The sequence below is a fragment of the Lissotriton helveticus genome, chromosome 7, assembly GCF_964261635.1.
Source record: "Lissotriton helveticus chromosome 7, aLisHel1.1, whole genome shotgun sequence".
NCBI lineage: Eukaryota > Metazoa > Chordata > Amphibia > Caudata > Salamandridae > Lissotriton > Lissotriton helveticus.
Genome location: NC_136068.1, coordinates 243577904 through 243649992, shown reverse-complemented (window position 1 = coordinate 243649992; position 72089 = coordinate 243577904).

Sequence of the window (72089 nt, the reverse complement as noted above, 5' to 3'; positions counted from 1 at the left end):
CCCCCCCAAATTTTCAGGGGCTGCTCAGAAACAAAATTTGCCATTTTCCTGAAAATTTCAGCCAATTCCGTCCACAAACGCCAAAGTTATTAGACATAGAATTTTCAGAAATCCCATAGAGAAAAAATCCTAACTATATATACCCACTGGCTATCGCCAGTAGGTAATATACATATATAAACATATATAATCTGCATATCTATATAAATATAAATGCATGCATACATATACATATATGCATACATATGCATGTTATTTACATGAAAGTTTTAAAAACACTAATAAAAGCAAAGCTAAAAAGCCACCTCATTACAAACAGAATGGCTTTAACTTAAACGAGGGCGAGATCTATTGCATTTTCAATGCTTGTTTACTTTGGTTCTATCAAGAAGGCATTCAGATGTGTCACACATTTGCCATAAATTCTGAATGTTAGCACTCTAGTTGCTCATTAGATCACTGTAGTAAAGCTAGTGCTCACCAGGGAAGTCTGCTGCTAATCATGGTTTGCAGCCATTTTCCCGCATTTTTTATCCCGCAGACTTTCAGTCCGCATACCATTATCCCGCAAGGTCATTGACCTCGCATACCATTATCCCGCATTTTTTCAAAACGCATGTGCATTTATCGCGCATGCCTTTACAAAGAATTACGTTTTAAAGGCATGTATGGTAAATGCATTTGCGTTGTGAAAACCACGATGACGAGAGAGGTAAGTGGGTTTGTGTTAATTTTTTCGTGGGTTAGTGATTGTGTAGTGTAGTGTAGTGTTGTGTAGTGTAGTGTTGTGTTAGTGTAGTGTAGAGTTGTGGTGGTTGTTTAGTGTAGGGTCATGCTGGGGGTAGTGTTTTAGGGTTTAGGGTTGTGTTGTAGTGTTTGCGTAGTGTAGGGTCATGCTGGGGGTAGTGTTTTAGGGTTTAGGGTTGTGTTGTAGTGTTTGCGTAGTGTAGGGTCATGCTGGGGCTAGTGTTTTAGGGTTTAGGGTAGTGTTGTAGTGTTTGCGTAGTGTAGGGTCATGCTGGGCGTAGTGTTTTAGGGTTTAGGATAGTGTTGTAGTGTTTGCATAGTGTAGGGTCATGCTGGGGGTAGTGTTTTAGGGTTTTGGGTAGTGTTGTAGTGTTTGCGTAGTGTGGGGTCATGCTGGGGTGTAGTGTTTTAGGGTTTAGGGTAGTGTTGTAGTGTTTGCGTAGTGTAGGGTCATGCTGGGGCTAGTGTTTTAGGGTTTAGGGTAGTGTTGTAGTGTTTGCGTAGTGTAGGGTCATGCTGGGCGTAGTGTTTTAGGGTTTAGGATAGTGTTGTAGTGTTTGCGTAGTGTAGGGTCATGCTGGGGGTAGTGTTTTAGGGTTTTGGGTAGTGTTGTAGTGTTTGCGTAGTGTGGGGTCATGCTGGGGGTAGTGTTTTAGGGTTTTGGGTAGTGTTGTAGTGTTTGCGTAGTGTAGGGTAATGCTGGGGGTAGTGTTTTAGGGTTTTGGGTAGTGTTGTAGTGTTTGCGTAGTGTAGGGTCATGCTGGGGGTAGTGTTTTAGGGTTTTGGGTAGTGTTGTAGTGTTTGCGTAGTGTAGGGTCATGCTGGGGGTAGTGTTTTAGGGTTTTGGGTAGTGTTGTAGTGTTTGCGTAGTGTAGGATCATGCTGGGGGGTAGTGTTTTAGGGTTTTGGGTAGTGTTGTAGTGTTTGCGTAGTGTAGGGTCATGCTGGGGGTAGTGTTTTAGGGTTTTGGGTAGTGTTGTAGTGTTTGCGTAGTGTAGGGTCATGCTGGGGGTAGTGTTTTAGGGTTTTGGGTAGTGTTGTAGTGTTTGCGTAGTGTAGGGTCATGCTGGGGGTAGTGTTTTAGGGTTTAGGGTAGTGTTGTAGTGTTTGCGTAGTGTAGGGTCATGCTGGGGGTAGTGTTTTAGGGTTTAGGGTAGTGTTGTAGTGTTTGCGTAGTGTAGGGTCATGCTGGGGGTAGTGTTTTAGGGTTTAGGGTAGTGTTGTAGTGTTTGCGTAGTGTAGGGTCATGCTGGGGTGTAGTGTTTTAGGGTTTTGGGTAGTGTTGTAGTGTTTGCGTAGTGTAGGGTCATGCTGGGGGTAGTGTTTTAGGGTTTAGGGTAGTGTTGTAGTGTTTGCGTAGTGTAGGGTCATGCTGGGGTGTAGTGTTTTAGGGTTTTGGGTAGTGTTGTAGTGTTTGCGTAGTGTAGGGTCATGCTGGGGGTAGTGTTTTAGGGTTTAGGGTAGTGTTGTAGTGTTTGCGTAGTGTAGGGTCATGCTGGGGGTAGTGTTTTAGGGTTTAGGGTTGTGTTGTAGTGTTTGCGTAGTGTAGGGTCATGCTGGGGGTAGTGTTTTAGGGTTTAGGGTAGTGTTGTAGTGTTTGCGTAGTGTAGGGTCATGCTGGGGTGTAGTGTTTTAGGGTTTTGGGTAGTGTTGTAGTGTTTGCGTAGTGTAGGGTCATGCTGGGGGTAGTGTTTTTGGGTTTAGGGTAGTGTTGTAGTGTTTGCGTAGTGTAGGGTCATGCTGGGGGTAGTGTTTTAGGGTTTAGGGTAGTGTTGTACTGTTTGTGTAGTGTAGGGTCATGCTGGGGGTAGTGTTTTAGGGTTTAGGGTAGTTTAGTTGTTTAGTGTATGCTGAAGGCATATTCGTTCTAAAAGTTTTTGTTATTTTAATTTGCGGCCTAATAGTACATGCGGGATTTTTTTTGCGGACTGATGGTATGCGGGATTTCGGCATATATTCGCTAATCATACTTTCTATGGCAAAATGAACCCCCTCATTTTGTTCCTTTTTAAATTAAATGTTTTAAGAGTTACCACTTTATTCCAATCAAGATGGCTTCAGGTGTGCCATACCATTGTAATAAGTAGGACTGTTAGCACTCTAGTTGTTCTTTAGAACACTCTGGGACATTCTGTCATTGGGCTATAGTTGGGCTACATCTGGCTGATATTTGGGCTACATTTGTTTTTTTTGTCTCTGGTGGCCATCTTTGGGCTACATTGGGCTACATTGGGCTACATTGGGCTACATTTGGGCTCCAACATATATATAGCCCAATGTAGCCCAATATATATTTTTCAAAGTTAATTTTCGTAAAAACCACTGGAGCCTATATCTTGAGACATAGCAAAGGCACATCGGGCTACCAGTCCCTACAATTTTGCCAAGTTTGGTGTAAATCCATTCAGCCGTTCAGGCTAAAAGTGAGGCCAACCGCCCTATGGAAAATTGCATGGGAAAAACACGTTTTGGGACCCCCCTTTTTTCTCTGCCCCCCCTTGACGAAACCCCCCCAAATTTTCAGGGGCTGCTCAGAAACAAAATGTTCCATTTTCCTGAACATTTCAGCCAATTCTGTCCTCAAACGCCAAAGTTATTCGACATAGAATTTTCAAAAATCCCATAGGAAAAAAATCCTAACTATATATACCTACTGGCTGTCGCCAGTAGGTAATATATATATATTTATATATATATATATTCACTGAAAAAACCATAGGTTTCACTCATGTTATAGTTAGCTGGACATTTCACTCATACAAAACCATTGAAATTCCCCCGTTATAGTTAGTTCAGCTAACATGTATACATGTATTAGGGAGTAATGTTTAAATATGTAAATATCCGTATCAGTGTCTCACTTTGTGTATAAGTGGCTGCCTGGGTTGGTGAGTAGCTACATGAGGGTCTATATGGGTTATTAGCTGGTTTTCTGAGTATCAGAATGAGTGTCTGTATGGTTGGATGGGGGTTATTAAGTAGCGCACAGAGGCATGGATGACTGATTCACTGTTTGTATGTGTTTTGAAGACAGCATGTGTGCAGGACTGTATGGGTGGATGAGTGTGTGTATGGGTGTGTTAGTGAGTTAATGACTGTCTCAATAGTATCTTTATGAGTAATTACATATGTTTTAAACTAGTATATGTGAGTATTGATGTATATAAGTGAGTATATGTGAGAGTAAGAGATTGGAAGAGTTCCTGTATAAATAAGTATGTGTTTCTATAAATGATTGTTTAAGAGAGTATGTGTACGTTTCTGTAGAGGTAATTGTAGTGGTGTGTGTATAGCTGTATATGCAAGTCAATGGATGTTTGATAGTTCATTTGCATGTGAGTAACTCTATGGATGAGTATCGGTGTGTAACAGGATGTATAGGTGTATGAGTACATATGATGAGTGAGTACATGTATGATTGACTATATAGAACTGTTGGTGAATGAGTGGATGTGTATGTAGATGTTGGAATTACTGAACAGGTTGTTGTAACTGGTATTGGTATCTCAATTGTTTTGAAAATTTTAGTTTCTATTTTTGAATGTGTGTATCAAATGTTATATTAGGGTGAGAGGAGGTCTGCCACTCTTTCACAAGGATGATGTCATCAGTGATGTCATTTGATATGTCATTAGTGATGTCATGAGTGATGTCACTGACCATGTCATGAGTGATGTAATATGTGATGTCATCAGCAGTGCATTGCGGGCACGCGAGTTATAGTTAGCTGAACTACCTATAACGGGGGAATTTCAATGGTTTTGTATGAGTGAAAAGTCCAGCTAACTAACATGTGTGAAACCTATGTTTTTGTCAGTGAATTTCTAAGGTTTTTTAAATGCTAATTGCTAACTATAACATGGCTGAAACCTATGTTTTTTTTAGTCAATTTCTAAGGTTTTTTAAATGCTAATTCCTAACTATAACGTGGCTAAAACCTATCTTTTTTCAGTGAATTTTAAAGGTTCTTTAAATTATAATTTTTAAATATATTGTTATATATTTTTATACTGATTTACTACATTGTTTTAAAGTATTTATTTTTAGATATTTTTTTTAATCACATTACATATTTTTATTATAAATTGAAAAAAAATGTTTTAGAAAATATTGTAATTGTAATATTTTTTTTTATTTTATATATTTTTTAATTTATATATATTTTATATAGCAGGCAATGATATCCCATGGAAGGAAATTCTAGTTACTTGTAAGTACGGCTAGAATTACTTTTCAGGATCAGAACTAGGCTGAAAGATGCAGCACTGAGGTCTCTCCTGATAAAAGGTGAGTAAATCGGAATTTGTAGTTTGGCTGATTTTAGAGGAATTTTTTAAAGTTCCAAAATTCCACACTTAAAAGAATTTCCAAGTGAAACCAGTCAGTTAGCCTATGGAAGGAAATTCAAGTTACTGTAAGTATGGTTAGAATTGCTTTTCAGGATCAGTAGTGGGCTGAAAGATGCAGCACTAAGGTCTCTCCTGATAACAGGTGAGTAAATCGAATTCGTAGTTAGGCTGATTTTAGAAGAATATTTGTATGTTTCAAAAATAGACACTTAGAAACTTTTCTGGTGAAAACCACACAATAGATTCCTATGGAAGAAATACAAGTTACTGGTAAGTACACTTAGATTTACTTTTCAGGGTCCGTACTGGGCTCAAAGATGCAGCACTGACTTAGAACACGCTACAGGGTGCGTTTGCACAGTGGTGAAGGTAGGGGGCGGTGCTTGAGGTGATATGTGTGCAAACATGCCCTGTGGCGCGTTTTAAGTTGGGGAATTAATTCCTCTTCAATCCTGAGGTCCCCTGTGGGCCAACTAGCCCACCAGGTATCTCCAGTATGCGCCAGGGAGTTGCATTGCAGAGAGGTGTTCAGAGGGCACACCCCCTTTTTACAACACTCTGCAACGCAGCTCTGTGGCGCTTACTGGAGGTCCCTGTTGGGCTAGTTGGCCCCTAGGGGACCTCTGGATTGAAGAGTAATTAATTCCCCAACTTAAAACGCGCCACAGGGCATGTTTGCACACATATCACCTCAAGCCGCGCCCCCTACCTTCACCACTGTGCAAACGCACCCCGTAGCACGTTCTAAGTTGGGGGATTAAGTCCCCTTGCATACTGGGGATCCCTGGGGGCCAACTAGCCTACCAGGAAGCTCCAGTATGCGCCAGGGGGCTGCGTTGCAGAGAGGTGTAAAAAGGGGTGTGGCCTCATTACACTTCTCTGCAACGCAGCCCCCTGGCGCATTTCCAGAGGGGGAACTAAATCCCCTTGAATACTGGGGGTCCCTGGGGGCCAACTAGCCCCCAGGAACCTCCAGTGTGTTCCGGGGGGCTGCGTTGCAGAGAGGTGTAAAAAGAGGCGTGGCCTCTTTACACCTCTCTACAACGCAGCCCCCTGGTGCGTTTCCAGAGTGGAAACTAAATCCCCTTGAATACTGGGGGTCCCTGTGGGCCAACTAGCCCACCAGGAACCTCCAGTATGCGCCAGGGGGCTGCGTTGCAGAGAGGTGTAAAAAGGGGCGTGGCCTCATTACACCTCTCTGCAACGCAGCCCCCTGGCGTGTTTCCAGAGGGGGAACTAAATCTCCTTGAATACTGGGGGTCCCTGGGTGCCAACTAGCCCACCAGGAACCTCCAGGATGTGCCGGGGGCTGCGTTGCAGAGAGGTGTAAAAAGAGGCATGGCCTCATTACACCTCTCTTCAACGCAGCCCCCTGGTGCGTTTCCAGAGGGGGAACTAAATCCCCTTGAATACTGGGGGTCCCTGGGGGCCAACTAACCCACCAGGAACCTCCAGGATGCGCCAGGGGGCTGCGTTGCACAGAGGTGTGATGAGGCCATGCCCCTTTATACACCTCTCTGCAACGCAGCCCCCTGGCGCATACTGGAGGTTCCTGGTGGGCTACTTGGCCCCCAGGGACCCCCAGTTTTCAAGGGGAATTACTTCCCAATCTGCAAACGCGCCATGGGGCGCGTTTGATGAGTGGTGTTTTTTGGGGGATTGGCAGGATACGCGTACCCTACGCGCATCCCGCGATTTAAAAAAAAATAAAAAACATTTTTAGGGCCTTGGGGCTCCTTGTGGGATCCCCTAAGCAGGCCTAGGAGGTCAGGGTGTTTCTACCCTGCCCCCTTTGCGTCTTTTGCGCTCTTGTCTTTCTGTTTTCTTGTACCTCGGTTCTACAGAGGCACAAGATGGCTGCCAACACTTCCTGGTTTGGAGTGTTGACAGCCAATTAGCATAAAGCTCGTGCTCGAAAGGATACCCGTACGGTACTTCGTCTATAGATATATCTATGATTTTACTTCTGATTTTCTCTGGAACTACTAAACGGATTTACACCATTTAACAAAAAGCGTAATCTGCAAACCAAACTCTACCTTTTTGCCAAATTTGGTGTAATTCCGTTTAGCAGTTCAGGCTGTAGCCGTGTCTAAAGGTCCCTATGGAAAATTGCATGGGGAAAACACGTTTTGGGACCCTGCTTTTTTCTCAGCCCCCACTTGACAAATCACCCCAAAACTTTCAGGATAGGAGCAGAGCGCAGCGCCCCATCTTCTTTGAGAATCCCGCGAAGATTCGTCGACCGGCGCCAAAGTTATTCCAAATAGAATGTTGTGGATTTCCTATGGGAACTAGGTCCTAACCATAACTACCTACTGGCGACCAGAGGAGGGGGACTACCACGCCCCCTCCCCGGCCATTTTGGGCCCTGGGGACGCCATCCTCCGGGACCTGGCCTCATGGTTGGGGACCGTGGGGTGAGTCCCAATGCCGCCACAGTACTGGTAGCTCCCTGCCTCCTATGGGAGCCGGCATTGCATTTCCACACTGGGAGCTGGTGACATGCAGCTCCCCTTGTGGTAAAGCAATCTGCTTTGGATTTTGCTGCTCTCACTTCGAAAATCCAAAGCAGTGTTTGCTATGACAGGGCGAGAGCTGCATGGCTCCCGCCCTGCCATAGCAAACAGCAGTGTCCCAGGGTGAGCACCATTAAGGGCTCCAGGAGGGGGGACGAGCGGCCCCACTCCCAACTTGAGTGAAGCCCCAGGGAGGTGGTGGTCCCCAGGACTTGGGGTACATAACGGACCACGCATTTGCATTTTAGTGCTCCGGGGAGGTGGCAGTCCCCAGGTCGTGTGGGGGGCTCCAGCACCCCCACACAGGTATATTATTATTTGTTTTTAAACCCTGGGGGTGGCGGTCCCCAGGGCTGCGGGGGGCTTATTTGAAAATATTTGAGAGAAACCCAGGGAGTGGCGGTCCCCGGGGCTTGGGGGGGCTTGGAGGCCCAGCACACATTAAAAACCAAGCCCTGGGGCTATGGGAGGGCCTCGTGACCTCCTGCATAGTATTATTAACATAGCCCCAGGGAGGTGGCGGTCCCAGGCCATCAGGGGTCCCCGCAGCCCTCTGCAATGTTTTAAATTAGAATTGGGCAATGCCCCCGGGACCTGGCTCACCCGGTATCCAGTAGATAGTTATAGATAGGACCTATTATCCATAGGAAATCCGCAACATTCTATTTAGAATAACTTTTGCGCCGGTTGACGAATCTTTTCGAAATTTTCAAAACTGGTGAGGCACTCCGGTCCGCTTCTATCCTAGAAGTCTTGGGGAAATTTGTCAAGCAGGGGCCGAGAAAAAAGGGTGGTCCCAAGACGGATTTTCCCCATGCAATTTCCCATAGGAACCTTTAGTCCCAGCTACAGCCCGAACTGCTGAACGGAATTACACCAAATTTGGCAGAAAGGTAGACCTTGGTTCAGAGTCGTGCCTTTTGATTACATTTTGTAAATCTGTTCAGTAGCTCCAGAGAAAATCAAAATTAAAATCACATATATATCTATGGCCGTGCAGACTCCGCGCACCCTGCCGAGCACGAGCTTTATGCTAATTGGCTGTCAACACTCCAAACCAGGAAGTGTTGGCAGCCATCTTGTGTCTCGGTAGAACCGGGGCACAAGAATGCGGAGAAAAAAACACGAAAAATGCAAAAAAGGGGCAGGGTAGAAACACCCTGACCCCCTAGGCCTGCTTGGGGGTCCCCAGAGCCAAAAAAAAGGTAATTTCTTTAAAAAATAGGCAAAATCTACGCAGGGTGCACGGATCCTGATGATAAAAAAAAACGAAGCGCGGGCTCCCGTGCTTTGATGCTAATTAGCCCCCGGGGGCCAAATCCTGAGGGCATGTTGAAAAAAAGTGTGGTGGGCCCAATCCACCACCCCCGGGGTTAAGTATGAATAATTGGGGGGGCACACAGCCTCCTGCAGCCCCTGGGACCGCCACCCCATGAGGCTTAATATTTTAATGAGCCCCAGGGGCCTCCACCCCCGGGGCTTGACTAAATTAACATTGCGGGGGTGAACAATGCCCCCCTGCAGCCCTGGGGTGGTGGTTCCCAGGGCTCTAAATATTTAAATTGGGGGGTCTGTGACGGACACCCTAGCCCCAGGGACCACCACTCCCCGGGGCTTTGAAATTGTGAGGAGGGGGCCGCATGCCCCCCTCCTGGAACCATTGATGGCCCTGGGGTCCGCCACTCCCAGGGCCGGCTCCTGCAGTGTCCTCCCGGGGTGCCTGTCCCCGGGACGCTGCTGTTTGCAAATACAGGGTGGGAGCCTCACAGCTCCCCCCCTGTCATTGCAAACTGCTTTGCTTCCATGAAGCGAGAGCAGGGAAACCTGTTCTCGCTTCAATGAAGTAAAGCAGATTGCTTTTCCACATGGAGAGCAGCATGTTAGCTGCTCCCTATGTGGAAAAGCAATGCCGGCTCCCGCAGGAGGTGGGGAGCCGGCTGGGACCGTGGCGGGATTGGGGACCCCCCACGGTCCCCAACGAAGAGGGCCAGCCCCGGGGGATGGTGTCCCCGGGGCTACAAGTGGCCCAGGAGCGGAGCCACACGGTCCCCCTCCCCTTAAATTACTTTTTTTTTTTACATGAGGCAGGCCGGCCCCGAGGGAAGGGGTCCCCGGGGCTATATTAGTCCTGAGGAGGGGGGCCACGCGGCCCCCTCCAAATTTTTTTTTAAAACAATGGCCAGGCCCTGGAGCCAGATGTGGCCCGGGAGGGGGGACATGCAGCCCCCCCTCCCAAATTATACATACATTTTTTTTTAAAAGAGATAGGCTGACCCCGGGGCCATAAATGGCCAGACGAGAGGGGCCACACCGCCCCCCTCCAAAAATTAACAAAACAAGCTTTTGCAATGCAATAGGTCTGCACTTATATGAGTTTGAGCTATTGGCATTGTTAATAACAATGCCTTTTATTTATGTTTTGGTTTTTAAAACATAAATAAAAGCCATCGTCATTTACAATGGCAATAGCTTAAACTCCCGTAAATGCGAGACCTACTGCATTGCAAATGCTTTTCTATTAAATGTGTGCAATGAATGGAGCATATTAATATCCTCACCTTTCAATTACTACTGTAAGCAATGCACATTAGAATACACCACATATGCATGTGTCATAGAGAAGACCGCCCCACCTCCTGAGCTATAGTCACTGGACAGCCTCTTCTCAGGGCCTGGGATGCATGCCGGGGTCCAGACATCCACTTTTATTACCATAGAGGGTTTAGGCATCTGACAGAGGGTCACTGTCACCATCACGGACACCTAAACATTGTCCCTTCCGTCTTTCAGTCTTGCATTACCTCCAACACCAGCTCAGTGACCTCTGAAGCCAGTAGAAGGAACACCTATGCATATCTGGCTGAGAAATTAACCACCTCAAGGGGACAGCACCAGATCAGGCGCCAGGACACTGCCAGACTGTTGGCCCAGAAATATAAGAAGGAAGCAACCAGAATCAGGCATTTTACATCTATTCACCGAGTCAGGAGTAACAACCCAACCAGCATCAAACCTGCCCTGACCCTACAGCAATACAGAAAGAACCTAAAGACGTATCTCTCCACATGGCACTACCTCCCCACGTGTGATATGATCTATGTTGTTCCCTCTTCGATAGAAATAGTCTTCAGGGCAAATTTCCTATTACGTCATGCAATGCAACGCAGCAACCAAAGAATTTGCACTGGAAAGAAAATGAAATTTTGTGGCAGTTTGTGTCACTTTTGGTCAGTTTGCGCACAGTTTTGATAAATCTGTCCCTTCATTCGTACCCCTAGGCTCTCACCCTCGCGCTACTGCAATTCATTTAATGGGAGAGTACCGGCATTTTTCAGCAGAGGCGCAACTAGAGCCAAATTTCAGGGGGGGTCGCAGGCTACAGAAAATTTCAGGGGGGCTGATTCATCCAGCAATATGCAGACTGGAGATGCAAGGGCACTAAGAAGGGGTGCAAACACAACAAAGGCTCATTAGCAAGTAAATGGTCTTTAAAAGACCTGTGAAGTACTCGGGTGTGGCTGTCTGTGCCCGGGCTGCCACACACGACGGGGGAGTTGGAGGCCCTTTGAGCCCAATGGCTCAAAGGGCCAATAGGGCGTGTTTACACAGTGGGGAAGGGAAGGGACGGGGCCTGAAGTGACATGTGCAAATACGCCCTATGGCGCATTTTAAATTGGGGAAATCATTCCCCTTCAATTCTGAGGGCCCCTGGGGGCTAACTAGCCCACCAGGTGCTTACAGTAAGCACCACTGTGCTGCGTTGCAGAGAGGCGGTCCAGGCCATGCCACTTTTTACACCTCTCTGCAACGCAGCTCTGTGGCGCTTACTGGAGGTACCTAGTGGGCTTGTTGGACCCCAGGGACCCTCAGGATTCAAATGAATGTAATCTCCCAAATTAAAACGGCCACAGGACGTGTTTACACAGTGGTGAAGGGAGGGGACGGGGCTGAGGTGATGTGTGCAAACACGCCCTGTGGTACGTTTTAAGTTGGGGAAAAATTCCCCTTCAATCATGAGGGCTCCGAGGGGCCAACTAGCCCACCAGGTGCTTCCAGTAAGCACCACTGCGCTGCAGAGAGGTGGTCTAGGCCGTGCCCCTTTTTACACGTCTCTGCAACGCAGCTATGTGGCGCTTACTGGAGGTACCTAGTGGGCTAGTTGGACCCTAGGGACCCTCAGGATTCAATGGGACTTAGTCAGATAACTTAAAACGGCCAAAGGGAGCGTTTATACAGAGGTGAAGGGAGGGGACGGGGCCTGAGGTGATGTGTGCAAACACGCCCTGTGGCGTGTTTTAAGTTGGGGAAATAATTCCCCTTCAATCCTGAGGTACTCTGGGGTCAACTAGCGTTGCAGAGAGGTGGTCTAGGCCGTGCCACTTTTTACTCCTCTCTGCAACGCAGCTCTGTGGCACTTACTGGAGGTACCTAGTGGGCTAGCTGGACCCTAGGGACCCTCAGGATTGAAGGGGAATTATTTCCCCAACTTAAAACGCGCCACAGGGCGTGTTTGCACAGTGGTGAAGGGAGGGGATGGTGTAGGAAAATGGCTCTATATATACTGGACCGAAGTAAAATCAACGGAACTACGAATTCATATTTACTCCCCTGTTATCAGGAGAGACCTCAATGCTGCATCTTTGAGCCCAGTACTGATCCTGAAAAGTAATTCTAACCGTACTTTCCAGTAACATGAATTTCCTTCCATAGGCTAACATTGACTGGTTTCACTCGGAAATTCTTCTAAGTGTGGAGTTTTGTAACTTACAAATACTCCTCTAAAATCATCTGAACTACGAATTCCGATTTACGCACCTGTTATCAGCAGAGACCTCAGTGCTGCATCTTTGAGCCCAGTAATGATCCTGAAAAGTAATTCTAACCATACTTACCAGTAACTTGAATTTCCTTCCATTGGATATCATTGCCAGCTTTTTGCTGAAAAAGTTTCTAAGTGTCGATTTTTTAAACTTACAAATATTCCTCTAAAATCAGCCAAACTACGAATTCCGATTTACTCACCTGTTATCAGGAGAGACCTCAGTGCTGCATCTTTGAGTCCAGTGCTGATCCTGAAAAGTAATTCTAACCATACTTACCAGTAACTTGAATTTCCTTCCATTGGATTTATGCAAACAATTGATCATCCTTACGTTTTATAAGCTACACACTTATACAAACATCACTTTATGAATTCATATAGATAGTAACTCATACTTAGTGTGTTATAAAATCACTATTACAAGTATACAGTTTTCGAAACAGTCACTCATACAATCACTGAGTCTTATTTATACTTATTTATATAAAACAACTGTCACATACACTGCCTTTTATATTTCTACTTTGTTGGACATGTATCATTGAGAAATGTATTTACTCATCACCACATCCATAAAGAGATTCACTCACCCAAACAACAGTTTCCACATACAGTCTTAACTTCATATACCTACTAAATCAACTATTTACACATCTTTGGACAGTCACACACCTCCCACCCAACCGCACATACATTCACTATCCCATACAAATACTCACTTAACTAATTAATACTAATATAGACTTTCACATAGCTAGTAACAAAACTTATGTAGTACTTTACACAACAAGAGATAGAGTGATACAGATATTCACACAGTTTAATTACTATCCCATATATTTAGTGAGAAACTTTAAATTAGTCACTTAGACAGTCAATCACAGTGCTACTAAATCCTACATCCAAACACTTATACATTCACTCAGTCTTCAATGCAGATTGCTATATATAATACTTATTTAAATATCAAACCAAACCACATTCACTGGATGATGTCATCAATGATGTCATCTGTAATGCCATTTGAGATGTCCTCAGTGATGTCATCAGTGATGTCACTGACCATGTCATGAATGATGTAATATGTGATATCATCAACAGTGGATTGCGGGCGCACAAGTTATAGTTAGTACAACTAACTATAACGGAGGAATTTCAATGGTTTATGTTAGAAACGGGACCCCCGGCCGGCCAAGGCTCACGCCAAAGTCAGTCAGGGATCACCATTTCTAAGTCAGGGCAAGGGAGTTACACACCAAGATAACCCCTGCTCACCCTCTAGGTAACGTGACGCGAGCAGCAAGGCTAATCTCGGAGGCGATGTGTAAAGCGTTTGCGCGCGCACCCAGCAACAACACCCAAGGCCCACCACAAAGGAAACTCCACACAAGGTTATATCAAAATAGCCTTTGTATTATAATAAAAACACAGTAGATAACAAAACACACTTTACAATGTGCCAACAGGCACGGGCAGAATTTACAAGGGATTATGTACAGGACAGGGCCACCTGGACCACTGTCAGGGGTATGCACTTTTAGAATCAGCACTTGTAGGTATAACACTTAGCACATAGACATATAATGACTGTATCATTAAAATAGTAAATGTAGCACACAACCAGTAATTACTGGTAAAGGGTAAATACCACCTACGCAACCCTAAACACTGTAGGAAAATCACGCAGGGAACTAGGACCTTATTCTCAGGACCTAAAGAACATAAACAATCACCTAAGCAGGTCACTTTTAGCAAAGGTAATAAAACATAAACAATCCTCTAAGCAGGTCACTTTTAGCAAAGGGGAAGAAACATAAAACAATCACCTAAGCAAGTCACATTTAGCAAAGGTAATAAAACATAAATAATCCTCTAAGCAGGTCACTTTTAGCAAAGGGGATAAAACATAAACAATCACCTAAGCAGGTCACTTTTAGCAAAGGTAATAAAACATAAACAATCCTCTAAGCAGGTCACTTTTAGCAAAGGGGATAAAACATAAACAATCACCTAAGCAAGTCACATTTAGCAAAGGTAATAAGACATAAACAATCCTCTAAGCAGGTCACTTTTAGCAAAGGGGAAGAAACATAAAACACAGTGCACATGAGGTATAAAAACACATTCAGAGGTGCAGGTAGAACATTTGTGCAGGAATCATATTAGCAAGTAAACCATAAATGCGCAGGGTGCACATGGCACAACACTAGAACTGTCCCCCAGGCCAACTGGCCTCGCAAGGGCTGAAATGCCCTTAGTCCAAAATGTCAGGGCGGGCTGCGCAGGCAGCAGAGAACAAACCTAAACATGGCAACTGTCCACTAAGTGCTGGACAGTTGTAAAGCAATGATGGGCCAACGTTGGAGCCTCGTGGGCTCAATAACAATGGTGGGGCGAAACACAGCGTGGGAGCCACGGGGCTCTAACCAACTGCCTGTGTCCCCCCAAGAGCCTCTCTCTGGGCTCTAAATAAACCAAATGGCACCTCGAGCCTCTCTGGGCTCGTAAAACACATATGGGATCTCAAGAGCCTCTCAGGACTCGCAAATAAATATGCTGGCACTAAAGAGCTTCAGCGCTCCAAAACAATGAAATGCCCCCAGAGCCTCTCGGTCTCAAAGGACAACTGGGGCCCAAGAGCCTTTCAGGGCTCGCCAAACAATGGGGACTTGGAGCCTCGTGGGCTCAAAAATAAAGATCTGGCCCTCCTGAGCCTCTCGGGGCTCGTCACAAATGGGGGCGGAACGTTGGAGTCCCTCACGGGGGACTCGTAAGCAAGTGATGCCCCCGGAGCCCTCTCCGGGCTCTAAACACAACGGGGGCCTCGCTCGGCCAGGCCCGCACACTGGAGGGGAGGGGCGGGCACCGGCAATGTGCCCCGACGCCCTCCTCCCTTCACTCCACTCACCGGCTGTCTCGCTGGCGGTGCGGTTCTCTTTCCCCGGGGCTCTCCCTTCGCTCGGGAACCTCGGGACGGCCAATGCAGGCTGCTTCCTGGTTCTTCCTCCTCCCTCGATGACGTGGCGGGAGGCTCGGCCGGCTGGGCCAATCCCAGCGTGGGTCTCCCGGCAGCTTCTCTCGGCGGTTCTTTGTCCTGGGCTGCAGCGGTGAAAACACGGGGCAATGCCGGGCGAGCACCGGCTTGTCTAAAATACCCAAGGACTCGAGGTGGGCACTCCAAGTGGCTCGGCAGTCCTGACCAAATGCCGGGTGGGCACCGGCTGGACAACCAGAGCGCTCCCCAGCGCTCTAAGGACAAAGTCAAGCGCTCCCAGCGCTAGGGAGGAAAATAAAGCCCTCCCAGCGCTAGCAGCAAAAATACAGCGCTCTTAAGCGCTAGGGACAAAAGCAAAGCTCCAGCAAGGTCTGGAGGCAGGCAGGGGGCAAGGCTGGGCCCAGAGCCAGCTCACTGGGTCTCCAGGCAGGGAGACAATCCAAGTGGCGGTCCTCCTGGCCCCAGCAACAGCAGCAGCCCCCTCTGGCAGGATCCTGGAACAGAACAGAGAACCAATTGTAAGGGGACACAGCCCCTTCTTATACTACTAAATCCTTTGTTTCGGGGTGCAGGGTGGGGGAGAAACCAGTCGCAGCTGGTTTTGGAGCACCCTTGATGGCTCAACCACCCCTTTCATTCACTAGGGAGGCTAGGGTCGTTAGACGCACCACAGGGGGCGGAGCCAGCATTGTGTGGGGAAAGCCCAACCCCATAAGGAACCAGGTGCAGCCCTCCCTCACATCACTCAGGCTGATCTCTCCACTCACTCCTGGGCAGACCCATCCAGACATCCTGGAGCCAGGCTTGCCAGCCAGCTCCAGCCAATCACGCTCCGGCACCCTCACTGCACACACACAGCAATGTCTAGAAGTGGCACTTCCCCACTAGACACATACAAGCCGCACATACCATTGCGCAGCATTCACTCTCACGAATTCGCACATACCAAACTCGAGCCTGCACTTCCCACGCATCAGGAACTAACATGGACACACACATTCCCCATGCATTCCTATGGGAGGGCAGGTCAGCCTCACTACACACACGCACTTTACTCTGGGACACAGGGAAAAAGTGCGCAGAGACCAAAAAATCACTAACACAGATCACATATTAAAAGCAAAAAGATTAGGGGTGAACCTGCCAGAAGGGCCAAGTCCAACAGTTTTGTACAAGTGAAATGTCCAGCTAACTATAACACCCCTAAAACCTATGTTTTTTCAGTGAATATATATATATATAATTCCTTTTTTTCAAATTTGCATTTATGCTTTTAAATTATTTATCAATACTGCTATAATTTAACATTGATCAGATCGATGTAAAATCACTGTTGAAACAGCTTGAAAAATATAGAAAGTCAGAAATTATTAAGTGGTGGGAGCATTACTCTTTGACTAAGTATTCTGAAGCTGGTCGTGTCCCTCGCGGTTTACGTATTTTATTGGTGCCCAGTTTTGACAAACCAAACTCCCTGATGTTGAAAGAGTGGGGGCAAAGCAACCTTGCCGCGTCAATGAATCTGGTACACATTTTGATAAAATACGCTGAAATCGATCGCGTGGAGATACTTAAGGAAATTGACAAAATTAACATTGAAATTGACAAATTTGAAGAGACGAATGTGACAAAAAAACTAAAAGAAAGTATGGCTGAAAGGATAAAGAAACACGAAGATAAAATCAAGACGAGAAAAGTACAAAAGTTTGCTAGAGACCAAGCTGATTACAACAACGGTCAGATCTTCATGTTTTCTCGCAAATACAATGCTGTGAAGCGGCAACAACACAGTAATAAAGGCATCAACAAAGGAAATACAAACACCGTTTCCAATATTGCCATAGCCTCAGCCTCAACTTCAGCTAACAGGATCAATGTTACCGACAATGATGAGACCAGCACAGAAACAGAGTCACTCACCAGCAATTCTAGTCTTGACAGCAATCTACAAACAGCGCCAATTTTTTATTTGGAAGAAGAACTAGATTTTTTAGTTGCGGAAAAACTGCACACTTTGAGACCGAGACAAAGACAAAGAAATACAACAAACAGCGCAGGAACAGGAGAAGAAGAGAAAGCAGACGAAAACACAAAAAAGACAAAACAACAAAAAAAGACGAAGAAACAGTGGAGCAGGAAACAATAAAAGGTAATAATTCCATCATTAATCTGTCCGACATAGTATTAAACACAGCTGAAGAGCAACTACTATCGCTCGGACTTAATTTTTGTCCAAAACAACCGTTTAAATATGCCTCCACACGTATTGATGTGTTCTGTTTTATTCGCAAGTTGAAACTGAAAAAATTCTTTGCTTTGCAGAACATCAAAAAAACTACGGAGGGGGAATCTCGCCTTCTTAACTTAGCCACAGATGCGCCTAGCCTTGTTTCCTCGGATGTCTCTACCCTTTTATCAACGCATGATCTTGAAGTTTCCACAGACTTGCAACTTATGCAGCATGATCCAGATGAAAGCACTCAATCTAGATTATCCAAGATCGACTGTGCACAGAAAGGAGCTGGCATTTCACCTTTTAAAGTCAAATCTACTTTTATTCCATTAATGACAAAGGACGCTGTGGACACTTTTCATGATTGCGTCACCAATGACATCAAGGGACTATATAAAAATACCAGTAAAAGGAAAAAGAAAAATAGCCACACACAAACAGAGTACAACCGACTCATGAAGAAACTAAATGAAAATCCCAACATTGTAATAAAGAACTCTGACAAGGGCGGGAATTTAGTGATTTGGCCCAAGAAGGAGTATATTATTGAAGCATAAAGATAATTGGCTGACTCAAACTGTTATGAAAAAACTTGACAGAAAGACTATGTTAAAGCTAAAGACACTTTATTGAAATTATTGTCACAGTGGCGGAGGGAAGGTTTAATTTCATTCGAAGAACACAAATTTATGTACAATGAATCACCCATCCTCCCTGTGCTCTATTTGATCCCCAAAGTTCATGAATGTATTTTCCCTACACCTGGGAGACCGATAATTTCTGCCATAAATAGTGCAAGTGAACAGGTCAGCCAATATATTGATTTCTTTTTACAAGATGTAGTCAAAAGCTTGCCAAGCTACGTTAAAGGTACTAGTGATTTTCTACATAAAATAAATGATCTGGAATGGAATGATGACATGCTTCTATTAACTTTAGACGTTGAGTCTTTATATACCAGTATCAACCACAATCAGGGTATAGCGTCTGTGAAACATTTTCTTGGCAAGAGATCAATTGAGTTATATCAACACAACAAAGTTCTAGTGAGTCTAATTGAGTGGTGCCTACACACCAATTATTTTCTATTCGGAAATGATCTCCTTAAACAACTTAGAGGGGTGGCGATGGGATCCTGTTTCTCCCCCAGCTACGCGTGTTTACACGTTGGCTGGTGGGAGGAACAGGTCCTAAATAAGGAACATCAAGTGTGGGTGAAGGAGAAGATAGTGAGATATCTTCGCTATATTGACGATGTTTTTATTCTCTGGCAGGGTGATGAGATTGAGGCTTCTTTGTTTGTACAGGAAATTAAGAACAATAACCTGAATTTGAACTTTACGTCTCACATCAATAGGAAAGAAATAGAATTTCTGGACGTTAAGGTTCTCATTAAGAATGCCCGGATTGAAACCACTTTGTTCAGGAAACCCACGGCAGGAAACACGACTTTGCATGCCACCAGCCTACACCCCAAGCACACCATTAGCAGTATTCCGTATGGGGAAGCTTTGCGATTGAAAAGAATATGCAGCACCACTAGTGATTATGATTTGTGTGTGCATGACATGAAGAACAGATTAAAAGAAAGGGGCTATTCGGATAGCATTCTAAATCAAGCTATAGCCAAAGCCAATTTACAAACAAGAGAGGCTTTGTTATTTCCTACTTGTTCTGATGTGGAAGTGTCTGATGCCATTAGGGATATTGATAATCCCTCGGGCAATTTCCAATGTCCTAGACTAGTCACTACATACAGCAATGAGGAGAATAAAATCAGAAACATCATTAAGAAAAATTGGCCCATAATCTTAACGGATTTGGTAATTGGACCAAAGCTGCCTAATTTACCTCCTATTACTTTTAGAAGGGCTAGAAGTATGGGATCTCTTCTAGATAAAACTAGTCCCGAAGTACATCTACCCTCAAAGTGGCTACAGCCTGCACGTGTTTTTTACAAATGCTCCACGTGCAGAGCCTGTAAATTTGGTGAGAATAAAACACATTATTCAACTCCATTTAGCTCTCAAAAAATTGCTATCCCTGGCAATTTCAACTGTAAAACTGATCATGCGGAATATGTCTTGACATGCACCTGTGGCTTGAACTACATTGGAAGTACCAAGCTACAGGTGCATGTCAGGATTCTACAGCATCTCAGGGCTATCCTGCATAGCGATCCAGCGTACCCAGTTGCATGCCATTTTAAGAAATTTCACGGCAATGACTTGACATGTCTTAAGTATTATAGATAAAATAAAGCAGGTGCTCGAGTTGTAGCTCGAATTCAGTTAAACTCGAGCACCTGCTTCATTTTATCTATTAGTGCTTCCTGTTGAAGCTAGCTTAGTAACTATTTTAGAATGGCTCTGGCAGATTGCCGGCGCCTTTCTAAAATAGTTACAAGCTTGAAGCTTGAACTTTTCCCCCCCGGATCCGTTCCGCTCACGGATTTGCGGATTTTTGGCAAATTCGTGGGAATTCGCGGATTGCGAATTTGCCGAAAATCCGCAAAATCCGCAAGCGGAACAGATTTTGCGCCCATGCTTATTTAAAATACAGTGCCCAATAGTTGACATTGCCGTGACCCTAGCCCTGCCTTCCTCTGTTCATCCGAGATGAGTATTTTGCTATGTCTTAAAACAGCTATATATCTTTTAAATCTTTTTATAGAGTTGTATTTGTACTATCTATTTATGGCAACTTTGCACTGAACATCTTTTTGCACCATTTCCAGAGTTAGAGAAGAATCCCTTGTATTTTTTTGCATAACATTGTTTTTTAACAATGTTTTACTGACATTTTGTCAGTTAGGATTCTATAAAAGTCTCTAGCTGATACTGCTAAAAATTATGAGGTTCTCTCCTTTTTTTTGTTTAGCAAAAAATGTGTAATATGAATAGAATATTATGTTTGCAAACACAGAGAATCAATTATTTCTTATGTTTTCTTTACTAGCACCTATTCGCCTCCATTTCTTATGTAAATATTAATGATTTTTGCACATTTCTTAACGGTGATGATGACATCAGGTTTTTTTCTATAGGATTGTGAACATGAAGCCAGGTTTAATAACTGACAAATGTTATATCTGAACATACACAAGTGTCATCACACAGTTAGCTTTTTATAGTATTGTTTGCACAACAATGTTCTTCAATTTGCACTTGTTGGCACAGTTTTGCACACTGACCATTCTTTGCTGCTATTTGTATTAAGAAATTGTGTATTTTATGCCAATCACCAGTTTTGATTACGTTTTATTATCCCTGAGGAGTATTGACATCAATTGATTGACTCTGATATAAATATGTTTTTATACCTTTACATATAATGAATTTTAGGATGTATGCCTTTTTTGATTTATTGGAACTATTTATTGTATTTATACAGTCATTCTAGTAATTCCTTTTTTCAAATTTGCATTTATGCTTTTAAATTATTTATCAATACTGCTATAATTGTACATTTATCAGATTGTAACAACATGTCATTCTATGTGTCGGGATAAGAGTATTTGTTCAGTATTTTTTCTGTGTTTAATGATCATGTGATCGGAACACAAAAAATGGTGATAGGGTCAACACCTCTTTAAATACGTTAATATGGCGTCTGGTCAGTGTTCTCCGCTTGTGAACAAGGGCTTTCGAGCCCGAAACGCGTCTTGCTGCACTTTCAAAAATAAAACCTTCACACACCTGATCCTGTGGTCCGTCTTCCTGGTTCGCCGTTTCTACAGGATCGGAGGTTGCATTGGAGCTGTCTCGCATATATATATATATATATATATATATATATATATATATATATTAATATATATATATATATATTACCTACTGGCGGTCGCCAGTAGGTATATATAGTTAGGATTTTTTCTCTATGGGATTTTTGAAAATTCTATGTCTAATAACTTTGGCGTTTGTGGACGGAATTGGCTGAAATTTTCAGGAAAATGGAACATTTTGTTTCTGAGCAGGCACTGAAAATTTGGGGGGATCGTCAAGGGGGGGCCGAGAAAAAAGGGGGGGTCCCAAAACACGTTTTTCCCATGTTAATTTCCATAGGGCGGTGTGTCGCACTTTTAGCCCGAACGGCTGAATGGATTTGCACGAAACTTGGCAAAATTGTAGGGACTGTTAGCCTGATGTGCCTTTGCTAGGTCTCAATATATGTGCTCCAGTGGATTTTGAGAAATTAACGTTCAAAAAAAGATATATATCTGTAAGCGCGCTCCGGGCAGCGCCCCGGTTCGCGTACTTGACGCGTAACGGAACTTCGCGAAGCGAAGCTGATTGGCTCTCCGGTGTCTGTCAACATTCTAAACAGTCCGGAGCGGCCGCCATCTTGTCTCTCGGTAGGATCGAGAGACAAGAGGAGGCCAAAACAAAGGGGGAAATGACCATAAGGGGGCATAGTAGATCCTCCCTGACCCCCTAGGTTTGATGTGGAGGCTTTAAAAGGGCCCCGCGGGGCAAAAAAAGAAATACATTTTTTTTTGTTTTTTTTGCGTTGGGAGCGCCCGGTTCGCGAACCGGGAAGCGGCCCGGGGAGCGTACTATAAGGAAAAAAGAATGATAGACTTTTCAAATATTGTATGTTAATTGATTGTTTGTTTTGTTGATTTTTTTTTTTTTTTTTTTTTTTTAAACAATTACTTATTATTGTGATTGTGTTTCAAAATTTAATAAAATGTCTACCATTTCACTGTCTGAAATGTCGTTATTTTCATTGAACATAGCTTGTAATGTTTGAGTGTGTAAAATGTCCTCATTTTCAAGGAGGACATCTACTGATTGCACACATTGCAGTAGTTCTTGGTCCCAAGTTTCATCCATAAATTCAATGTCATTTGGATCAATGATTTCTTGGTTGGTCTCTGCAAGGACAATTTCAAATGACACTTTCTGTTCGCCTTCCATTTTGCCTGAAATTTGCATAAAAAAAATATATATTAGTAGAGATAGGGCACTGTTGAGATTAATTTTAGATAGGCAGTTTTTAACAGTGAATTTATCTTTGGGCAGTGTATAGTATCAGAGTGGAAGTAGGAATATAAAAAAGTGTATGTGATGAAGCCTAAGTAAATTCATAATTATACAAGACAATCCTAAATCCATCCATAACTATAACAGAGAAGTCTATCTAAATCAATAACTAATACAGAGGGATAGTATATAACTATCAGAAAAAGTTTACCATATTAACTTAAAGTGCACAATATACTTCAGTTTTTAAAATAACAACTTACCTTTAAAAAGAAGTTGAAGTTATTAGTGAAAATCCTATTGAAATGTATACCAGGAAGTAGTAGTCAAAATGGCTGTGTTTCCTTCTCTTCCTTTATATTTAGGTACATAACCAATCAAATGTCAGGTAAAAAAAAATGGAAAAGAAAGTAACATTTTCATTGGTTGTCAATTCCAACACTTCAGATGTGTTTTGTGAAGTAATTTACCTCAGGGTATTTAGAGAGGTCTATAGGCTAAATGGCTAAATGGAATTCCAACCAAATTTGTGAAAATGGTAGGGATTGGTATGTAGTATGAGCAAATCTATATTTGGTGAAAGTGTCTCCAGGGTTTCTTCTGTAAATTACTTTCCCACCTTTTTTAATGGAGCGCTTCCCGGTGAGCGCCCCGGTACGCGAACTGGCAGCGTTACGGGAGTCCACCATTTTGTGTTTCGGTCGAATTAAGATACAAGATGGAGGGCAAATAATGTTCAGAATGGGTAGAAGGGGACACGGTAGACGTATTTTGACCCCCTAGGTTTTCTGAGGATGGCTGAGGAGGCCCATATGTGCGAAAAAAAACATTTTTAAAAAAAAATTTGTGCGGTTAGCTTCCGGTTCGCGTACCGGGTAGCGCTCCGGGGAGCGTACTTTGTTGAAAATTAGAGTAAAATAATAATTGTGAGTGATCAGATGTAGGGTAGCTCTGAGAAGAGCTTTTGGGTTTATGGTACATTTAGGTACTTATAAGTAGGTACCAATGCACAGTCTTAAATTCAGAATGAAAACTCTGTTCCCTTCATCTGAGAAGTGAACTCCATCTCCTCTGTAGATATCTTGCATGTAGTAACGCAAGTTATTGTTGTACATGGAGCCCATTCCATGGTCTCTCATGTAAGCTGAAACAGATTTGTTTACATGCTTCCTCGATTTCTCAATTTGTGGACAAAATTGGTTCGACCACCTCCATTTCTGTCTTTGGCATATATTTGAATATACCAAGGCAGTTTGAGGAAAAAGTGCCATCAATTGCTCAAAGGTGTCCTTTAAAAGCATTTCCAGACCTACACCAGTCAAAGTGCCCAAGTCATTACCTCCACAGTGCAAAATTAACAGGTCAGGTTTAGGCAAATGCATAAAGGTTTTCACCAATGGTATCAATTGGTGACATTTTAATCCTCTGTGGCCAAACCACTTAATTTCCACATCTTGTAAATTGAGGTTAGGTAAATTTCTGTTCTCAGCGTACCTTTGAGCCCAGTAGATGTAACTATGTCCAACAATCCAGACAGAAAACATGGTGAGAGAAGGTTCTGCTGCAGTCAGATGAAGTGTGGCAATGAAATGGCAGTTGGAAAAATAAGAGTTTAAAATGAAAAAAACTGTGGAGTTTCTGTGTTAAGGAAGCAGTAGCAGTGATTGGTGGATTTTGATTGCTGAAAACAGAAAGTTAGGGTGCATGGATGAGTTCTTTGAAAGATGTAATTTGAATGGTCAAGAAAAAATCATTTAATGAAAGATTGTACTGGATATGCAGGTGCACTGAGAGTTCAGAGTTCAATTGAAACATTGTTGTGTGAACTTGCAAACATCAGAGGTCTTTCAGGAGGTGGTTGCTATGCAAAAAAGGCAGGGAGGGCAGAGGGGGGAAGGGTGTTGATTTGAAAAAAGTGAGGGAAGAGTTTTGATTGGGTGACATGAGAGATATGTGTGATGAGTTACAGCATTTCTGTGCTTTTCATAGCTGCAGACTCTGGAGTGCATACCTTTTGCTCTGCTAAAGACAAATTGGTGTGTTTCAGAGACTGTTTTGAAACTCATAAAGTATTTGCTAAGGTGAGAAAAGATTCATTTAATTTAGATAGACAATAGTATGCTTTAGGGAGAAAATTATGAAGAAAGTTCTGTATTTAAAATGTTGCTTTGTGTCAAGTGTTTTACAAATAGATTTTGTTTCTTTGAGTTACATAGCCATGTTAAAAGTGACCCTTAAAAAAACGCTTTCATGTGTCTTAGGGCATTGTAAGTCATTTCCCGATGAATGTAGGTATATAATTGATTTATATGATGTGTTTAAAATCGTTTTTTTGAAAACAATTAGGTTTCTTGATATGTAGTGCTGGAGTTTCATAGGTTGCTTGGGGTATATTTTAAAGGCATTTGAGTCTCTCTGATGTTATTTTTCTCATTTTAATTTAAGACCTTTCCCCGTGGTGCAAGGTCCTTGTAAATACGCCCCCATCTGTGCTTGGCAATTTTAGATTTTAATTCTTTGACTAACATAGCCATGTTAAAAGTGACCCAGAAATGGTGCAAGGGCCTTAAAAAACGCTTTCATGTGTCTTAGGCCATTTTAAGTCATTTCCCCTTGAATGTAGGTATATAATTGATTTAGATGATGTGTTTAAAAACGATTTTTGAAATCAATTAGTTTACTTGATATGTAGTGCTAGAGTTTCATAGGTTGCTTGGGGTATATTTAAAAGGCATTTGAGTCTCTCTGATGTTATTTTTCTCATTTTAATTAAAGACCTTTCCCCGTGGTGCAAGGTCCTTGTAAATACGCCCCCATCTGTGCTTTACAAATTTAGATTTTAATTCTTTGACTAACATAGCCATTTTAAAAGTGACCCAAAAATGGTGCAAGGGCCTTAAAAAAACGCTTTCATGTGTCTTAGGCCATTTTAAGTCATTTCCCCTTGAATGTAGGTATATCATTGATTTAGATGATGTGTTTAAAAACGATTTCTGAAATCAATTAGGTTTCTTGATATGTACTGCTAGAGTTTCATAGGTTGCTTGGGGTACATTTAAAAGGCATTTGAGTCCCTTTGATGTTATTTCTCCCATTTTAATTAAAGACATTTCCTCGTGGTGGAAGGTCCTTGTAAATACACACCCATGTGTGCTTGGCAAATTTAGATTTTGATTATTTAACTTACATAGCCATGTATGCCTCTTTTGCATCACTGTGCGTCACTTTTGTGACGCAGCGGCGGTGCAAAGGATTTGCTATGTGGCGACATATTTACAACTTGATGCATCTAGGCAGATGTATCATGCTGTAAAGTCCCGTGCCACATGAAACCGATGCAGCAGTGATGCAAAACATGCACCATGTTGCAAGACAGGCCTCATTTCATCTCCAACAAGATAAGAAGCTGTATCTTCTGTAAATGTCAAAATTGTTGTATACACTGCTCAACTTATGTGTACTCTTTCATATGCTAGAGTCCATCTGCACTATGAGATACCTAAGCAAAGGAAACACAGGTGATGTGATTGTGAAATGAGGAAAAGAAACTCCATATTTTTCAATTACATCACCTGTGTTTCCTAAGTTTACGAATGACATTGTGCAGATGAGGTTTAGGTCTGTCCACGGACACAGAAGAGGTCTGGCCTTTGTTCAAGAGTGAAGTGGACATGACTTACTTCATTGGTAGGCCTTCACATATATTATCTCCTCTGTACTCTTCAACAAGTGTAAATCTCATCTGCAACCCTGAGTAGGCCTCACCTCAAACAAACCTCTGGATAGGCCACACCTTATCGTCATCCTGAATCAATCATTTAAAATGTTAGGGACAGATTTATGATAGGTGTGTGCCTCTTTTGCGCCGCTGTGCGTCACTTTTGTGACGCAGCGGCGGTGCAAAAGATTTGCTATGTGGCGACATATTTACAACTTGATGCATCTAGGCAGATGTGTCATGCTGTAAAGTCCCGTGCCACATGAAACCGATGCAGCAGTGATGTAAAACATGCACCATGTTGCAAGACAGGCCTCATTTCATCTCCAACAAGATAAGAAGCTGAATCTTGTGTAAATGTCAAAATTGTTGTATACACTGCTCAACTTATGTGTACTCTTTCATATGGTAGAGTCCAACTGCACTATGAGATACCTAAGCAAAGGAAACACAGGTGATGTGATTGTGAAATGAGGAAAAGAAACTCCACATTTTTCAATTACATCACCTGTGTTTCCTAAGTTTACGAATGACATTGTGCAGATGAGGTTTAGGTCTGTCCACGGACACAGAAGAGGTCTGGCCTTTGTTCAAGAGTGAAGTGGACATGACTTACTTCATTGGCAGGCCTTCACATATATTATCTCCTCTGTACTCTTCAACAAGTGTAAATCTCATCTGCAACCCTGAGTAGGCCTCTCCTCAAACAAACCTCTGGATAGGCCACACCTTATCGTCATCCTGAATCAATCATTTAAAATGTTAGGGACAGATTTATGATAGGTGTGTGCCTCTTTTGCGCCGCTGTGCGTCACTTTTGTGACGCAGCGGCGGTGCAAAAGATTTGCTATGTGGTGACATATTTACAACTTGATGCATCTAGGCAGATGTGTCATGCTGTAAAGTCCCGTGCCACATGAAACCGATGCAGCAGTGATGTAAAACATGCACCATGTTGCAAGACAGGCCTCATTTCATCTCCAACAAGATAAGAAGCTGAATCTTCTGTAAATGTCAAAATTGTTGTATACACTGCTCAACTTATGTGTACTCTTTCATATGCTAGAGTCCATCTGCACTATGAGATACCTAAGCAAAGGAAACACAGGTGATGTGATTGTGAAATGAGGAAAAGAAACTCCACATTTTTCAATTACATCACCTGTGTTTCCTAAGTTTACGAATGACATTGTGCAGATGAGGTTTAGGTCTGTCCACGGACACAGAAGAGGTCTGGCCTTTGTTCAAGAGTGAAGTGGATATGACTTACTTCATTGGTAGGCCTTCACATATATTATCTCCTCTGTACTCTTCAACAAGTGTAAATCTCATCTGCAACCCTGAGTAGGCCTCACCTCAAACAAACCTCTGGATAGGCCACACCTTATCGTCATCCTGAATCAATCATTTAAAATGTTAGGGACAGATTTATGATAGGTGTGTGCCTCTTTTGCGCCGCTGTGCGTCACTTTTGTGACGCAGCGGCGGTGCAAAAGATTTGCTATGTGGCGACATATTTACAACTTGATGCATCTAGGCAGATGTGTTATGCTGTAAAGTCCCGTGCCACATGAAACCGATGCAGCAGTGATGCAAAACATGCACCATGTTGCAAGACAGGCCTCATTTCATATCCAACAAGATAAGAAGCTGAATCTTCTGTAAATGTCAAAATTGTTGTATACACTGCTCAACGTTTGTGTACTCTTTCATATGCTAGAGTCCATCTGCACTATGAGATACCTAAGCAAAGGAAACACAGGTGATGTGATTGTGAAATGAGGAAAAGAAACTCCACATTTTTCAATTACATCACCTGTGTTTCCTAAGTTTACGAATGACATTGTGCAGATGAGGTTTAGGTCTGTCCACGGACACAGAAGAGGTCTGGCCTTTGTTCAAGAGGGAAGTGGACATGACTTACTTCATTGGTAGGTCTTCACATATATTATCTCCTCTGTACTCTTCAACAAGTGTAAATCTCATCTGCAACCCTGAGTAGGCCTCACCTCAAACAAACCTCTGGATAGGCCACACCTTATCGTCATCCTGAATCAATCATTTAAAATGTTAGGGACAGATTTATGATAGGTGTGTGCCTCTTTTGCGCCGCTGTGAGTCACTTTTGTGATGCAGCGGCGGTGCAAAACATTTGCTATGTTGTGACATATTTACAACTTGATGCATCTAGGCATATGTGTTATGCTGTAAAGTCCTGTGCCACATGAAACCTGCGTCAGGTTTCATATAGGTGTTTTGTTGCAGGGTGGGCATTCATTTGCATGAAAGCCCTGTAAAACTAACACAGTGAAATTTAGAAGATTTCACTGAGTCAGCTTTATAGCATTGCTGAATCAAATACTTATGCCTGTTTGAAATAGCCTAAGGAGTGATGCACCATGCAATGTGTGGCTTCCTCCTGTGCATTGCAGTAGACATGTCGTGCTTATGACGTGATTCCTGCAATGTGCTGCTTTTGCGGCACAGATGCGTGACGCTTCTGTGCTGTTTTTACTCAATGGTGCTCCACATTGTAAATGCGGCACACCATGGGTGGCAGAGCAGCGGTGCACGTTAACTGGTGCATCCCTGGGGATGTGCCAGTTAACATAAATCTGCCCCTTTACATTTAAGTATGTGCAGGGGACACAGAGTCGGTGAGGCTTATCCAAGGTTAAGAAGAGATGAGTCCTGTTCACTGAAAACTTGGACATAGGCCTAACCTCCTCAGCATCGCTGGACATGGCTAAATAATAGCTGCAAAATGTTACTCTTGTTAAACAAATTTACTATTATAGTCTCTGAGATTTGTGTCTTACTCTGCAACATCTCATTGTTGTTCTCTTTTTTTAAAGATAACAACAACATCAAGTATGAGTGATAATGAGCAATTAGTTGATCTGGATCTTATCGTTGAACTTGTGATTGAAACATCAGTGGAAGTAGATCCCTTTGATGATTTAAATTCTGAGGATGATGAAGAACATGATGAGGATGCCGATTTGTCAGAATTGTATGACATAGGGTGGGAAGCTGACCTGCTTGAGCCTATGGAACTATAAACATTTATTTTTAAAATTTAACGGAAATAAAAAGTAAAAATGTAAACCGTTTCATTTAAAATTAAACACAACTTCAAAAACAGGTTATGTGTAGTGTCTTTAATAAAATAGTATAATATGCTCATAAAATTAGATCAGATTCACATATAAAACAGCACAGGTAAAATGTAGAAGCATTCCATTTCTTTGGTACTATTTATGAATACTGAATTTGCCTATGCACTAAAAATTATTCTAAATGAAAATGACAAGCAGTGTGTTAAGTTTTTGCCTACTGTTATTTTATTGATTTACTTTTTGGTAATAGTGGTTAATAACATTTTTTATTATATTTCACCACAGATTCAACTGCAGATCATTTCAAAAGTAGAGAATGCCAAGTAAGGATAGAATTAGAAAGGCTACAAAAAGTCAAAGACAGCAGGTTCACAGATGTTTGCAGCAGTCCTCTACAAAAGAAAATCGTGAAGTCACCAAGAAAGCACCGGGTAAGACAACTAAATCATTCATAAGAAACATTTGTAGAACAAAAGTATTACTACAGAAAATGTTTCAGTCCAGAAAAAGAGAAGCATTTTAAACGGAAAGGAAAGGCCAATCAAAAATGTTACTGCTAGAGCAAGAGATAACTCTGTGCATGATAGTAGAAGGAAACAACAGTTTAGGGACATTCGTAAACGAATGTTCCGCAACAGGATAATTGGCAATTTGTTAAAAAATATTAAGAAAGGTCAACAGAAAGTGGTTTTTTATAAGAGAAAAAAAAAGTTGAGAAAGTTATTGATCAGGCATTTGAAATTAAACGAAAATTATTTATTTTGATAATCAATAGAATTAGGAAGCTAAACAAGGCAATTTATGATTTCAAAAGAAATAGTAGATGGAAGAGAATAGTTAATCGTAGTAATTTTTGTGAAGTTTTTTCAGGAGAATGGATGCATAGTTCAAGTTGTGAGGCATTTTTTAATGAGGAGAGTTATTTCCAGGATAATGATTTGGTGCATGCAGTTGACACCAGTGGTCGAGCTTATTAGGTGAAAGATGGTTGTCCAGTTGAAAAAGAAAAACTTGTGACAACAGAGACAGAAGAGGTGTTAGGTAATGAGGTTTTAGGAAGACGTCCTAAGGGTCCTGTGTACACCTGGAAGTGTAATAGTATTTGCAGTGTACGACAGGATTCCATCAATTTGCTTTGTGATTTTGTACGGACATTTAATAAGAAAAGTTTGAAGCAGAAAATGAAGTTGTTGCAAGAATTAGATCCTTGCAGAGTGAGAGAAGTGACAGGTTTGCATGGTCATTCACTGGCTTGTCTTTCCAGGAGAGTATGCCAGAGTGTTTTTCATCATTTCAGGATGCTAGCAGTGCATCATAATAAAGTGAGGAAATTAGTTAGAATGTTGTATTATGCTAAGAGTCCAGCAATTATGCTTAAACAATTATGCGCTGCTCTTTTGCATGGTTCTGAAATAGATGTGAAGAATATTTGTGAAGAAATTGAGTTTTGTTAAAGAGGAGAATGTTGAAATTGACCAAGAAGAAGAGGGTAATGTGGAAGACAGTGTACAGGTTTCCAGTACAGATAATTTTCAGAAGGAAATTGCGACGTTTCAGGTGAAATCAAGTGAGAGGCCTAATTTCACTTGTGTGTGTTGTCGACGCACTTATTATAAGAATCAGACTAAGTTAGTGGATTTATATGCAAAAAGTGAAAGGGAAAATAATAGTGAATGGAAGGATTTCGCAACATACTTGATGGTAGAAAATTGTTTTGATTTGGGATCGGATCAACGTGTGTGTACTTATTGTTGTAACAAATTAAATCAAAACCAGCTGCCTGCTAGAGCGGTTCATAATCATCTGGAATTGGTTGAGATTCGTTCTGAATTGAAGGATTTAAATACTTATGAATCTATTTGGATTCAAAGTATCCATCCCTTTCAGGCTATTGTAAGAATGGAGCCAAAGACAGGGAAATTGCCTCCATCAGATTTACAGAGAGGATTAAAGGGAAGAGTTGTTTATTTGCCTCTAGATTTGAAGAAAAACATTAACACAATTGGAGTAGAAAAAGTGGAAGAGGAACCTCTGGTTATCTTAGTTAATGGGGTTCCGACAAAGAATAAGAAAATATGGCAAGATTTAGTGGATGTTAGGAAAGTCAAAAAGGCAACATTGTATTTGAAAAAAAATAATAAGTACTATAAGAATGTTGCAGAAGAGGGAGTAAGTGAGGAAGAGGATAGCAATTTGTGTGCTGGTCAAATTGAGAAAGTAGAACCCTCTAAAAGTGAAGAAATATATGAACATTATAGTGTTCATCCTTTGCATTCCAAGGAAGTCATGGGGAATGCTATTGAGTTGTTTCAAATGAAACAAGCCAAAGGGAGTCCCATTAGTGTTTGGGAGGAAAGTTTGGAAGCTCGGTGTTTCCCACAGCTATTTCCAACAGGTCAAGGAGGAAGATATGATGAGCGACCTCATCAAATTCCTGCTTCTGAATACCGGACTTTACGATTGTATGCAGAAGATGCTAGGTTTCGACAATGCATTCCCTATTTGTTTCATATCCTGTTTGAAAGCGATCTGTCTGGACTGTCATATGCAGTGAACCACATCTTGAAAAGTGGTATACAGATGCAAAACATCTCGGCAAGTGACTTTATGGATAAAGTCAATGTCCAAGACAGTATTTTGGATTGTCACCTGATTAATCTCATGGCGTGTCAGCGTGGTACTAATGAGTACTGGTACCGTCGTCATGGTGATTTAAAATGTATGCTGAGGAACTTAGGAACTCCCACATGGTTCCTCACTCTGAGCTGTGCCGAGTATGGCTGGGAAGACTTACTTGAATTTCTACGAGAGGCAAATGGAAACATTGAAAACATCGAATTCAAGACACCCGGAGAACTGTGCTCTTTGGATCCAGTCAATGTATGCAGGTACTTCAATCATAGATTTGAAGCTATGATGTCTTTCATCATGAATAAGAAGAATCCACCTCTTGGAGAGGTGTTGGATTTCTTCTGGAGAAAGGAGTACCAAGCAAGAGGTGCTCCTCATATACATATGCTGCTGTGGATCAAGGATGCACCTAAATTTGGAACAGATCCAGAAGACTTAGTGATGAGTTTCATACAACAGTATTCTACGTGTGCTGTTCCAAACGCAAAGGAGAAGAAAAGCCTAAGAGAAAAAGTTCTACGTTTCCAAAGCCATCGTTGTGGAAAGTACTGTCGTCGTAAATTCAGAAACAAGGACAAGTTCTACACCAAATGTCGTTTCGGCTTTCCACGACCGGTGATTTCTAAAGGAAGAGTAAACAGTTTGATGTCTTCGCTGCGACAATATGTGATGAAGAAATCACCTAAAAACACATACAATTTGAAGAGGAACGAAGAGTCCAAGTACATCAACGACTACAACCCAGTGATTTTGTCCATGTGGAATGCTAACATGGATATACAGTTTGTGGCTGATAACTTTATGGCTGTGGCTCGGTATGTGACATCTTACATCACCAAAAAAGAAAAGACAGAATTGAAGGATATGTGGGAGGACATTTCCCATGAAAAGAGCCTCAGTAAGAAGTTGTACAGTTTCAGTCTGAAGATGTTGTCACATCGAGAAATCGGAGCTCACGAATGTTCTGACCGGTTGTCTTCAGCAAGTCTCTATGCCAAATCCAGGAGTATCGTTTGGGCGAGTCTTGGTGTTGCTGCAACGCGTAATCGAGTTCTGAAACCTGTGCGGGAAATTGAGTATTTGGCGGAAAAGGAGCCAAACAGTACCGACATTTTGAAGACCAACATGTTGGATACATATTATCCAAATCGAAGCAGTCACCTCGAGAATGTTTGTCTGTATGAGGTTCTACAAAATGACATATTCAAGAGGAACATCAAAGAAGATATTGAGAAAGGAGTGTATGCTGTAATTGGAAGTGAGGGATGTCTGGTCAAGCAAAGAAAATGCCACTTGGTAAACCATCGAAAATTGAGTGGCGAATCTCCTGAAAAAAAGGAGTTTTTCTATTTAGCACTTTTGCAACTTTTCAAGCCTTGGCGTGCAGAAGAGGAACTGCTTGGAGATTTCCTCTGTTACGAAGACTCTTTCACTGCCGCCAAGGAGACCATAGAATGTCCTGCTTTTCCCAAATATCTAGAAATGTTGAATGCGGAAATCGAGCAGGAAGCAACGATTGCAGCCGAGATTGCCAGAGACAGTTCTCAGGACAGTCAGAGTTCTGTTTCATTGAGTCAGGATCCACTAGGAGGACCTGTTATCGAAAATAAAGCTGCCACTGCCATGAATGAAGTGGAAGGAGCCATGGCACATGCTCAGGAGGATGCGGTTAACTTAGAAGACTTGGAAAGACAACTCAACGTTGAGCAGAGGAAAATATATGACGAAGTTACCAAGCAAATTGATCATGGATTTAGTCATGAGAAGAAAGAGTGCTCAGGTACGTCGTTGAAGCCTGTCCGACTGTACGTGAGTGGAGAAGCGGGAACTGGAAAAAGTTTCCTCATTAAAGCAATTTCATGTTATTTGAAGGAAAGGACTGAGTCATCGCTGTCTTGTGTTGTCACCGCTCCAACTGGACTGGCAGCACATAACATTAAAGGTATCACTTTGCATCGTCTACTGATGCTGCCAGTGGAGCATGACAACAAATTACAATACCACAAGTTATCTGGAGATGCTTGTTGTGAAGTTTCAAGAGTCTTGAGGAAAATGAAACTTCTTATCATTGACGAAGTAAGCATGGTTTCCAATGTCATGCTTGCCTTTGTGCATTTGAGAATGCAAGAAGTTCTCAAAACAGAGTATGATGTGTTATTTGGTGGCAAACACATCATTGTTTTCGGAGATCTTCTGCAGCTGACACCAGTGAAAGGACAACCTGTGTTCAAAATGCTCACGCATGAAGATACCAGGAAGTGCCTAGGGAGCATTGGCAACGTCAATATATGGTTAAACTTCAATTATGCTGAACTGCATGAAAATATGCGTCAGGCGAAGGATGAAGATTACAAGAATATTCTACAAGATGTTAGAATTGGAAAAGTGACCGAGCATGGGAAAGAAGCTTTACATGCACGATTACTGTCAAATTTATATCCAGAACAAGACGTTGTGCCTGAGAATATTTTTCAGAAAATTACTGAGAAGAAATCTGGAATATGTTTGATGCCAACTCTTGCAGAATGTGCCATCTTCAACAACAAAATGTTGCATTTAGAAAACCAAGAGATTGTGAAACTGGAAGCTATTGACAGAGTAGAGCATATGGGATCAACAATTATTTTGTCTGAGAATTTGAAAACAAAATTGGATTCATTAGAGAAGACTATATCTAAAACTGCAGGTTTTGAAAAGACTCTGAATGTGTGCTTAAACTGCTGTATAATTTTAAGAAGGAATTTACATGTTGAAAGAGGTCTGGTAAATGGATCAATGGGTAATGTTGTTGATTTTGTGAAATACAGAAATAGAGATGGAATTGAATTTTTAAAAATTAAATTTGATGGCATTGAGGAAGTACAGCTAATTGGTCGTTGTTCTGCTAGATTTTTGCTTGTAAAAGACTTATATGTTCGCCGTAAGCAGTTTCCTGTTTGCTTGGCATATGCGGTGACAATCCATAAATCGCAAGGTTTAAGTGTAGACAGTGCATTGGTGAATATTGGCAGTTCTGTGTTCAAGGAGGGTATGGCATATGTGGCATTGTCACGAGTTAGAACTTTATCGGGATTGTACTTGATTGAGTGTGATGTCACAAACATTTGTGCGGATCTAGATTGTGTTAAGGAATACAATATGTTAAGAAGAGAGTATGCGCCACATTTGCCTCAATATCCTTTGTTTGAGAAACGTGTGGTAGGCCGGAAACGAAGAAATGTGACCAATACTAGGGAGGTTGTAGCAAAAAGACGAAAAGTCGATGAACCTGAAATTATAAGCAGAAACAAAAAGGATTCTGTTAAAGATGTTGTTGGTTTTCAATTTGAAAACAGTTCTGGTGTCAACTGCTATGCTAATGTAGTGGTTAATGTTTTGTTTTCTCTAGAAAATGTAAAAGAAGAGATTGTGGTCAATTCTGATCAAAGATTTTGCAGTTTGTTAAATTCTGTGTTAGAGAAATGTAGCACTGATAGAACAAAAATAGAAAGTGTGTCTGAAATTCGAAATCTGTTAGACAGATGTTCAGGTCAAACACAATTCTCTCAAAATATTCAGCAAGATTGTCAGGAGTTTTTAATGTATATGCTTGATGTATTGCATGCTGAAGGTGTAGATGTAGATCACCTGTTTGGGCTTTCTTATCAATGGCAGCATGACTGCGAGAACTGTAGGGTATCAAGTACTACTAGTGTAGACTCAGAAAGATTTATATATTTAACTTTGCCAGACAGTAAATCAGTCTCCTTTAATAAGCTAGTAAAAGCAGCTGATCACAACATGGAGTGTAGCCAATGTAAATCTGAAATGATGTCAACATTATTTATACGAACATATGGCCAGTATGTCATTTTAATGTTCCAACGATGTAGGCCTGATGGAACAAAATTGACAACTTTAATTAAAAATTTTGTGGCTTCGCAGTTGTCAATATCAGGAAGGACTTTTGTAACTGCAGCAATTATATATCATGATGGTCCTTCAATAACATCAGGACATTACACAGCTTACTTAAAGTCTAGAAACGGCTGGTCATTCTGCAACGATTCTGTTTTAACTTTCAAAAAAAAATTGCTGTATGACCTTAAAAATTCTTACCTGGTGTTTTTAAAACCAAAATTTTAGGGAAAGAATCTCGGGATGTACTCTGAGGAATTTCAAGAGGTTCTAATGGCTCCTACACGATTTGGCCTTGAGGATAAGTGTAGTACAGAGACATAAGTTATTTTTGAGTATTAAATAGTTCCTGGAAAAAAAGAAGATTTTCTTACAGAAAGTGGTGGGCAGAGATTAGTTGAAGGACAACAGAGTATTTCCCAAAGCAAACGGTGTTCTTACCATAACACTTGACGTCATGGAAAAATAACTGCACTTTGAATGAGTTCAGAAAAACTGTTTCTTTTTATAAGCTAATTCAAGCAGCCAATCAAAACATGGAGTAGAGGGAATGTAAGTCTGCAATGCTGTCTAGATTAGTGGTACAAACTTTTGATTATAATGTCATTTTAAAAATCCAACTATATAAACCTGATGAAAGTAAGTCTTCAACTTTAATTGCAAATGTTGTGGCTACACAGTCGTTGATTTTAGGAAGAACATTTGTAACTGCAGCTATTATATGGCATGATGGTCATTTGACAAGATCCGCTTATTACACAGCTTATTGAAAATGCTGTTTCGGAAATGATTTCCTATTTGACTACGATACAATGTTGCCTTTTTATTTAAAAATATTCTTACTTTCTGTTTTCAGAAAAGAGAATTTAGGGTAGGTAACTGGGGTATAATGATTCTTGGGGTTGATATAATTTTATCTACTGTTTTATATTGCTTTGTGATTAAAAGTGATGTAGAGAATTAAATAATTGTAGTAGTCATAGAGGTAGTGTAAGTCTGCTTCATAGTAAGCAGTATCAGTGTCATAGGAAATGTAGAACATGAGTGAGCAAGAAGGGTAAGATATTACTAGTCCAGGATTGTGAAAGTGATCTTGAACGTTTTCTTTCTGAAAGTTGCGGAAATACAAAATGACGGGATTTGCTTACAAGAATTCCAAGAGTTATAAATGGCTCTTACATGATTTGGCCTTGTGGAAACATGTGGTAGAGAGCGAGAAGTCATTTATTGTATGTAACATATTTTTCAAAACGATGGAGGTTTTCTTTCAGAAAGTGGCGGGCTAAAAGTAATAACAGCACAACAGAGTGTAAGCTGTTCATAGGACATCCTTCGACGTCATGGAAAGTAAGTTAATTTTAAGGAGTTCTGAATTCTGATTTGTTATGTTGTATGGGTTTTTTAAACACAATCATTTTGATTGCGTTTTTTTTCCCCGCTGTTATATGATGAATACCTTCAAGTCACTGTTTTTAGTGAAATTTGATACATTCTGGCTTCTGTAAGTGTCAAAGTTATTGCATACAGTGCTCACATTCTACGTAGTCTTTCATATGATAGACTATATTTCCACAATGAGATACGTAAGCAAAGGAAACACAGGTGATGTGATTGTGGAATGAGCAAAAAAAATTGCACGTTTTTCATTTATATTACCTGTGTTTCCTAACATTACGCATCACATTGTGTAGATGAGGTTTAGGCCTGTTCCAGGAGACAGAGGAGGTCTGACATTTGTTCAAGAGTGCAGTGGACATGACTCACTTCGTTGGTAGGCCTGCACATGTATTATCTCTTCTATACTCTTCAACATGCCTAAATTTCATCTGCAACCCTGAGTAGGACTTACCTGAAACAAATCTGTGGATAGGTTACACCTTATCAGCATCTAGAAACAATCATTTAAAATGTTAAGGGCAGTTTTATGAAGGCTGTGTGCCTCTTTTACGCCGCTGTTCCGTCACTTTTGATAAAAGATGCACCATGTTGCAAGATAGGCCTCAGTTCATTTCCAGCAAGATACCGTCAGTTTAAAATGTATATAATTAGGACTGTGTAGGGGGTATGGAGAAGCTGAGGCTTCAGTAAGTGTCAAAGCTGTTGCATGCAGTGCGTACTCTTTCATATGCTGGACTACATCTGCACAATGAGATACCTAACCAAAGGAAACACAAGTGAGGTGATTGTGAAATGAGCAAAAGATATTGCACGTTTTTCAAATATATTACCTGTGTTTCCTAACATTACGAATCACATTGTGCAGATGAAGTTTAGGCCTGTCCAGGGAAACAGAGGAAGTCTGAACTTTATTGGTTGGCCTGCACATGTATTATCTCCTCTGTACTCTTCAACAAGCCTAAATTTGATCTGCAACCCTGAGTAGGCCTCACCTGAAACAAACGTCTGGATAGGGCACACCTTATTGCCATCCTGAAACAATCATTTAAAATGTTAGGAACAGTTTTATGATGATTGTGCACATTTTTTGCGCTGCCATTGCGTCACTTTTGTGAGACAACAGCAGTGCAAAAGATGAACCATGTTCCAAGATAGGCCTTACTTCATCTGCATCAAGATACTGTTAGTTTAAAATGTATATCTTTAGGACTGTGTAGGGGGCCTGGAGAAGCAGAAGCTTCTGTAAGTGTCAAAGTTGTTGAAAAACTGTTTGTCCTTCAATCTTTTCCCTTGTCTTTTCAAATTTTTAAATACATGTTTTAATATTTTTCAAATGTTTGCTATCTCTTTCACAGATTGAAAGTATAAAAATAACAAGTGACTAAGTTAACGACAATTATAAGGTAAATGTTTTGTACTCTTTTCGTTTCATTTCTATCACATTTAACTACTATTAGTTCCACTGCTTCATTTCTTTAACCCTCACTTTCCTGCCTTTGCTACTTCCCTCATTCCTTCCTCTATTACTTACTTACTCTACTCCTTCCACTCCTTTTCTCAGTCTTTCTCTTCTCATAGTTCCTCACTCTTGTTCACTCACTCCGTCTCTATTACTCTTAGTGTCTCTGACTGATCACTCTTTCACTACTTGTTCATTATGCTTTCTCTGTGTAGTTGAAGCACAGTAAGGGGCATATTATCAACACAGCCAATTAAATTATTGCTGTTTTTATCGGCAGAAAACTGCTGCAAAAGCGGTTTTAGCCGATAAAAGCTGCAAAACTTTTATTGCCTATGTTGATAATATGCCCCTATGTTATTTAGATTTCTTTGCTGTTTCAATTATTCTTTTTCTGTTACTTCTTCTTTTCTGCTTTCTGTTTTTTCTCTCTGTTATTCCACATGTTTTAATCTTATTTTGAACATTCACTCACATTCTCTAAGAAACTCTTCTTTGTTATTCTTCTACTGTCCTTTTTTTCTTTCACTTCCTTATCTATTTTGTTTTTCACAATTATATCCTCTTCCATCTTTTCTTCGGTAAATAAATCTATTAAACAGTATCTCTGGTTTAGTCCCTATAGCTGTCTTTCTTTTAACATTACTCTCTGTTTACTTCCCTTATACTTACTCTTCTTTTTTTTTTTTTTAAATGTTTTGGTTCGCTCCCGGTTCGCGTACCGGCAAGCGAACCGGTAAGCGAACCAAAAGAAATAGAGCTTGCCAGAGTGCTAAACATTCTAGCAATTTTTTTTATAAAGGGGAGGTAGTTCTGAAAAGAACTTTTTTTTTAATGTTTTTGTTGTTTCATATTTTTTTATTTTTCTGAAATTTTTTTTTTTTTTTTTGAACAATTTTATGTTTTTTTTGGTTTTTTTTGGGGGGGACAACAAAAAACAGGCATTGGAAAGGGCTCAACAGGAGGAAATTTATTTTTTATTTTTTGGGGCGTTTAGAGCACTTGTGATTTTCATATGCTCTGTTTATTAAATTAACACTCATATTGCCACATGAGAGTAAGGTACCATAATATATACAGACTATCTTCAAGTGGACAAAGTTTTCCTGAATGTTTGGCACTGTTTCCCGTGCCTCTGGCCCCGACAGAGATACCTGTGCCGATGTCCTGGCCACAGGAGTTGAGGGGTTGTCCTGAAGGTCACGCATCTCTGCCCGGCTGTAATTTAGTGGATGCCACCTCTGCATGTGACGGTGCATAGTATAGTTGCCGTAACTATACTTCTTATCTGTGCCTCTAGATAAGTCCTCTTTGCATATGAGGCACGTCACATACCGAGCATTAACTTTTTTCTGTCCTTCAGGAAAAGAAAAAAACTGCCAAATGAAACTATTTTTATGATGAGATACCCGGGGCTGCTCTTGTAAAAAATGTGGTGCCTGTATTTCCTCTTCCTCTTCTTGATCCTCTTCCTCCTCTGTGTTGGGAAGGAACTGTGGAGGTGGTCCTCTCTTCCTATGAGGAGGTGGTGGTGGTGGTGGGGGTGCACCAGCTGCAGCTACTAGTGAAGCCATTTTCCACTCAGCAAAATAGGTCTTCCTTTCACAAAGTTGAAAGTCAGAGTGAGAAAAAAGGTGGGGGCTTTCATCATTTTGGAAAAAAAATAGTTCTAAACCAATGAAAAGTGTTATTTTTAGGTCACCTGACCTAGCCTTACATCATTAGGAAACCAAAAGTGAAATGAACCAATGAAAAGTGTTAACAAGTCACATGACCTGTTACGCTTATGTTACGCGCTGCGGAACGCGCCCCGGATCGCTTCCGGTTCGCGCTCCGGAGCACTTCCGGGTGCGCTAACGCGGTGCGTCATAAGACGCATTACGCGGCAACGCGATATGTCGCGCTTTCGCGACGCGCCCCGGATCGCTTCCGGGGAGCTGCGCTTCGCGTCTCAGTTCGCGTACCGGAGCACTTCCGGGTGCGCTAACGCGGTGCGTCATAAGACGCATTACGCGACAACGCAATACGTCGCGTTTCCGCGACGCGTCACGATGTTGATTTCTAACGCGGCAGTTGCGCAAACGGAACGTTTACCGGTTCGCGGACCGGGTCGCGGCACCAAATTGAGCTAACGGGAAGCTTCCCGGTTCGCGAACCGGGAGCGAACCAAAACATAATAATAAAAAAAAAAAAAATTTAATAAACATATAAAATATATTTTTTGATTTAAAGAAGAATACATTTTACAGCTATAGATATTAGCTTTTAAAAAACCAATGAAATTCACTGAAAAAACCATAGGTTATAGACCATATATAGTTAGGAATTAGCATTTACAAAACTTTGAAAATTCACTGAAAAAACCATAGGTTATAGACCATATATAGTTAGGAATTAGCATTTAAAAAAACTTTTTTTACTCACACAAAACCATTGAAATTCCATATATAGTTAGTTGCACTGACTATATATCGCGCACCTGCAATCCACTGCTGATGATGTCACATATTACATCATTCATGACATGGTCAGTGACATCACTGATGACCTCACTGATGACATCTCAAATGACATCACTGATGACATCACTGATGACATCTCAAACAGGGTTATGGCTCTCCGAGTATGGTCTGTAGTGCCCTTGCCGGGGATAAAGCCATGTTGCCACGGGGACACGAGATGTTCGATGACCCCGCCCAATCGATTTGCAAGTATTTTAGCATACAGTTTTGAGTCGGAGTTAATCAAGGATATGGGCCTATATGAAGAAGGGAGATGATGCGGTTTACCCTTTTTATGGAAAATTATTATACTTGTTTGCTTCCATGATTCTGGAGGAGTTGTGTGATATTGTACACCAAGAAACAAATCAAGCAGGAAAGGAGTTATTTGATTACCAAGGATTTTATATAAATCCAATGGGATTTTATCCGGACCTGCCGCCTTACCTTTGGCCAACACGGCTAGTGCAATTTCCACTTCAGTGATCGTAATTTCTCTATCTAGATAAGCCTTGGTCTCATCATCAATGATTTTATTTAACGTCCGGTCAGGAAGCCAATTATTTAAAAATGTTAATATTTCGTTGCTAGAATGTGAAGTATCGCTACCATAGAGTTTTTGATAATATTTTTGAAATACTTTAAGAATCTCTTTAGGAGTTGTATACTCATTACCCTCAAATTCAATCTTCTTAATGCTGCCTAATGATTGTTTTTGACGAGTACGTAATGCTAACTGCTTCCCCACGTTTTCTCCTGATTCATACAGTCTAGCCTTATTTGCCTGGTAAGTTTCAGCAGCCTTTTGAATGAGCATACTGTTGATCTCATTTTTTATGATCATTATTTTGTTTAAAGTTTTCCCAGGGTCTAAGGTAGGATCGGCTTGCCCTCTTTGAGACTGATTTATTTGGGAGGCATGAAGGGTCTCAAGATTAGAGAGTTCTTGCATCTGTTGTATATTAATCTGCTTTTCCTTCTTTCGTTTGTTGGCTACAAATGAGATAGTTTCTCCCCTCAATGCAGCTTTAAAACAGTCCCAAACTATTACTCGAGATGCGCTAAACTGGTTACAATCAAAAAAGGACTGAGCCCATAATTTAATATACGCTATATATTCATGGTTAACCAGTAACCTCCTGTCAAAAGTCCACTGGGTCTTTGGTTTAACCAAATTGGCCGTATCAAAGATGAAGGTCAGCGCGTTATGGTCAGACATTGTTTTCGGGGCATCTCCTCACACTTTAATATAACCTCTGTTACACCCAGTGTTAAATACAGAATATTATTTTTTAAACCATTGACACACCAATACTAGTTACTACTACGCACTCACTGATTCCTATGTCTACACACACATTCACTCATTCACCCATACAATCATTCATACATACAATCACTCATCTTTACAACACTATCATATGCACTCATACACCTATACAGACACTCACACTCTGCCACTCATCCATGGAGTTACTCACACACCTAGTCAGTCCTGTAAAGAATCAATCACACTTCCATTTTCTAATCTATACAGTTAAACATAGAGTACCTTACATTTTCAAACATATACTAACACATACTTACTCTCTTATACAATCATTGATACAAGAACACATTGATCTGCACAGAGTCACACATCTCCCAGCCAGCCACACACACTCAGTCTCCCATACACATACTTGGACAATCAATCAATAACCCATATAGTTACTCATATAGCTACTGATCAACACATGCAGCAGTTTACAGAACAACAGACATAATGATGCACAAATTAAGACAGTTTAGTCACTAACCCATGCATTCAGTGAGACACATTTAATCACTCACTCATACAGTCAGTCACGCACCTACCAAATCCTTCATCCAGACACTTCTACATCTACTCATTCTTCAATATGTAAAACATATTTAAACTTTACAGAAACACACAGTCACTGGATGATGTCATCAGTGATGTCATCAGTGATGTCATTTGAGATGTCATCAGTGATGTCATCAGTGATGTCATTTGAGATGTCATCAGTGATGTCATCAGTGATGTCACTGGCCATGTCATGAATGATGTAATATGTGACATCATCAGCAGTGGATTGCGGGTGCGCGATATATAGTTAGTGCAACTAACTATATATGGAATTTCAATGGTTTTGTGTGAGTAAAAAAAGGTTTTTTAAATGCTAATTCCTAACTATATATGGTCTATAACCTATGGTTTTTTCTGTGAATTTTCAAGGTTTTGTAAATGCTAATTCCTAACTATATATGGTCTATAACCTATGGTTTTTTCAGTGAATTTTCAAGGTTTTGTAAATGCTAATTCCTAACTATATATGGTCTATAACCTATGGTTTTTTCAGTGAATATATATATATATATATATATATATATATATTACCTACTGGCGGTCGCCAGTAGGTAGTTATAGTTAGGACCTAGTTTCCATAGGAAATCCACAACAGTCTATTTGGAATAACTTTGACGCCGGTGGACAAATCTTCGCGAATTTCTCAAAGACGATGGCCCGCTCTGCTCCTTCTCTGAAAGTTTTGGGGGGATTTGTCAAGTGGGGGCTGAGAAAAAAGGGGGTCCCAAAACATTTTTCCCCATGTTATTTTCCATAGGACGATTAGACACGGCCACAGCCCGAACTGCTGAACGGAATTACAAGAAATTTGGCAAAATGGTAGAGTCTGATTCACAGATCACGCTTTTGCTTAAATGGTGTAAATTCCTCCAGTACTTCCTGAGAAAATCAAAAGAAAAATATATATATATAGCATTCCGAGCACAAGCTGCATGCTGATTGGCTGTCAACTGTCTGTCAACACTCCAAACCAGAAATTGTTGGCAGCCATCTTGGGACCAATATACATGAAAGCACCTCATTAAAAAGCATTGCAGTTGATAGAAGGTTTTAAGACTTTAGTTACATTATAAATCATTTGTTGATAGTACCATACTAATTTTAGGACTTGTGGTGTGTTCTAAGGTGATTTTACCATGTGAAAAAGCCTTCTGCTGGGATGTCATGAATCATGTTTTAGAGAAAACTATTTTCTCATGCTTTTCCCACAGAGGTTTGGAAGGTGGTCTATAAGCTAAACTGAGAGCATATTTTCTGTAAATTCACATTATCGTTCTCAGTCATGTGAGAATGAAGTCTGACATTCTCAGTAAAACATGTACATCCAACAAGAGCAGAGACTGCCCGTTGATTCCTTTGTGTTCTACTGCAGCTTCCTAGAGTGTTCTAAAGAACAACTAGAGCGCTAACAGTCCTACTTATGACAAACGTATGGCACACCTGGGGGGTTCATTTTGCCATAGAAAGTATGATTAGTGCTGCAGAAAGAAAAATTAGGGCACATTTGGAGTGACTTCTCAAATCCTCTTCTATTTCATTCAGAAAACCTGACATGCAGACTGAAACATGCACTTTCAATACCAGCAGCAGACTTCCCTGGTGAGCAGTAGCTTTACTACAGTGATCTAATAAGCAACTAGAGTGCTAACATTCTGAATTTACGGCAAATGTGTGACACATCTGAATGCCTCCTTGATGGAATCAAAGTAAAAAACAGAAAGTATTTCCTACTGAGGAGACTGTAGTAAATGAGGAAATTAGGAAACTTCATAACAAATACGTCTCTCAAGATGGCCACCAGAGACAAAAGAGCCCAAATGTAGCACAAATATCACCCAGATGTAGCCCAAATATAGCCAAATGACAGAATGTCCCAGAGTGTTTTAAAGAACAATTAGAACAGTCTGACTTATGACAAAAGTATGGCACACCTGAAGCCATCTTGATTGGAAATAAGTGGTAACACTTAAAACATTTAATTTGCAAAGGAACAACATGAGGGGGGTTCATTTTGCCACAGAAATGATGATTAGTGCTGCAGAAAGAAAAATTAGGGAACATTTTGACTTCTCAAATCCTCTTCCATTTCATTAAAAAATTCTGACATGCAGACTGAAACATGCATTTTGAATACCAGCCGCTGACTTCCCTGGTGAGCATTATCTTTACTACAGTGATCAAATGAGCAACTAGACTGCTAACATTCCGAATGTATGGCAAACGTGTGACACATCTGAATGCCTTCTTGATGGTACCAAAGTAAGCAAGCACTGAAAATGCAATAGGTTTCGCCCTCGTTTAAGTTAAAGCAATTCGGTTTGTAATTAGGTGGCTTTTTAGCTTTGCTTGTATTAGTGTTTTTCAAACTTTCATGTACATAACATGCATTTGTATGCGTACATGTATATGTATGCATGCATTTATATTTGTATTTATATAGATATGCATTTTATATATATGTTTATATATGTATGTATATATATACACACATACATATATATAAATGCATATGCATATATATATATATATATGCATATATGTACGTGTAGAGAGAGGTGGAGAGAGGTAGAGAGGTAGAGGTAGAGAGGTAGAGGTGTAGAGGTAGAGGTGTAGAGGTAGGGAGGGAGAGGTAGAGAGGTAGAGGTAGAGAGGTAGAGGTGTAGAGGTAGAGGTGTAAAGGGAGAGAGGGAGGGGTAGACAGTAGTAGAGAGAGAGGTAGAGAGTAGACAGTGAGTATTAGAGAGTAGAGAGTGAGTAGTAGAGAGTAGTAGAGAGAGTAGCAGAGAGTGAGTAGTAGAGAGTAGTAGAGTGAGTAGTAGAGAGTGAGTAGTAGAGTTGTAGAGAGTGAGTATTAGAGTGAGTAGTAGAGTAGTAGAAGAGAGTAGTAGCGAGTGAGTAGTAGAGAGTGAGTAGTAGAATGAGTAGTAGAGTGAGTAGTAGAGAGTGAGTAGTAGAGAGTAGTGGAGAGAGAGAGAGTAGTAGAGAGTGAATAGTAGAGAGAGTAGTAGAGAGTAGGAGAGTATTAGAGAATGAGTAGTAGTGAGTAGTGGAGTTGTAGAGAGTGAGTAGTAGAGAGTGAGTAGTAGAGTGAGTAGTAGGGAGTAGTAGAGAGTGAGTAGTAGAGTGAGTAGTAGAGAGTAGTACAGAGCAAGTAGTAGAGTGTGTAGTAGAGAGTGAGTAGTAGAGAGAGAGAGTAGTAGAGTGAGAGAGTAGTAGAGTGAGTAGTAGAGAGTGAGAAGTAGAGAGAGTAGTAGAGAGCGAGTAGTAGAGAGTGAGTAGTGGAGAGTGAGTAGTAGAGAGTAGTAGAGAGCGATTAGTAGAGAGTGAGTAGTAGAGAGTGAGTAGTAGAGAGAGAGTAGTAGAGAGTGAGTAGTAGAGAGTAGTAGAATGAGTAGTGGAGAGAGAGTAGTAGAGAGCGAGTCGTAGAGAGTGAGTGGTAGAGATTAGTAGAGAGTAGTTTAGAGTGAGTAGTAGAGAGCTAGTAGTAGAGAGTGAGTAGTAGAGAGCGAGTAGTAGAGATTGAGTAGCGGAGAGTGAGTAGTAGAGAGTGAGCAGTAGAGAGTGAACAGTAGAGAGTGAATAGTAGAGAGCGAGTAGTAGAGAGTGGTAAAGAGAGTAGTAGAGAGTGAGTAGTAGAGAGAGAGTAGTAGTGAGTAGTAGAGAGTGAGTAGTAGAGTAGTAGAGGGGGTGTGGTAGAGAGTAGTAGAGAGTGGTAGTGAGTAGGAGAGAGTAGTAGAGAGTGAGTAGAAGAGAGTAGTAGTAGAGAGTAGTAGAGAGTGAGTAGTAGAGAGTAGTAGCGAGTGAGTAGTAGAGAGTAGTAAAGAGTGAGTAGTAGAGAGTGAATAGTAGAGAATGAGTAGTAGAGAGTGAGTACTAGTGAGAGAGTAGTAGAGAGTATTGGAGAGTGAGTAGTAGAGAGTAGTAGAGTAGTAGAGAGTGAGTAGTAGAGAAGTAGAGAGTGAGTAGTAGAGAGAGAGTACTAGAGAGTAGTAGAGAGTGAGTAGTAGAGAGTGAATAGTAGAGAGTAATAGAGAGAGAGTAGTAGAGAGTGAATAGTAGATAGTGAGTAGTAGAGAGTGAGTAGTAGAAAGTAGTAAAGAGTGAGTAGTAGAGTAGTAGAGAGTGAGTAGTAGAGAGAGAGTACTAGAGAGTAGTAGAGAGTGAGTAGTAGAGAGTGAATAGTAGAGAGTAATAGAGAGAGAGTAGTAGAGAGTGAATAGTAGATAGTGAGTAGTAGAGAGTGAGTAGTAGAAAGTAGTAAAGAGTGAGTAGTAGAATAGTAGAGAGTGAGTAGTAGTGAGAGAGTAGTAGAGAGTAGTAGAGAGTGAGTAGTAGAGTAGTAGAGAGTAGTCAGTCAGTGTCAGTCAGTGTCAGTCAGTCAGTGTCAGTGTCAGTCAGTCAGTAAGTGTCAGTCAATCAGTGTCAGTCAGTGTCATTCAGTCAGTGTCAGTCAATCAGTGTCAGTCAGTCAGTGTCAGTCAGTCAGTGTCAGTCAATCAGTGTCAGTCAGTGTCAGTCAATCAGTGTCAGTCAATCAGTGTCAGTCAGTGTCAGTCGGTGTCAGTGTCAGTCAATCAGTGTCAGTCAGTCAGTGTCTGCTAGAGCAGCTCTGCTGACTTGGTTCTCTGACTCAAAAGCAGCCCTGCTGACCTGGTTCTCTCCCTCTAAAGCAGCTCTGCTGACCTGGTTTCTCTGGCTCTACAGCAGCTCTGATGACCCGGTTCTATTGAGGTTCTTTGAAATCTGAACCTGTGTTTAAAATATCATTATTCTGCTATGATTTTGATATCAGAGAAACGAAAATGGCAAGTTTTATATGTGTATGTATTTTCATCACAATACAATGATGCATGCAGGAGTTATTGGCAAATTCATTCTGAGCCCACAGGCACCCATGTTGTGAACAGCGTCCATTTTAGGTGTTGCCCTTTACATAGGCATATACATGAGCCAATGATTCTGGTAGAGCAAGTATGAAAGGACACGTACCCCTTAGCTTGAGTTCTTCCTGATTCCCATTTGACCTGAACAGGCTGAATCTGCCTACGTGATGTTGGCCTCACCAAACCAGTCCATGCCCTCTAGTCAATCTATATTAAAGATCTGAGCAACTTGTTGTGTACATTGGCCTGAGCAAGATAAGAAGGCCGAATACAGTAGCCATGCCTGTTTATGGTCCATAAGCACCCCTTATCCTACATTTCTATCTTCCACACCTGGCTCTGTTTCTCTGCTTCTGGGCTTTTACAATGGGGAGGTGACTGTTTATATGATGGGGAGGAAACCAGTTCTATTGTGAGCTTCTCCGGCCTGCACAGGAAAATATGTGAAGTTTGACATATGTTCATGATGGAAGATGGGTTGGTCAGTTTGGGCAAGTAGAATGGAATTCATAATTATAGCCTGCTTTGTTATGGTACCATGGGAGCGACCTACAATGATGTGTGTCACAGCAAGAATGTGAGCCTAGGGGCAAACTTTTTGTATAAAAGGCCTGCCTGAGAAAGCTCAGGCAGGCTCCCTCTTTCAATTGTAAAACTACGGTTGGACGACGAAGCCTCATAATTAATTATAATAAAGATGTCTTTTAATTTTACAGATTGCCTGTCAATTCCTTTGCTGCTTTATTATGCAAACTGCTGGATAGATCCCTGGTGGGGAGAGTGAGTCATTTTCTACTTTTCCTCAAATGGCGCATCCAACTGTGGGCCTTATAATGGAGTGGTTATCTTCAGTAGTGTTTTTGTCAACGGATGGAAAAACTGCTGGGGAAGACAAGACAGAATTCTACCAAAAAGAGGTACTCTGGGCACAGGGTTTTCTGGGGGATTATCTGTCTCTGTGGCCCAGTATGTTTTTTTGATGTTTCTGACTTAAAACTCTCCTAAAGATGCCACTCCTGACTAAGGAACCCATTCTTTTTTTGCTGTAAGTATTTTTTAACAGACTGTTAGTGCAGTGGGGAATTGACAGTTATAATTTGGACAAATATTCGTGTATATGCAAATTGCAATTTGTATAGGCAGTTAATGAAGAGATATTTTCTCCATCTGCTTTAATTGAAGAATAAGTGGGTCGCTCCCACTCCTTTTTGGTTCTGAGTCCTCAGTTATTTATTGGTCGCAGAAATGTGACGCAGTCCTTCGTAAGATTCTCGGTTCAGTTCGGTTTTGTAAGATTATCTGGTTACGATAATCATTCGGTTCAGTTCAGTTCAGTTCGGGTATCGATACATTTGGTTCGTTTGGTAGGCCTTTGGTTGCTGTGGTTCAGATTATCGCCGGTTGCTTTAGTTGGATAATCTTCCTCAGTATTGGTTCCTTAGTATTATTTGAACACTGCAGTATTCAAAAACCGTGGGTCACGTACATTTGCGTGTATATCGTTGGAGATAGCCCCATGAAGTCTGAAACCCGACTAGTGAGCGCAGATGCCTGGTCGCGGTATTTTGTTTTGTATTAGTATTGACTAGGTTGCAACAAAGGATTCCCGGTTGGAGGATTCGCGTCTGATACCTCCGGTTGGAACTCCAATTTATGAGCTCTCTCTAAAGGTCTGTGAGGCTGTCCCTTTTGCAGCCTTCTGGAAATCTGTTGAAGAATTTAACAAAAAAAAAACGAAAAAAAATAGGAACAAAAAAGTTTTTGTTGTAAATATGGTTTACAACTAATATTGGCAGGTTATTTTTGAGCACAGTCTGTAGGCTGTTCCTTGTTTCTGTCCTAAGTGTTGACCTATGGGTTAAAATGTGTGTTTAAATGTCTATGTTGTTTGTAGGTTTTGTTGTACATTGCGACGGCGCTATGTACAAGAACGGCGCTATGTACAAGAAATGGTTAGAGAGCGCTGTTTTGTGTGGCCTGAGTGTTTGACTCCCCTTCTGTTTTGTGTCTGGAATGAGCTCAATGTATGTATGTGTATGGGTCACGTTCAATAGATGTAAATAAGGCTCCAAAGAAAAAAAATGAAAAAAACGAAATTGCCTGTTCTTTAGACGCACGGTGTTAGATGTTCACAGCCAAGTCTTTTCAGCTGCAGTATATCTAATAAGAATGTTCATTCAGCCAGCACCTCTTTAGTTAAACACGGGTGGTGGAATTTTGCAAATAGTCCTTTTTACATAAATATGGCGCAGTAATCTCACGCAGTCCCAGTTAGGCAGCTGCGCCTAAGCTTGTGTGTTAATATGTATCTAAATAATAGGCTAGGGATATAGTGAGCGTTTTACATGTAGAACAGTCACAAATAGCAATAATTAGGCTTCATTAGGAGGAAAAAATTATTAATTATGAAAAATAATAATTAAAAACAAGTGCTACAAAAATCGTTTTTTAATATTTGTGAAGCTTAACACTCATACTATGACCCCCTAGCATTAAAATGTTTGATTTAAGTTATGTTGTACCACGAAAATGACCAAACACTTCTGTGCGCAATTTCCCTTACCCTAGGCGCAAACAAGCTCATTTCTATAAGGTATAAATAATTATTTTCAAATGTATGACTCCTAAATTTGATATTAGACATTCTAGTAATACCCATTATAAAAAAAAATTGTAGGATATTTATTTCTTAGTATCCAGAATGCAAAAGTCGATTTTCAGATAAATAGACTGTTTTGAATGGTTTCAGGGCCCCTTTTTAAAGCGTCACTTCAGTAAAATGCATACATTTAGGTCATAATATATGTTTGCAGTTTGTGCCTTCTTATGATTCAGCGAGTCAATGTGTCATAGAAATTGTTTTAAATATAGTGAAATATTGCAGGTTATGTGGAAGTGGTTAAACCTACTGGCTTTGTCAGCTTCAGTTACCACGAGCAGGGGACTGGCAGAACCTGTATAACGTGTTCCAGCAGTAGCGGCCGAGATGTTATCTTGTAAGGCTGTCTTGTTGACATTTGTGACCTTTTAATTAGGGCCTCGCCTGTGGAATGCAGCATGACATGGTTAAACATGCATTTGATGCTAACTTCAGCTGCCTCTTTATATTTAAATCCCTGCCCCAGCCACGGTCCTGACCTGAGGTCACTTGAATAGCCTGACTTGCTCCGATAAATTTAATTCCTGCTCATGTTCATAATTTAAAAGTGTCTTCTTAAAGCGTTACAAATTTGACATTAGCTGGGATGGGGTTTCTGTTTTTGAACTAAAATGAGCAGAGGATGCAGGGCACATGTACAGCAAATGATGATTGCATTTTAGCCAAAGGATAAATAATAGCTCCAGCATGTTCCCACAAAACGCTTGTTGTTCGGTAAATTATGTCATCAACACATTTATCTCAAATTAGAAATACGGCAGGGCTGACACAGCATTGCATCCCGCTAATAATAATAAAAGGAACACTATTTAATTTGAAAAACTGCAGCCTCATTTGTCAGTACCCTGAAGGATTCTAGAGCCCACACGTGGTTTGCATAGCTCCCAGTTGCTTTCAAAATGCTGCACACAAGCGCTTTATATGAGATGTAGTTGATTGTATATGATTTAAATCTGTAACCTTCATTCATTGCAGGCTGGCTTGTTCTCATTTGCCGCATTCACATTACATCTGCGTTAAAAGCGCACATCTGAGATAATAAACAAATAGGAAAGGTATTCCTCATGCAAAATTATAGCACCTGCACTTCATGTCTTACAAATTAAGCACTGTGTAAAATGAGGGAACATGATTTAAAAAGGGCAAATGCAAAAGTGATTTCTTTAAAAAAAAATATCAAACATTCTGCTAAATGATCTGTAGAACTGGTATATGTGTGTCTCCATGCTAGGAACTAATGATTTTTTTTAGTTAAGTTTATTTGACAAAAAGAAAAACGAAGTGTTACATTAAGTTTTAGATAGGCAATAAGTAGAAGCCCTTCCCCAAAATTCTGCAACTTAAAGGCCTTAGGCCTGAGTGAGAATGGGCGTTTTTGCAAGGTGCATGGACAAAAAGTTACAGGTAAATAATGAAAAGTTTTTGTATGTCACATTGTGTCATGTTTGATAAAAAGGGTTATAATTGATGTTGTATTATGAGAAATGTGTGTGTTGTGTATCTTTTCTGCTTCTTCCAATAGATAATTCATGGATTAATTCACAAGACACGTGAGTTGGCTGGTTGAAGAGAAATGTTTTTTTTTGCGTAATTTCTTTAAAAAAAAAATGTGTGTTTATGTTTCATTTATACATTTGGTCCACTGAAACGCGTTATTTGACACAGCGACATTATATTTTTTACAGCAGAGTATCAATTACCTGATGCCCTGCTGTCAAAAGTAGGGTATAGGATTTTAGACTTGACAATTGAGATTGGGCTGCAGGTTTATAGTATACAGTACATGTGCCATGGTATTATGCATGACCGCTTATTCATATATGCTGTTTGTTTGTCTGGGCTGTTTTTTTCCTTGTGCTTGATATACAGCAAGTATATCTTATGGCTTGAGATGGCTTGATATGTATTTTTTTTATCCCCTGTGCTGTGAAGGAACACATATGATGATATGTGTTATTTCACAATAAATTGGATGAATATTGTATTAAGATAAATTTCACAGATATGGACCTCATACTGTGAGCGAGTAAGGCAGCAGTTTTTCTAGTGCATGCCTAAATTTGGCTGTAATGATATTTTAAGAAAACTAAAATGATATACTGGATCAAAGTGTGCCATCCGTTGTTAGTCACTTAACTGCCCTTTTTCCTTAAGGACAGGCAGCTCTGCATTTATGTATCCTTGATTGGGCCTAAGGATGGAATTATAGATCCGTGACTAAAGGTGGCCTAATTTCGATATCGCATTTTTTGATCGCATTTTTTTGATTAGCCTATGGATTCATTTTTTTTCTCTTTCCCTGAAGAGACAACTGAACATTAGTTGGAATTACCGTGTAGGGTATAGATTGTCAGCGGTAGAGTTAAATTTCTGTAACATTGGTCTTTCATGTATCCCCGTGCTCTTGGTGCTGCGTCACACGCCTTAGGCCACCCAGGCAAACTCTTGTCCTTCCTATAGATTTTTCTTTTTGCTTCTTACCTGACCAATGTTGCATCATGTTTATTTATTGAAGATTTTAGCTGTGTTCTACGTCCATTTTCCCTTCTCCATCTTCCTTTCACCAGTCAGCCCATTTATTATTATGGGTGTATTGTTCATGTTCACACTTCTAGACTGCAGTGATGTATTAGGAACCCCCCTTATGCTACATACTATCCCCTTTTGTGTGACCAGACTGGTTTTCAAGAATTTTCTTTAGGCCTACTTCAAATGTCTTTTCAGACTGACTGTCAGGATAGTGATAGCCTGGTTAATTGACCCAATACAAGTTTTCCATCTCAATAGGAGATATCTCAAGTTTACATTCTTTTTAGTACGACATATTTTTAATGTCTATTTTTAATTTTTCAGTTCTCTTCTGTTTCTGCTGTTTCAATTTTTTTAATTAGATGTGTTCTAATCATGCAAATACCAGGACTTTCTAGTGTTTGTTCTTTGTCTTCACATTTGATCATTAGCCTTTGTGTTGCATAGTGCACTTAATGCACATTTTTAAGGGATTTTTCTTCATGTCCTTGATAATCTGAATCATGTTATTTTTCTATTCGAGATGTTCTAGATAAGGAATTTAGGAACACCTAGGCTTAGTCATTGAGGGAACACATGTATTTACCCCATTAGACAATGCCACTGTGTGAGGAAATTCATTTGGATAGAATTCCTGTGTAGCTATAGATGACAGAGAATAATGAAAAGAACATAAATGAAGATTCTAAAGATACTGTTTTGCCCTTTTGCCTTTGCTCTTGTATTTTATGCCAATGGCACATTGTCACTCCCTTGCAGAATTACAGGCCACATGCTTACCAGTCCCCTTGTTAAAACACATGAACTGCTTCTTGTGCTTGATTTGAAGGAAACTAACAATTGTGTTACATTCCCTGCATCACTAGGCTCTGCTAGACCTTCCAGAGTTAAAGGAAGAGTGATTCCCTGTAGACCTGTGATCAGCACTAAGCTCACTCCCCATCAGTGACCGCTCTGAGATGAATAGATTTCCTGGCTCTACAATTCGTGCAACAAGAAAGTCGCGAAGCTTAACAGCGATCATCAGCGCGACATCAGTGGTACCTCCAAAGCAAGGCATTTGATTTGCGAAAGGCGTTGCAGAAGAAAGGAGGAGCTGGTTCTTTTATTTGTTGTTTGGGCTCTGTACCTGTTATGTGCTGGAAACCTCTGTCAGTGTACATTCCCTTGAGCCCTTGGCCCGAGTTTTGGCCACATTCACACCTCTTTTGCTTTGCACCAGTGGAACGGCAGTACACCCAAGCATCCACGTTTGGAAAAAGGCACTACATTTTGGTGCCCATGAGAGAGCAGCTTGAGCGTCCTCTGACACTAAATGATGAGTGTTGGAGTCCGAAGATGCTGCTGATCTTGCTAAGTAGTGCTTGGATCTGCACGAGATGCTTTGTGCCCTTGATCAATGAACAGCACATCATTTGTAGCGTCTGCCACAAAGAACAGACACTGGTGCATTGTTTTGAGACATTGAGACTTTCGAGTGAGCTGTGAGTGTTTTGCCCGGAGAGCACTCCAACTAAACAGTATTGTTTTCTCATGAAAAGCCTGACTTGAAGAGGCCCAACGCGAAGAAGACACTGGAAGCGGATTTGATGGACAATAGAAGCCTACCAGTAGAGGCTTTGACGGACTCTGGGTATTTTCTGTGAGCTTGTCTAGAATTGGAGTTTGGAAACTAATTTTTGCAGCTTTGCTAGCATTATTTTAAAGTACTATTCCCTTGAGTTGAAGCAGAATAACGTCCCTTTTCTGTGAAAGAGTACCCCCTTTTCACCTCAGAGCATTAATGAGAGTCACCACTGTTTCACTTGAACATATGATGAATTACAGAAATGCATAAGAATACCTAAAATGTACTAGATAATTTTAGGATTTACGTTTGCTTAGGGTTGTGGAAAATTATGATTCATTGGTAATAGCGGTCACTGCTTTGTTTATATGTTCCTAATGACGTGTTTTCTAGTGTGTTTTAAACATGGCGTTGTCTTTTATGGGTAGGATTGTTTGTTTTTTTTCTCTGCCCAATTCACATCTGCACCCACCTTCCACACCTATGTCTTTCTTCTACTTCTTTGCATCTTTCCAGATGTTTCCCGAACACGGATAGTTAGGAGATCAGAGTTTACTGATAATTCCTTTTGTATCGTTTTCATCAACACCAGTTAGTAGTTGGACATCACTTATTGTTGGGTATGTGGCCTTGTACCACATACTACAGATAGAGGCACTCCCTATTTTTGTCCTGCCATATATGGCCTTTGTTCTACTACGTGTGTAGGGAGGCCTGTCCCGAGAAAGATGCTAGGTAATAGGATTATGCTTCAGTAACATCTTGAGGATTTTTATAAAATATAGATCTGGACCCAGACTAGCGTGAGTATAGGTTATTGCCTATGTAAGGGCAAAAGGGGCGTCTGAGGTTCTTTGAAATCTGAACCTGTGTTTAAAATATCATTATTCTGCTATGATTTTGATATCAGAGAAACGAAAATGGCAAGTTTTATATGTGTATGTATTTTCATCACAATACAATGATGCATGCAGGAGTTATTGGCAAATTCATTCTGAGCCCACAGGCACCCATGTTGTGAACAGCGTCCATTTTAGGTGTTGCCCTTTACATAGGCATATACATGAGCCAATGATTCTGGTAGAGCAAGTATGAAAGGACACGTACCCCTTAGCTTGAGTTCTTCCTGATTCCCATTTGACCTGAACAGGCTGAATCTGCCTACGTGATGTTGGCCTCACCAAACCAGTCCATGCCCTCTAGTCAATCTATATTAAAGATCTGAGCAACTTGTTGTGTACATTGGCCTGAGCAAGATAAGAAGGCCGAATACAGTAGCCATGCCTGTTTATGGTCCATAAGCACCCCTTATCCTACATTTCTATCTTCCACACCTGGCTCTGTTTCTCTGCTTCTGGGCTTTTACAATGGGGAGGTGACTGTTTATATGATGGGGAGGAAACCAGTTCTATTGTGAGCTTCTCCGGCCTGCACAGGAAAATATGTGAAGTTTGACATATGTTCATGATGGAAGATGGGTTGGTCAGTTTGGGCAAGTAGAATGGAATTCATAATTATAGCCTGCTTTGTTATGGTACCATGGGAGCGACCTACAATGATGTGTGTCACAGCAAGAATGTGAGCCTAGGGGCAAACTTTTTGTATAAAAGGCCTGCCTGAGAAAGCTCAGGCAGGCTCCCTCTTTCAATTGTAAAACTACGGTTGGACGACGAAGCCTCATAATTAATTATAATAAAGATGTCTTTTAATTTTACAGATTGCCTGTCAATTCCTTTGCTGCTTTATTATGCAAACTGCTGGATAGATCCCTGGTGGGGAGAGTGAGTCATTTTCTACTTTTCCTCACTATGGCTCTAAAGCAGTTCTGCCGACATGGTTCTCTGGCTCTAGAGCAGCTCTGCTGACCTGGTTCTCTCCCTCTAGAGCAGCTCTGCTGACCTGGTTCTCTCCCTCTAAAGCAGCTCTACTGACCTAGTTTCTCTGGCTCTACAGCAGCTCTGCTGACCTGGTTCTCTGGCTCCAGAGCAGCTCCGCTGGCCTGGTTCTTAGGCTCTAGAGCAGCTCTGCTGACCTGGTTCTCTGGCTCTAAAGCAGCTCTTCTGACCTAGTTCTCTGGCTCTAAAGCAGCTATGCTGACCTGGTTCTCTGGCTCTAAAGCAGCTCTGCTGACTTGGTTCTCTGGCTCTAGAGCAGCTCTGCTGACCTGGTACTCTGGCTCTAAAGCAGCTCTGCTGACCTGGTTCTCTGGCTCTAAAGCAGCTTTGCTGGCCAGGTTCTCTGGCTCTAAAGCAGCTCTGCTGACCTGGTTCTCTGGCTCTAGAGCAGCTCTGCTGACCTAGTTCTTAGTCTCTAGAGCAGCTGTGCTGACCTTGTTCTCTGGCTCTAAAGCAGCTCTGCTGACCTGGTTCTCTGGCTCTAAAGCAGTTCAGCTGAACTTGTTCTCTGGCTCTAGAGCAGCTCTGCTGACTTGGTCCCTTGGCTCTAAAGCAGCTCTGCTGACCTAGTTCTCTCCCTCTAAAGCAGCTCTGCTGACCTGGTTCTCTCGCTCTAAAGCAGCTCTGCTGACCTAGTTCTTAGTCTCTAGAGTAGCTCTGCTGACCTGGTTCTCTGGCTCTAAAGCAGCTCTGCTGACTTGGTTCTCTGGCTCTAGAGCAGCTCTGCTGACCTGGTACTCTGGCTCTAAAGCAGCTCTGCTGACCTGGTTCTCTGGCTCTAAAGCAGCTTTGCTGGCCAGGTTCTCTGGCTCTAAAGCAGCTCTGCTGACCTGGTTCTCTGGCTCTAGAGCAGCTCTGCTGACCTAGTTCTTAGTCTCTAGAGCAGCTCTGCTGACCTGGTTCTCTGGCTCTAAAGCAGCTCTGCTGACCTGGTTCTCTGGCTCTAAAGCAGTTCAGCTGAACTTGTTCTCTGGCTCTAGAGCAGCTCTGCTGACTTGGTCCCTTGGCTCTAAAGCAGCTCTGCTGACCTAGTTCTCTCCCTCTAAAGCAGCTCTGCTGACCTGGTTCTCTCGCTCTAAAGCAGCTCTGCTGACCTAGTTCTTAGTCTCTAGAGCAGCTCTGCTGACCTGGTTCTCTGGCTCTAAAGCAGCTCTGCTGACCTGGTTCTCTGGCTCTAAAGCAGTTCTGCTGATCTTGTTCGCTGGCTCTAGAGCAGCTCTGCTGACTTTTGTCCCTTGGCTCTAAAGCAGCTCTGCTGACCTGGTTCTCTCCATCTAAAGCAGCTCTGCTGGCCTGGTTCTTAGGCTCTAGAGCAGCTCTGCTGACCTGGTTCTCTGTCTCAAAAGCAGCTCTGCTGACCTGGTTCAATGGCTCTAGAGCAGCTCTGTTGACCTGATTCTCTGACTCTAGAGCAGCTCTGCTGACCTGGTTCTCTCCCTCTAAATCAGCTCTGCTGACCTGGTTCTCTGCCTCTAGAGCAGCGCTGCTGACTTTGGTCTATGGCTCTGAAGCAGCTCTACTGACCTGGTTCTCTGGCTCTAGAGCAGCTCTGCTGACCTGGTTTTCTGAGTCTAAAGCAGCTCTGCTGACCTGGTTCTCACCCTCTAAAGCAGCTCTGCTGACCTGCTTTCTCTGGCTCCAGAGCACCTTTGCTGACCTGGTTATCTGGCTCTAAAGCACCTCTACTGAGCTGGTTCTCTCCCCCTAAAGCAGCTCTGTTGACCTGGTTCTCGGCCTCTAGAGCAGCTCTGCTGACCTGGTTCTCTTGCTCTAAAGCAGCTCTGCTGACCTGGTTCCATGGCTCTAAAGCAGCTCTGCTGACCTGGTTCTCTGGCTCCAGAGCAGCTCTGCTGACCTGGTTCTCTGGCTCTAAAGCAGCTCTGCTGACCTGGTTCTCTCCCTCTAAAGAGCTCTGCTGACCTGGTTCTCTGGCTCTTAAGCAGTTCTGCTGACCTGGTTCTCTGGCTCTAGAGCAGCTCTGCTGACCTAGTTTTATGGCTCTAAAGCAGCTCTGCTAACCTGTTTCTCTGGCTCTAGAGCAGCTCTGCTGACCTGGTTCTCGGCCTCTAGAGCAGCTCTGCTGACCTGAATCTCTGGCTCTAGAGCAGCTCTGCTGACCTGGGTCTCTGATTCTAGAGCAGCTCTGCTGACCTGCTTCTAAGGCTCTAGAGCAGCTCTGCTGACCTGGTTCTCTGGCTCTACAGCGGCTCTGCTGACCTGGTTTCTCTGGCTCTATAGCAGATCTGCTGACCTGGTTCTCTGAGCTCACGATGCACGCACCCGACTTCTCGAAAATATATTTAAAAATAATATTTTATTTTAAGTACAAATATATTATTTTTATGAATATCTTAGATAATCTCTTGCCCTAATATGTATATTAAAGACACATACATATAATTTTGGAACATAATTTTTTTTGGCGGGAGTTGTGCACCTAGCGTGCCCCAGCACGTATATGACATCATCACGCGGGACCCACCACCGTGCAAGCGTCTCGTACCGTAATGCGCATGTGTCGCGAATGCGCGGGAGCAGGAGTCGCGGCTGGTCGCATACCAATCACGCACATCACGTAATATTAAATTATATGATGTAACTGAAAAACACGCAGCCTTCGCACACCGTACGCGGATCCTTCACGACTTTTCTAAAATGGCATCTAGAATCCACGCACCTACCGTGATGTGTACGCTTTGAGTGCGCGACTCCGAAAAAAAATTGGGAACTTTTTTTTAAAAAGAAAATAATATAAATATATAAAACAAAAAATGAAAACAAAAAAATTTATCAATATTTCAGTTTGAATTTTTTAAAATATATTTTTGCAATTTTCAGAAAAATATATAATGTTATTTAATGAATACAAATTTTATAAATAAACAGCTAAAAAACTGTAGAAAATCAGTACAAAAAATAGGTATAACTACTATCACACTTAAAAATTAGCATTTAAAAAACCTTTGAAATTCACTGAAAAAACCATAGGTTTCAGAGACGTTATAGTTAGAAATTAGCATTTAAAAAAACCTTAGAAAGTCACAGAAAAAAACATAGGTTTCACGGGTGTTATAGTTAGTTGGCCATTTCACTCGAACAAAACCATAGAAATTCCTCCATTATAGTTAGTTCTGCTAACTATAACTTGTGCGCCCGCAATGCACTGCTGATGATGTCACATATTGCATCATTCATGACATGGTCAGTGACATCACTGATGACATCTCAAATGACATCTCTGATGACATCATCCACGTGACAATCTGATACACCTCATCATACACAAGTATAACATTTCATCACTCACTGTAAAATACAGAGTACCATATTTGAAACCATTGACACACCAATAACATTTTCTAAAAACCCACTAAGTGATTCCTACATCTACAAACACATCTAAACACTTACATATAGATTCACTCATACATGCTGTCAATGATCAATAGAGCACTATTAAATATACTTATACACCTACAACGACATTACACACCAGCATACATCCTATTCACTTATGCAGTCATTCTATTCACTCATGCAAACAATTGATCATACTTACATTTACTAAGCTACACACTTATACAAACACCACATCATTTATTCGTATATATAGTAACTCATACTTAGTGTGTTATAAAATTACTATTACAAGTATATAGTTTTCGATAGTCACTCATACAATCACTGAGTCTTATGTATACTTATGTATATACAACTGTCACATACACTGCCTTTTATATTTCTAGTTTGTTAGACATGTATCATTGAGAAATATATTTACTCATCACCATTCCCATAAAGAGATTCACTCAGTTCAGTTCAGTTCTTTATTTATTTCGGTGGTTAAAAACCATCATAAAAATCCATAACATTACATGTGCGCATATAATCAAACTGAACATTACAATGTTAAAAACAAGTTTAAAAAATTGTTATTATTTACAGGCTTTAACAAAAAGAAGGGAGCAGTAAATTAATTTCATCCTCCGTCAACCCCTTGTATTTCTTAGTCTGACCACAATTTTTAGAAAGCTCATGATAGTACACAGGGTCCGCGTCACCGTTGGTCTTTGCAAAAATAATAAAGCAGTTTTAGCATGATAAATTTTGGACTCCTTTAAAATGCCCACCAGGAATCTTTGACGCGGCATTTGATAAAAAGAACAGAATAATACAAAATGAAGGGTATCCTGCGGAGACCTATTGTCGCAGCCGCAGGCACCCTTCTGCTCAATTGTTAATGTAAAACCAGACGGGTAAGCTAAAATGTTGGGTAACAAATTGAGCCTAAAACGAGTCATTAAAAACCTCTCATGTTGACTATGAATTAAAAAGAGATACGATTCCATACCCATATCATTGCTTACAAGCGAGTGGGCTACTACCGAGGATTTATTAGAGTCAAAATCATTCCTCCTGTTGTCTTATTTTTGTAATAGCTAATTTTGAAGATAATATTTGCAAGAGCTGTCCACATTTGAAGGGTCAGAAAATATCATTAACTGGTCAATGGACTCTAGGGTTTCTTTATGGTATTTTAACCAGGGGATTTGCATCCATCTGTCTCTCCGGAGACAATCCTTGATAATCTGTCTTGTTAATTCCGCATTCACTCACCCAAACAACTGTTTCCAAATACAGTCTTAACCTCATATACCTAGTAAATCAACTATTTACATATCTTTGGACAGTCACACACATCCCACTCAACCACACACACATTCACTATCCCATACAAATACTCACTTAACTAATTAATAACTAATATAGACTTTCACATAGCTAGTAACCAACTTATGTAGCAATTTACACAACAAGAGATAGAGTGATACAGGTATTCACACAGTTTAATCACTATCCCATATATTTAGTGAGACACTTTAAATTAGTCACTTAAACAGTCAATCACATTGCTACTAAATCCTCCATTCAGGCACTTATACATCCACTCAGTCTTCAAGGCAGATTGATATATATATATATATATATATATGCACTGAAAAAAACATAGGTTTTACACACGTTATAGTTAGGAATTAGCATTTTAAAAACCTTGCAAATTCACTGAAAAAACCATACGTTTCACACACATTATAGTTAGGAATTAGCATTTAAAAAAACTTGCAAATTCATTGAAAAAACCATAGGTTTCACACATATTATAGTTAGCTGGACATTTCACTCATACAAAACCATTGAAATTCCCCCGTTATAGTTAGTTCAGCTAATTATAACTCGCGCGCCCGTAATGCACTGCTGATGACGTCACATATTACATCACTCATGACATGGTCAGTGACATCACTCATGACATCACTGATGACATCTCAAATGACATCACATGGGGCTTGCCCCATGTAAAAGGATGCATTGCTGGAGTTGCGTCACTTTTGTGACACACTCCAGCAATGCGTCACTTTTGCGCTTACAGACACGTCAGAAATACTGACGTGACTGTAACTCCTTGCGACATGATGCGCCATACATTAAATATGATACATCTGGTATGTTGCAAGGAGTGCGCACTGAGAAGTGACGCATCGCTGCTTTCACGCAGTGATGCGTCATTTCTCATAAATGAGGCCCAAAATGTTTAGACTTGCCTCTGATGAGAAAATATTTCTGAAAATTGAAAAAGATAATAAAACGATTGAATAATGCACCTCCCTTGCGAACGGAACCTTAGACTATTCATACTGCAACAGTCTATGAGAGAATTATATTTGGCATGAGAGTAGTTAAAGAAAGTCATAAAACATGTCATTATTAAAATCCAGCTTCTTTGATTGCTGAATGAAACATAAAATATGTTATACATACTTCTTCTAAATTGTCTATTTTGAGGTATTGTGTGTGAAAAATTCCAATATTTATTTTTACCAGAGGCAATCACTTAAAAAAAAGTTTTTTTTAAATAATATGTCCAAGCATTGAGTACGTGCATACAACTAAAACATGGCACAAGAGTGCTGACTGCACTTCAAAAAAGTATATCAACTATTAGTAGCAGAAGAACTGCGCGCATGGATTATATGATCCCATTTCTACTCACCAACGACTTTCTGAATTTCAAAAACAAATTGATTACAGAGATTTGCAGAACCCACATAATGTGTGCATGTAACAGGTGGGATGGTCAGGGAGGTGAAACATTTGGGTGGCTGGCTGTGTACACGTTCATCGTTTTTAGGATTTTCAGACTTCTCAGAAGGGTTTTGGAGGTGGTGTTTATAAATGCTTTGTGGTGTAAAATTAATAGTCTTGATAGGTTAAAGATGTGTGACAGAATGGCTGATGATGCATATAGCCATTAAAGATAATATTATTTCCATGAGCTACTATGAGACAAAGTACACAGGTCAGTGCAGGGTCATTGGAATTATGGGGCAATGAAGGATCAAATTAAGTGGCAAGGTTGACTAAATTATGCAGCAAGAAACATCAACTTCTGCATAATAGTCTGACTCTATCCGTTGCAGTATAATTTCACTGTTTTGTCACTTTAACACGCATTATGCTGAACAACTTTCTCACCGCTCTAGTCCCAGTTTATATATCTTTCTACAGCAATTAACAGCTTAAAGAGATACCCAGTTTACCTTTGGTAAACTTCTGCCTGTTGTACATGTGCCACTTTTGATCTATTTGAGGTAGATTTTTCGTTGTTTATGTAATCTGCAAATAATTCACCAGATGATGGTTTATGTGGCAAGTGTGATAAACCCAAATTACTCAAAAACCATCACAGCCGCAGAATATCATAATTTCAGTGGTACTGGTTATAATAGATTTAGAGGATAAACTTGCAGATTTGGAGGATTGAGAGATGGTTGCGGTGGTGAAGAAAAAGAATAGGAAGGGTGATGGGGAGTAGAGGGTAAGACAGCAATCACTGAAAGATGGCAAAGGAAAGTGGATCATCAAGACAGAAGTGGTGGCTTCAAGGAGTTGTAAAGAATGTGGAAATTAAACAAGCGGCACATGAGAAATAAGTGAGATCTGCTTTAAGCCCTAAATCATCAAACCTAATCGGTGCAGAAATGAGTCAATGTGTTTGAGGCCAACTGTTCTTTTTAACTTCATTGCCACAACCACTGCTGAAGTGCATTGCTGCCCTGCTTTGGGCGTCTCACTGCTGGGGGAAGCTGCTGATGCCCAGCACTGCTGGGGACACACGTCGCATGATCCCTTAGGGCTAGACCTACAGCTATGGGTGGTATTTAAGCATGCTGCTGCCCCGCTGTGTGGCACGCATGTGAAGAGACGCGCGAGCGCGTAAACCAACATGGCCGCCGCCGCTTAAGCTCCGGTGCATCGACGGCCCGTTTTCGGTTAATGACGACGATTTTCTGTCAGTTTTGAAGCGCAATTGAGGTCGCTTTGAAGTACAAGCGGATTCCTACCGTACATAGTGCTTTTAGGCCTTTCTGCTTGCTGTAAGTTCTGTTTTCTACCCCCTGGTTCCTGCTCCCAGCCTCTCACCAAGATACTGCCTGTTGTGTATGCCCAGGGGGAGGAGTGCTTTTTAGGAAAGGGCCTGGCTTGGGCCTAGCCACACCCACAGTCCTTCATAGCTGCTGCACCAGTGCTTTTGAGGAGTTTCCACTGCTCTTTTTACTTCACAACATTCTTTTTGTGTATTTGTTTATCACTTAAACTTATTTGTGGATTTTATTTTCTCCTCAAAATGGAAAATAAAAATCCAGTCAACAATAAAAGGAGGCAGCAAGTTTCACCGCCTCCAGTTAAATCAAAGGCAGTGGAGTCCTCTGAACCTTCTCTTTCATTCATTTTGGAGGAAATTCAAGCATTGCGTGTTAATACTGAAAATATTGCATCAGAAGTTAAAAGTGTACGTAAAGACATGACTTGTCTGTCTATGAAAATTTCTGATAATCCCATCAAAATACAAGATAATAAAACTAAAGTGGATGCCTTTACATCATTAGTGGCGAAAATTCTCCCTATGCATTCTCAACTTTTGGATATGGAAAATCGCAATAGACAGTACAACCTTCGCATTTTTAATTTGCCTGAAAAGTTGAGGGTCCTAATTGTCGGTTATATTTGGAAACTTTGCTTCCTGGTCTGTTGAATATCAAGTTTTCAGAAAAATTTGAAGTAAATAAAGCCCATAGAATCCCTTCTCATCGTAACCTTCGCCATACTAAACCTAGGCAAATGATATTTAAAGTTCTTCGTCATCACCATCTTGTCTTGATACGAAAAGCTGCAAGAGACATTCCCTCGCTGATGGTAAATGGTAACAACATTTTTATTCACCAAGACTTTGGCAAAAGAAACTGTTGTAATTCGTAAGGATTTTGCTGCCTTTCGTCCACAGTTAAGAATTCTTGGATTCAAATATGGACTTTTTGACCCATCTACAATGCGCATATGGAAAGATAACTTCTCTAAAGCCTTTCAATGACCAGAAGACGTGCAACACTTTCTTGATCAACAAGTTTCACATTCAATGGATACTCATGACCCTCCTACACAACTCTTTCCAGTCTGAAATTTGCTGACAACTTTATGAGTATTTTCTACAATTTTGGGCTCCAGCGGTTCTGGCCATGCTTGCAGAACGTGTGTGCGTTTCAATGTTCTTATTTATGTATCTTGTTTGTATTTTTCACCCTGTTTTCTTTTTTCCCTGTCCTTTTCTCAAATCTAGAGTTACTGTTTCTCATCTATTTCTCAACTATGCTTTTTTCGCCTCTTCTTGTTCTATTGCTTTTCTTCCTTACTTATTTCTTCATAATGGCTAATGTTCATAATATTAAAGGTATTTCTCTAAATGTGAAAGGTTTGAGACACCCAGTTAAGCGTAACAAAATTTTGGATTATTTAGGAAGTTGTAAAGCTGACATTTGTTTTGTTCAAGAAACTCATATTGATGATAAAGTACTACATTATATGAAAAAGAAATGGGTTGATACTGTTGTGTTGTCTCCTGCTAATGGAAAGAGAAACGGTGTTGCTATCTTCTTTGCGAAAAAATTACACTGTCAAGTTTTAAACAAAATTTCAGATTCAGATTGTAGATATATAATAGTTAAAATTAAAATTCATGATTCTACTTTATTTGTACTTAATATTTACGGTCCTACTGCTGATGATCCTACTTTTTGGTCTAATATTACTACTGAAGTCTTAAAGTTGGGTAACGCTCCGTTGATTGTTGGGGGTGATTTTAATGTTATTGCAGACCCATTATTAGATAGGTTGTCTAGTACTAAATTTCGTCCTCCTAAGGTTTTTCATGCTTTTAGATCCTTTATTCATACCACCACGCTAGCTGACATTTGGCGAATGCACTTCCCTACTGATAAATGTTTTACCTTTTTTTCCAATCCCCATAATTCGCATTCTAGAATTGATTATTTTTTACTTTCTCCACCTCTTATCCAATCTGCAACGAACCCTTTCATTGGTAATATTGATATATCTGATCATGCCTTAATTTCTTTTGTTTTAAATATATCTTCCACTTTTACTAAGCAAACCAGATGGTGTATGAATACTGGTATTGTTCTTAATGAGCATAATAAGCCTAAACTTTTACAAGCCATTCAAGATTTTTTTTTGTTTAATCCGGAAGAATCTACTTCTATAGTCAATAGATGGAATGCCTTTAAAGCTTACATTAGATGTGCTACAATTTCTATTATGGCTCATGAGAACAAGTCATTCAATGCTAAAATTAAACAGTTAGAGAAGCAACTAGCAAAATTTGAACGGTTATTTATTACCACCAATAATCCCCAATTCAAAGTTAAACTACAAATACTTTGTTATGAATTTAACTCTATCCTCAGTAAAAGAGCTGGTGTGCAAATCTCTAAATCTAATGCTAGATTTTGTTTCAATGCCATTAGGTCAGGGAAACTCCTTGCGAATTATCTGCGTATTAAAAGAGATACAACGCAGATTACCTCTATTCATTGTCCTCAAGGCAAGATTGCATTGTCCCATAATGATATTGTTAAAGAATTTCTGGATTTTTATTCAAACCTATATAACAAACCAGATCTTCAGGATACTTCATTAATTGACGCTTTTTTAAATACTTGTGATTTACCTCAAATTTCGCAATCGGATAGACTTGCATTGGATCTGCCCATTACTACTGATGAAATTTTAAAAGCCATAAAACCTCCCCCAAAAAATAAGTCTCCAGGCCCGATGGTATTCCAGCTGAATTTTACAAGGAATTTCAGTCTCATCTCCTGCCTTACCTATTTCAACTTTTTATTTTTTTCGGCTCTTCTGGGACCGTTTCAGGTTCTTTTGCCGATGCTTTAATTATTGTACTCCCCAAGCCTGATAAAGACCCTACCCTCATCTCAAATTATCGTCCTATATCTTTAATTAATCAAGACTGTAAATTGTATGCTAAAATTCTTGCCTCTAGATTAGCCCCAGTACTTCATTCTATTATCCACCCAGATCAATCAGGATTTATGAAGAATAGATATTCTGCTAACAATACAAGAACTCTATTGCATGTAATTGAACAGAGTCCTACCCTACTTGCTCCCCTCTGGAATTATGGCTTTAGATGCAGAAAATGCCTTTGATTAAATCCATTGGCAATTTTTATTCCAAACTTTATTGTCATTTGATTTTGTTCCCTCGTTTATCCGTATGTTTTCTGCCTTGTATTTTGCTCCCACTGCTCAATTATTTATCAATGGCCAAATATCTACTCAATTTTCCCTTTTTAGAGGAACACGGCAAGGTTGTCCCCTTTCCCCACTTTTATTTCTGTTAGGAATTGAACCTTTTCTTAACCATGTACGAAATTGTGATGCTATTAAAGGTATTGAGATTAAGGATGTTACTATTAAAACCTTAGCCTATGCTGATGATGTGCTGTTATTTATTAGTGATCCAATCCCCTCTATCCCCGCCTTATTAGACATTATTAGCAAATACTCCACAGTCTTGGGATATAAACTTAATGTTAATAAAACAGAATTTTTCCCCCTAAATGTTTTTGGGACCCCTGATATGTTACCTGTGGCAGATATTATTTGGCAGAAAAATAGACTCAAGTATCTTGGTATTTTGTTTTCATCCTCCATCCCACCAACATTAAAATTAAACAGTCATTTAATTTTTGATTATATTAAGAATAAAACATCTAAATGGTTGTCCCTTCGTCTCACTTGTTGGGGGAGAATGCAATCCATTAAAATGAATATTGCTCCTAAAATCTTTTACTCCCTTGCTATGATCTCTACTCAGTTTCCACTAAAATTTTACAAAGATGTTGATAAAATGTTATCCAAATTTCTCTGGAATAATAAACCACCTCGAATTTGTTACAAAAAACTAAAAATGCCTAAATGTCATGCAGGATTTGGCCTTCCTGATTTTCTTTTATATCATAAAGCATTCATAGTGAAACAAAGTTCTTTATGGTTTAATTCCTCCTCTATACTTCAACCTCCTAATTGGTTCGATATAGAGAAATCACTTATTTCTCCTTTCCCATTTCCCACCTTGCTTACAATGTCTCACAAATCGATAGTTGTACACCACTCAGTTATAATCAAATCGTCGAAATTAATATTTAATGATTTAGATTTAAATGTTGCTTCTCCTTTAAGTTCTACTACAGATTTATCACTATGACATAGTTCTGTTATAAAATTGAATAGAAATGTGTATTTTTGGAATTCTTGGATTAAGGCTGGTATATTTTATCTTAAAGATTTATTTTGTGATAATGCCTTTATTCCCTTTGACATTTTACAATCAAAATTCCAATTACCTAAAGCGGATTTTATTAAATATCAGTCTTTATGTAATTCAATTTTAGACTCATTCCCGAATGGTATCCCTTCTACTGTTACAACAGATTTGATAATTTATCTTTAGCAGTCTGTCCGTCAGTCCGTCAGAGGAGACCAGAGGAGTCAGGCTGCGTGCAGCATGCAGGTGTGAGCGCCGAGTCCCGCGCTGTGAGAACAACACCGCCGCTAGCCCTTAGCGGCAGAGAGGATTTTTAATACGCCAGGAAAAGCCGCCAGGGAAGGCTGCAAGCCGCAGCAGCAGCAGCCGCTGGTACTCGGTACTCAGTACTCAGTGAGTCGGTGACCCGGGGTGGTCAGCAGCGCTCACGGTCTGCAGTACACACGTAGTTGGGCGTGCAGGCGTGTGATCCCGGGCTGGGCAGACATAGCACCAACACTGTGTGAACAGAGCCAGGGTGTAGCCCAGCCCAGCCCAAATCGTTGTCCAGGATCCCAGCGCGTAGAGAGCACAGAGAGCGGAGTGCCACTGAGGACGGAGGACTGGTGCCCGCTCCCATACCAGTGCTCCAGCGATCCTGCAACCCCTTGTTAGCCGTGCATAGATTTCAGCGCCTAACCCCCCCCTCCGTAAAAGTTGCGGGGTATGGTGTAGCATGGTGTAGCACGGTGGGGGGGCCCAAACCGAAGGAGGGAATAGCACCAACTCCAGCAAAAGCCTCAGCCGCGCGCCGGATGGCCAGAAGCAGAGCGAAGAGCCCCACGAGCCCTGAGAACTAAGAGAAAAACAGAGTGTATTACAGAGAGCATCAGTAGCACAAGCAGCACCAGCTCCGGAACACTAGGACAGCGGTACCAAACTGCTGGAGCATGGGAGCCAAATAACGGTAAACAGACATAATATCGACTACAAAATATCGAATGGACATAATATCGAGTTCAAAATATAGACTGGACAAAATATCGAATGGACAGAATATAGACATCAACAATATAGTTTTTAAGGTAAGTAATGTAATATCGAATGTTAAAAATATAGAAAGTAAAAATATCGTAGTATATAATATAGGTTATTAAAATTATCGAATTTTTAATAGTATCGAATTTTTTATAGTGTTTTTTATGTTATTATATGTGTGAAAATTGTGTATTTATGTTATAAATAATTTTAAATAATGAAATTTGTTTTTTTCATTTTTGAGTAATTCAATTCTGTAGCGGGTTGTGGGTTTATAGGGGAATAGGGTGGGAAGTAATTTAATTATAATTAATTAAATATGTGAATTTAATTATTGTTATTAATGTTTAAGTAATTGTTAATTAATTTATATTTGGTAATTAATTACATTTTAATTGGTAATTAATTTTAATTAATTGATTAATTGCTAATTATGTTAATTTTACTAATTTATTTTCTGTAGCGGGTTGTGGGTTTATAGGGGAATTGGGTGGGAAGTAATTTAATTATAAATAATTAAATATGAAAAAAATATTTATTGGTATTTTTTTAGAATTAATTGTTAATTAATTTTTTATGGGTAATTAATTAAATTTTAATTGGCAATTAATTTTATTTAATTGATTAATTGCCAATTATGTTAATTTTACTAATTTATTTTCTGTAGCGGGTTGTGGGTTTATAGGGGAATAGGGTGGGAAGTAATTTATTTATAATTAATTAAATAATTCAATATATTTAATTGTATTTAATTTGAAATAATTGTTAAATAAGTTTTAATTGTTAATTAATTTTTAATTTTTAATTAATTTGGATTAATAGGTAACTAATAGTAATAATTAATTTTAATTTGCAATTGTAATTGATTAATTGTTATATTATATTAATTTGGTAATTACTTTAAATTAATTTTTTATAGATATTAATTTATATTTTTTAAAATAATATATGAAGTATTTACTTTCCCTACTGTTGCACTCTTTGGAGTGGGAATAGTAATTTTAACCCCTACGCTATCCATTGCTTTCCCTACTGTTGCACTCTTTGGAGTGGGAATAGTAATTTTAACCCCTACGCTATCCAATGCTTTCCCTACTGTTGCACTCTTTGGAGTGGGAATAGTAATTTTTACCCCTACGCTATCCAACGCTTTCCCTACTGTTGCACCCACTGGAGTGGGAATAGTAATTTTGACCTCTACGCTATCCAACGCTTTCCCTACTGTTGCACTCACTGGAGTGGGAATAGTCATTTTTACCCCTACGCTATCCAACGCTTTCCGTACTGGTGCACCCACTGGAGTGGGAATAGTAATTTTTACCTCTACGCTATCCAATGCTTTTCCTATTGTTGCACTCTTTGGAGTGGGAATAGTCATTTTAACCCCTACGCTATCCAATGCTTTCCCTACTGTTGCACTCTTTGGAGTGGGAATAGTAATTTTTACCCCTACGATATCCAACGCTTTCTCTACTGTTGCACTCTTTGGAGTCGGAATAGTAATTTTTACCCCTACGCTATCCAACGCTTTCCCTACTGTTGCACTCACTAGAGTGGGAATAGTAATTTTTACCACTACGCTATCCAACGCTTTCCCTACTGTTGCACCCACTGGAGTGGGAATGGTAATTTTTACCTCTACGCTATCCAACGCTTTCCCTACTGTTGCACTCACTGGAGTGGGAATAGTAATATTTACCTCTACGCTATCCAACGCTTTCCCTACTGTTGTACCCACTGGAGTGGGAATAGTAATTTTTACCCCTACGCTATCCAATGCTTTCCCTACTGTTGCACTCACTGGAGTGGGAATAGTAATTTTTACCCCTACGCTATCCAACGCTTTCCCTACTGTTGCACTCTTTGGAGTGGGAATAGTAATTTTTACCCCTATGCTATCCAATGCTTTTCCTACTGTTGCACTCTCTGGAGTGGGAATAGTAATTTTTACACTTCTGCTATCCTACGGTAATAATATTGAATATTATTTAATTATATTATGTTACTATATATATATATATATATATATGTTTTAACAAATATGATTGTAAATTTTTTTTTTAAGAACTTTCAATAAATATTTAATTATTATAAGGTAATTTAAGTATTTTTAAGTATATTTTAGTAATTAATTTTTAATATTAAGTTAATTTAACAGTTTTTAATAAAGTCGATATTTTAGTAAACTATATTTTTGTAAACGATATTTTGTAGTCGATATTTTTGTACTTACCTGTTTGTAGATACAAACTCGATATTGTGTCTGTCGATATTTTGTCAACGATATTTTTGCTACTCGATATTATGTCCCTCGATATTATGTCAGTGATCCCCAAATAACATCACCGGATAGCAGGGCATCAGGGCTTCAGGGCTGAGCACCCAATTGCATAAGGTGCGGCAAAAGCCCCTCATTTATCTCAATCCATCCCGTCACCCCATCCCACGGAGTGAATCACAGGTTAAAGGAGAAAGGAGTAAGGGGAAGAGATAGTGGCCTACCGGTGCAGCAGGAGTTACCCACCCCCTCAATCCCTCCCGGAGAGAGCACAATTCATCCACCTCCAAACCAGGGCTGGCTCCCCCAAGTCGT